The 72089-nt window shown below is 37.5% G+C and overlaps 1 protein-coding gene across 2 annotated transcripts; it reads right to left on the bottom strand.

Annotated features, from left to right (window-relative positions):
- SPRY3 (sprouty RTK signaling antagonist 3) lies at positions 30834–50533 on the bottom strand. 2 transcript variants are annotated; one of them, XM_003135510.5, is made up of 3 exons: positions 40701–50533; positions 40181–40354; positions 30834–34777 (listed from the first exon to the last, which is right to left on the bottom strand). In XM_003135510.5, exon 3 carries the CDS (start codon positions 34672–34674, stop codon positions 33808–33810), a length of 867 nt encoding a protein of 288 aa, XP_003135558.1. In that variant the 5' UTR covers positions 34675–34777; positions 40181–40354; positions 40701–50533; the 3' UTR covers positions 30834–33807. The 2 variants fall into 2 exon arrangements, with proteins under 2 accessions (XP_003135558.1, XP_013842006.1); XM_013986552.2 differs by lacking the exon at positions 40701–50533 and having other exon boundaries at positions 40181–40630.

Below are 72089 nucleotides of genomic sequence, written 5' to 3'. Positions count from 1 at the left end.
GCACAAAAGACCCAGAATATTCAAAAACATCCTGAAAAAGAAAAATGGAGGTGGAGGAATCAGGCTCCCTGACTTCAGACTATACTACAAAGCAACAATCATCAAAACCATATGGTACTGGCACAAAGACAGACATATAGACCAGTGGAACAGTATAGAAAGCCCAGAATTAAACCCATGCACCTACAGTCAACTCATCTATGACAAAGGAGGTAAGAATATACAATGGAGAAAAGACAGCCTGTTCAATAAGTGGTGCTGGGAAAACTGCACAGCCACATGTAAAAGAATGAAATTAGAACACTCCCTAACACCATACACAAAAATAAACTCAAAACGGATTAAAGACCTAGATATAAGACCAGATACTACAAAACTCCTAGAGGAAAACAGGCCACACACTCTCCAACATAAACGACAGCAACATCGTCTCAGATCCACCTCTTAGAGTAATGAGAGTAAAAACAAAAATAAACAAATGGGACTTAATTAAACTTAAAAGTTTCTGCACAGCAAAGGAAACCCTAAACAAAACAAAAAGACAACCCACAGAATGGGAGAAAAATCTTTGCAAATGAATTGACTGACAGGGGATTAATCTCCAAAATTTATAAACACCTTTTGCAGCTCCATACCAAAAAAACAAACAACCCCATCGAAAAATGGGCAGAAGATCTAAACAGACAATTCTCCAAAGAGGACATTCAGATGGCCAAAAAACACATGAAAAGATGTTCAAGGTCACTCATTATTAGAGAAGTGCAAATCAAAACCACTCTTAGGTACCACCTTACACCAGTCAGAATGGCCATCAACAAAAAATCTACAAACAATAAGTGCTGGAGAGGGTGTGGAGAAAAGCGAACCCTATGATACTGTCGGTGGGACTGTAAATGTGTGCAACCACTGTGGAAAACAGTATGGAGATGCCTCGGAAAACTAAACATAGAACTACCATTTGATCCAGCAATCCCACTCCTAGTCTTCTATCCAGAGAAAACCATGACTCGCAAAGACACATGTACTCCAATGTTCATTGCAGCACTATTTGCAATAGCCAAGACATGGAAACAACCTAAATGTCCATTGACAGAGGAGTGGATAAAGAAGATGTGGTACATATACACAATGGATATTACTTGGCCATTAAAAGGAACAAAATAACAGCATTTACAGCAACATGGATGGACCTAGAAATTATCATGCTAAGAGAAGTCAGTCAGACAATGAGATACCAACATCAAATGTTATCACTTACATGTGGAATCTGAAAAAAGGACAAAATGAACTTCTTTACAGAATAGATACTGACTCACAGACTTTGAAAAACGTATGGTTTCCAAAGGAGAGAGGTTGGGGGGGTGGGGGGATGCTGGGGGTATGGGATGGAAATGTTATAAAATTAGGTTGTGATGATCATTGTACAACTACAAATGTAATAAATCCATTGAGTAATATAAAAAATAAAGTAAAATAAAAAATAAGCAAACAAAAAATGGAATCATACCATAAAATATATATATATATATACATATATATATATATATATATTGCATTCTGAAAAATGTAAGACTAAGGACGAAGACAAGATTGTCAGTGTTTATGAGTGGAGGGAGGTGTGACTATAAAGCAGTAGAATGAGGAAGTTGTGGGGGGTGTTGAAACTGTATCCTTATTGTGGAGGCTCTAACATGTATTTATCTATGTATATGCTAAAATTCATAGAACTGTATATCAAAATAGAAAAAATCCATTCCTCTATATAACAATTTTTTTTTGTCTTTTAGGGCCACACCCATGGCATATGGAGGTTCCCAGGCTAGGGGTTTAATCAGAGCTGTAGCCACCGGCCTACACCACAGCCACAGCAATGCCAGATCCAAGCCACATCTGTAACCTGCACCACAGCTCACAGCAATGCTGGATCCTTAACCCACTGAGCAAGGCCAGGGATTGAACCTGTGTCCTCATGGATGCTAGTTGGGTTCATTAACTGCTGAGCCACGACAAGAACTCCTGTATAAATGATTTAAAATTAATATTTAAAATATTTTTCTAGGTTAAGAAGCCCACTGCTTTTCTTGCTACACTAGAAATTGAAAACTCAAATATTTCTAGAGGCCAAACAGGTAAAATAAATTTATGAGGTTGACATTGACATCATCGGGAATGATAGGGACTGAGTTTGAATTATAGAGTGTGAGTCTCAACCAAAGTCACTCACATCAAATTAAAGTAAAACTACACACACACACACACACACACACACACACACACACACACACACACACACACACACACTGGGGTTCTCTCTTCTCTGTTCTGTTTTTAGGTGACTCCATGTAATCCTATTAACGTCAGTCACCATCTGAATAAATTTTCTTATAATGTCTGCTACTCAGATCTTACTGTAAGCTCCAAATACATATCTTCACATGCATTCTAGATATCTTCAACTTTGTTTCCCACGGATACTTCAAAACTTAACATGTTCAAAAAATGAAGTCATAATTTTGTTTTTCACTCAAAACCTTGTCATCCTCTTTTGTTCACCATTATGTCTCTGGCATAGTTTGTACTTTTTTTTGCTTAATACTCACCACAGTTTAGAACTACATTTTTGGGTTATTATGTTTATATTCCATCTCCTCCATTGGATTCTAACAATATGTGCACAAAAACTATATCTGCTTAGGAGTTCCCATCATGGCTCAGTGGTTAACAAATCTGACTAGGAAGCATGGGGTTGTGGGTTCGATCCCTGGCCTTGCTCAGTGGGTTAAGGATCCGGCATTGCTGTGAGCTGTGGCATAGATTGCAGACGCAGCTCGGAACCCACTTTGATGTGGCTCTGGCTAGGCTGGCGGATATAGCTCCGACTGGACCCCTAGCCTGGGAACCTCCATATGCCGCAGGAGCGGCCCTAGAAAAGGCAAAAAGACCAAAAAAAAAAAAAACCACAAAAACTATATCTGCTTAGATCATCACCTTATTTTCAGAACCTGGTACATAGTAGTCATCAATACATTTTTTTGAATGAATATATGGTACCATCACCTATTCAGTCACCCAAGACAAAAACATGAGAGTCACCCACCCTCACTTGCCATGTTTTCACTCATTAGTGAGTCATCAACATTTATAGATTTTACTTCAACAACCCTCATTTCTATCTCCACTGATGCTGCCTCAATCTCATATCATTTTTTAAACATGCAATAGTGATTTTATTTTATTTTATTTTATTTTATTTTATTTTATTTGTCTTTTTAGGGCCACACCTGCAGCATATGGAGGTTCCCAGTCTAGGGGTCAAATCGGAGCTGTAGCCGTTGGCCTACACCACAGCCACCACAACACCAGATCCAAACTGTGTCTGTGACCTACACCACAGCTCATGGCAACGCTGGATCCTTAACTCACTGGGAGAGGCCAGGGATGGAACCTGCACCCTCATGGATGCTAGTTGGGTTCATTAGCCACTGAGCCACGATAGGAACTCCCACAACAGTATTTTTAGAGGGCTATTTTCATTATAGAAAATTCCAGAAGGGGTACTCACAGTTATTTCTGCTATCATGGAACTTTGCTCACAATATATTTCGACATGGAATTTAAAATTCCCATTACCTTTACAGGATATATCATACAGTTTCCTACTTAACTGTATTCATTTTGTATATGAGTAATAAAGGCTACCATTACCAAATATTTACTATGTGACAGGTAACAATATTATGGTAAAGGAGTGTATTTATTGTTATTATAATTTTACAAATGGGGAACTGAGGCTTATAAAGGTTAAGTAACTCCCCAAGGCCACTACAGCTTGTAAATGACAAAGACACAATTTGGAGTTTCCATCATGGCGTGGAAATGAACCTGACTAGTATCCATGAGAATGCAGGTTTGATCCCTGGCCTCGCTCAGTGGGTTAAGGATCCGGCATTGGCGTGAGCTGTGGTGTAGGCCGCAGATGTGGCTTGTATCTAGCATTGCTGTGGCTGTGGCGCAGGCCAGCAGCTATAGTTCTGACTCAACCCCTAGCCTGAGAACCTCCATATGCCGCAAGTGCAGCTCAAAAAAAAAAAAGGGCAGATTTTAACCCCAGGTTTGTTTAAATATCAAAGTGTTCTTTTTACTACATCATTGTTACCTCTGGTCATTAGCAATTATATTGTTATTGACAGCAGCTGACTAGCTCTTCATAACTTCTGAAGTACTCTCACATACCATCTCATTGAATCCTATTTCAATGCCCTGAGAATCTGAAGCTCAGAGAGAAGTCCCTTGGCCAAAGTCACAGAGTAAGCTGGTGGCATCCGAGCCATCTCTCAGTCCTTAATTCTTTCTGTTATATCATGTTATCTTTGTTAAGTACTCTCAGGCATGAATCTCATTTCTTCCTCATGTTCTCCATAGCACTTAGCATGGAATCGAGCACAAAGTAGCTACCTGCTTAATGTTTTTCTTAGTTTTATAACTTGGCTTAACAAAATACTTTTTTTTTTTTTTACAAATACAGCTCCTTGACAACTTGAGTGATAATAGCTATTCCTTTAGTTTCTCAGAAAACAGAAAATTTCCTGAATTAATCTACTCACTAGGTACATGGCCAAATCTTACTTCTTGCTTTCAAATCATCAATAACACTCTATACAGTCTTCTAAATAGTATCAAATCATGTTATTTTATGATTCTTTTTTTCTAATCAACTTCCCTTTACTTTTTATCTTGAACTTAAAATACCACTTCAGAGAAATAGCAAAGAATCTTATATTTACCTAAAAACTGTCAATATTGTCTTCCTTTACAAAATTCTTATGTTCAAGTACACAGTGAATTGAAGGTGGTTCTTGTCACAACTATTCACATTTCATGTGGAGATTTTCTCTTAGTCTGTGAATACTAATGTAATCATTGTTACAGTGCTTTGGGGGGACAGGATTCAGTCCTGGGTGAAAGGGTATAGTGACAATGAGTCAGGAGCTTGAAAATGGCCTACCTTGCTGCCAACATTGCTACAGATCTCTTGGTGGAGAGCCCAGATCCATTCCAGTAAGCTGCTCAAAATGTTTGATTCCATTTTTTATTTGGTTGCCAATTTATTAAGTGGTTAACCTTGGACTGCATCTATCCAGCATTTAATTAATTAAGGCCAGTTTGAAATACCTTTAGAAACCTTACTAATTTCAATACACCAAGCTGGCACATTTATAAGCATCTAGCAATTGCTGAAATACTAAATCATCTTCAGTAGAGTATAGTAGTTGCCAGCAGAGCATTAATCAACTCAAGAGCTAATTGTTAAACTGAGAGAGTAACAGCAATCCAGCAATTCTTTTCCCTCTCCCCACAGTTTGAGAGAAGGACAAAAGTGGTGAGAAGTACAGCTTCATAGAATTTCAGAGCAAGAAGAACCCTCAGAGATTATTAATTTATCCTTCTTATTATAAAAGGGGAAAAGTGAGACACAGTAAGTTAGTAGCAAAGTCAGGATTAGATTCCATGGCTCTAATCCATAAGTATTTCTCATTTCCAGAATAATTTTTATTATAGACAATGATTCTAATTCACTACTCACTCTAAACTCTGTAGAGAATACTGAGAGGAAAGAGTGATGATGCTAAACATCATTTGTGCATCTCACAGAAAATTGCTGACTTAAATTATTGTTTTATTCTATATCATACTGGTAGGGAAACTCAGGGTATGTTTTGAAGGTCTATTCTAAAGCCGTTGCTTTCTCTTAAAATGAGAAGCCATCATTTTCTTTATTTCCTATAAATAGATGTGTCCCTGACATCTGGAGTATCAGGCCACAGTGGTACCTATACTCTTGAATTACAAATGTGGTTTAGACAAAAAGCATTTCTATTTGGCACTGAATTTCAGAACATGAGTTTGTAGAGCACCAAACCTCATTAATACTATGCTAAGCCAAACAGAATGACAATTTCCATTCTTTGAGTCCACCCCAGCTGAATGTGTGGCTCTGCATGTGGTAACATCAGCAGAAAAATAAAAGTCAACTATCTTTTTATGCTAGAAAACTAACTTCCCCACAACACATCAACAGTCTATGAGAGAAAAAGACAGAAATGAGATCTGATGCAAAGTAACCATGGGCCAAGTAACAATAATAAATATTGCAGTGATGCTCAAACTGTAGTGTGTATAAAAACCACTAGAGAAAATTGCTAAAGATAGGCTGGATTTAGACAAAAGTAGGAATAATTCCCAAACCAAGCTATGTATGTGATAGTTACACAACTATATACAATTACCATAATTCATCTGACTGTACATTTAAAATGGATAATTTTATTGTACATAAATTATATATTTATAAAAATTTTAATGCTATTGGGTGATTCAGTAGAAGGGAAAATGTCTTTTTCCCAAAGCTGTATAGCAATAAAAGTAAATTCAATGACACCTTATTACAAAAAGCAAACAGTAGAGATACTAATATTGACCTGAGGAACTACTAGGGACAAATATATTTTAAAAGAGAAGAACCAATGAGCACCTCTCAAAACGAGATAATCGTGTTCTTCAAGAAATTAATTGGAACCATAATTAGTTATTACTTTATTTCTACAGCTATGAGAAATGAGATTAAAAATAAATTGGGTCAATAATTATATATACCACATGGAAAAGTATTGGTAACAGGAGCCTGGACACACTGAGACACCTGAGCCCTGAAAGCAGACTCCAGGACATGTCTCTGCCTGCTACTATGCTGGCACTAGTTCCAGGACTTGGCATTACCCACCAGTAGGTGGCCAAGGGTCCCATGGTCTCTCGGACACTACTCTACCCACTAGAAACCCAACACTAGCTCTATGGTGTCCAGGGTTCCAGCCCTCTCATGACCCAGTCCTGCCAATCAGCGGATGGTAGCCTCTGCACAAGACAGGACCTGGTAACCAAGTGGACTGGGGTCCAACCATGCCTACAATTTTATGAGAGCACACGTAGTCATCCCACCACAACAGAAAGACCCAAACAACCCTCATAAGACAAATTTTATGGCCTATAGTTCTGGTGAAAGAGGGACGTGCATTGCTGGAACACATAGGTCATCTCCTATAAAAGCAACTTCTCCAAGGTTGGGAAATGCAACCAACATACCAGATACATAAAAATAAAATAGCAAGTTAGGCAAACTGAGGTGACAGTGGAACATCTTCCAAATGAAAGAATAAGATAAAACCCTAAAAGAACTAAGTGAAGTGGAGATAGGTAATCTATCCAAGAAAGACTTCAAGGTAGTGATTGAAAAGATGCTCAAGAACTCAGGAGAAGAATGGATGCTTGGAGCAAGTAGTAAGACTTTTTAACAGTTAGGAAATACAAGGAACAATCAAACAGAGATGAAGAATATAATAACTAAAATGAAAAAATACACCAGAAGTAATTTAAAGTACAGTAAATAATACAGAGGAACAGATCAGCAAGCTGGAAGACCAAGTAGTAGAAATCACTGATGCCAAACAGAAAAAAAAATGAAAAAAAGTGAGGAAAATTTAAGAAGCCTCTGGGTCAGCATCAAGTATCCCAGAAGGAGAAGAGAGGGAGAAAAGGAATGAGAACATAACTGAAAGATAATAACTGAAAACTTACCTAACCTTGGAAAGGAAACAGACAACCAAGTCCAGAAAGCACAGAGAGCCACACACAGGATTAACCCAAAGAGGAACATACGAAGATACATTGTAATCAAAATGACAACAATTAAATATAAAGAGAGAATATTAAAAGCAGTGAAGGAGGAGTTTCGATTGTGGCTTAGTGGGTTATGAACCCCACTAGTATCCATGAGGATGTGTGTTCAATCCTTGGCCTCACTCAGTGGGTTAAGGATCCAGCACTGCAGCAAGCTGCAGCATAGATCACAGCTGCAGCTTTGATCGGCATTGCTGTGGCTGTGGCGTAGCAAGAAGCTGCAGCTCCAATTCGGCCCCTAGCCCAGGAATTTCCATATGCCACAGATTTACCTAAGGAGCAATACACTGAGACAGCAATCAAATTGAATTGAAAAAAATTAAAGATAAAGAGAGAATATTACAAGTAGCAAGGGAAAAGCAACAAGTAACATACCAGGGAACTCCCATAAGTGTATCAGATGACTTTTCAGCAGAAACTCTGCAGGCCTGAAGGGACCAGCAAGATATATTTAAAGTGCTGAAAGGGAAAAACCTACAGCCAAGAATGTTCTAACCATCAAAGCTCACTTTACAGACAAGCAAAAGCTAAAAAAGTTCAGCACCACTAAACCAGCTTTACAAGAAATGTTAAATGAAATTAACTAAGTGAAAAAGAAAAGGCCACAACTAGAAACATGAAAAATTACAAAAGGAAACGTCTCATAAATAAAGGCAAAAATATAGTAAAGATAGGAAATCATCCATGCACAAAGCTAGTGGGAAGATTAAAAGACAAAAGTCATAAAATCATCTATATCCACAATAAACAATTAAGGAATATGCAAAAAATTTGTATGTAAAACATAAAATAAAAAAAAACAGTAATCATAAGGGGAAGAGAGTAAACGCAGTTTTTAAAATGCATTTGAAATCAAGAGATCAGCAACTTAAAACAATCATATATATATATATATATATATATATATATATATATATATAGATGGCTATATATAAACATCATGGTAACCACATCCAAAAATACACACACACAAAAAGAAAAAGGAATTCAAACATAACCCTAGTTATCAAATGACAAGAGAAGAGTACAGAAAAGAAAAAAGGGACAAAAAAGACCTATAAAACAACCTTAAAACAATTAGCAAAATGGAAATAAGAACATACATATCAATAAACACTTACTGTGGAAGTGGACTAGACATACAGTGGATAAATGGATATAGAAACAAGACCCGTATATATGCTGCCTACAAGAGACTTACTTCAGATCTAAGGACACACACAAACTGAAAGTGGAGAGATGAAAAAGGTATTCCATGCAAACAGAAATGAAAAAGAAGCCAGGGTAGGAATACTTAGAACAAAAAAAAAAGACTTTAGAATAAAGACTGTTACAAGAGACAAAGAAGGACATTATATAATTGTCAAGGTATCAATATAAGAAAATATAACAATTGTGTGTGTGTGTGTGTATATATATATATATATATATATATATATATATATATACCCAAAATAGAAGCACATAAATATATGATGCAAATACTAATGAACATGAAAGAGAAATCGACAGCAACATAATAATAGTAGGGGACTTGAACACCCCACTTCCATCAATTGACACATAATCCATACAGAAATTCAATAGGAAAACACCACCTTAAATGACACATTAGACGAGATGGATTCAGTCAATATATATACAGAACATTCTGTCCAAAGGCAGCAGAATACACATTCTTTTTGAGTGCACATAAAACGTTCTCTAGGATAGATCACATGCTAGGCCACAAACAAGCCTCAGCACATTTAAGAAAATTGAAGTCATATCATGTATCTTTTCTGACCACACATTATAAGACTAGAAATCAACTATCAGGAATTCCTGTCATGGTTCAGGGGTTAATGAATCTGACTAGGAACCATGAGGTTGCAGATTCGATCCCTGGCCTCACTCAGTGGGTTAAGGATCTGGCATTGCCAAGAGCTGTGGTGTAGGTTGCAGAAGTGGCTTGGATCCCGTGTTGCTGTGGCTGTGGTGTAGGTCAGTGGCTATAGCTCTGATTAGACCCCTGGCCTGGGAACCTCCATATGCTTCAGGTGCGGCCCTAGAAAAGACAAAAAAAAATTAAAATTAAAAACCACAAATCTAGTCAGGTCACCTCCTGCCTAAGATCCTTCAGTGCTCCCCTTGCCTTTAGGGTACATTTAAAAGAAAGAAAGAAAGAAAGAAAGAAAGAAAGAAAGAAAGAAAGAAAGAAAGAAAGAAAGAAAGAAAGAAAGAAAGAAAGAAAGAAAGAAAGAAAGAAAGAAGAAAGAAAGAAAGAAAGAAAGAAAGAAAGAAAGAAAGAAAGAAAGAAAGAAAGAAAGAAGAAAGAAAGAAAGAAAGAAAGAAAGAAAGAAAGAAAGAAAGAAAGAAAGAAAGAAAGAAAGAAAGAAAGAAGGAAGGAAGGAAGGAAAGAAAGAAAGAAAGAAAGAAGGAAATCAACTATCAGAAAAAACTGCAAGAAGTACAAATACATGGAGGCTAAACAATATGCTCCTGAACAACCAATAGATCAAGAAGTCAAAGAGGAAAGCAAAAAAATACTTGGAGACAAAGTATTTTGAAAATGAAACAGAATGATTCAAGATCTATGGGACACAGCAAAAGCAGTTCTAAGAGGGATGTTTATAACAATACAAGCTTACCTCAGGAAACAAGAAAAATCTTAAATAAACAACCCAACATTATACCTAAAGTAGTCAGGAAAAGAAGAAACAAGCCCCCCCCAAAGTTAGTAGAAAGAAAGAAATCATAAAGATCACAGCAGAAATAAATGAAATAGAGACTAAAAAAACAATAGAAAAAATATGAAACTAAGAGATGGTTCTTTGACGAGATAAACAAAACTTATAAACCTTTATACAGACTCATCAAGAAAAAGGAGAGCAGACCCAAATGAACAAAATAAACAAAGAGGAGTCATAACATATGCCAGAAAAATCAAAGGATTATAAGAGGCTATTATGAACAACTATATGCCAGTAAAATGGACAACCTAGAAAAAAATGAACAAATTCTTAGAAATGTACAATCTCCCAAGACTGAACTAGGAAGAAATAGAAAATATTAATAAGCCAATCACAAGTAATGTAATGTAATTTTTTTAAAATCCCAACAAACAAATTCCAGGACCAGATAGCTTCAAAAATGAATTCTATCAAACATTTAAAGAAGAGTTAACACCTATCCTTATCAAACTATTTCAAAATATTGCAGAGGGAGGTATGCTTCCAAATTCAATCTACAAAGCCTGCATCACCCTGATACCAAAACCAAAGATAGCACAAATAAAGAATATTACTGGCCAATATCACTGAGGAACATAGATGCAAAATCCTCAAAAGATATTAGTAACCCAAATCCAACAGTACATCAAAAGGACTATACACCGTGATCAAGTGGGATTTATCCCAGGAATAAATACATACATACATACATACATATCTACAAATAAATCAAGGTGATACAACACATTTACAAATTGAAAAATAAAAACATATATTCATCTCAATAGATGCATAAAAATATTTGACAAAATTCGACACCCATTTCTGATAAGAACTCTCCAGAAAATGGGCATAGAGTGAACATACTTCAACATAACAAAGGTCATACATGACAAGCCCACAGATAACATCATGCTCAATGGTGAAAAGCTGAAAGCATTTTCCTCCAAGATCAGGAACATGATACGGATTCCCACTCTCACCACTTTTATTCAATATAGTAGTGGAAGTTCTGGCCACAGCAATCAGAGAAGAAAAAGAAATAAAAGGAATCCAAATTCAGAAGGAAGAAGTAAAACTGTCACTCTTTGCAAATGACATGATACTATACATAGAATATCCTAAAGATGCTACCAGACTAGATCTCATGCATGAATGAATTCAGTAAAGGTGCAGGACACAAAACTAATATACAGTAATCTGTTTCATTTCTATGCCCTAATAATGAACTATTAAAAATAGAAATTAGGAAAAGAGTTCCATTTATTATTGCATCCAAAAGAATAAAATGCTTAGGAATAAACATAACTAAGGAGGTAAAAGACCTATACTCAGAAAACTGTAAGACAGCGATGAAGACAACACAAATTGCAAGAATACTGTTAAAATACCACATCACCCAAGGCAATCTACAGATTCAATGTAATCCCTATCAAAATATCAATGACTTTTTTTTTTACAGAACTAAAACAATTCTAAAATTTTATGGGAACACAAAAATACCCTAAATATCCAAAACAACCTTGAGGAAGGAGAACAAAGCTGGAAGAATCACACATTATGATCTCAAAAACAAACTATACTACAAAGCTACAATAATCAAAACAGTTTCGTACCAAACCAAACACTCTGACCTCAAACTATACTACAAAACTACAATAATCAAAACAATTTGGTACTGTCTCAAAAACAAGACAAATGGATCCACTGAATAGAATAGAGAGCCCAGAAATAAATCCACACACTTATGGCCAATTAATCTATGACAAAGGAGCCAAGAATACACAAAGGAGAAAAAAACAGTCTCTTCAATAAGTCTCTTTCCCAACAAGTTGTTTTGAGAAAACTGGACAGTAACATGTAAAAAAAATAAAATTAGAACATTCTCTAGGAGTTCCCATCATGGCTCAGCAGTTAACAAATCCGACTAGGAACCACAGGTTTGCACGTTTGATCCCTGGCCTTGCTCAGTGGGTTAAGGATCCAGGATCGCCGTGAGCTGTGGTGTAGGTCACAGACGCGGCTTGGATCCTGCATTGCTGTGGCTCTGGCATAGGCCAGAGGCTATAGCTCTTATTAGACCCCTAGCCTGGGAACTTCCATACGCTGTGGGTGCAGCCCGAGAAAAGACAAAAAGACAAAAAAAAAAAAAAAAGAAAGAAAGAAAGAAAGAAAAGAACATTCTCTAACATGCAAAAATAAACTCAAAATGAATTATAGACCTAAATGTAAGGCTAGAAAAACCATAAAACTCCTATGAAAACACAGGCAAAACTCTGACATAAATCATAGCAATTTTTAAATCTATTTCCTAAAACAAAGGAAATAGAAATAAACATACAGGACCTACTTAAACTTAAAAGTTTTATACAGCAAAGGAAATCATCAATGAAGGAAAAGACAACCTATTGAATGAGAGAAAATATTTTCAAATGATATGATTGATAAGGCTTAATATCTAAAATATATAAATAAACAGCTCACAAAACTCAACATCAAAAAGCAAAAAATCTGCTTAAAAATCAAGCAGAAGGCCTCAATAGACATTTTTCCACATAAGACACACAGATGGCCAACAGGTACATGAAAAGTTGCTCAACATCATTAATCATCAGAGAAAAGAAAATTAAAACCACAATGATATCATCTTACACCTTTCAGAATAGATATCATCAAAAATACCACAAATAACAAATGTTGGCAAGGATGTGGAGAAAAGGGAATGCTTGTACACCATTTGTGGGAATGTAAATTGGTGCAGCCATGAAGGAAAACAGTATGGAGGTCCCAAAAAAGATAAAAATAGAACTACCATATGTTCCAACAATTTCATTCCTGGGTATGTAACTGAAGAAAATGAAAACACTATTTCAAAAAGAAAACATACCCCAATATTTACAGCAGCACTATTTACAATAGCCAATATATACAAGCAACCTAAGTGTCCATCAACAGATGGATGGATAAAGAAGTTGAGGTGTATGTATATACGATGGAATACTACTCAGCCATAAAAATGAAATTTTGCCACTTGCAACAACATGGATGGACTTGGAGGGTATTATGCTAAGTTTTATAAGTTATATATAGAAAGCAAATACTGTATGATATGACATATGTGGAGTTTAAACATAAAACAACCTAGTGAATAAAATAAAAAAAAAACCAGACAGATATAGAAAACAAACTAGCGGTTACATGTGGGGAGAGGGAAGGTGGAAGGGACAATAGAGTGGTAAGGGTTTAAGAGGTAAAAAATATTAAGTATAAAATAAGTTACATAGGGAATATAGGCAATATTTTATAATAACTATAAATGCAATATAACCTTTAAAAGCTATGATTCACTATGTTGTACACATGATACATATTATATTGTACCTCGACTATGCCTCAGTAAAAAGATTGACGTTTAAGGTTGTGGCTCTACGACTAGAGGAGAGGTGTATGAATATAAGTAAGGTTTGCAACATAAGACTACAAGAACAGGTTTGGACAAGACCAGGACTTTTAAGGGATCTATGATTCAGTTGGTATCTTGGTCATGTAAGGAGCTCAAATTTAGGAGTTGTTAAGAGGATCTATTAAGATGGAATTTGGTAGGAAGTCCCAGGAATATATGAATCCTGATGTATCCTATCCTTCCTTTCTATGAGGTCCCTGAAGTAGATACAGCCACAAAGACAAAGAAAACAACAGCAAAAATGCTTTATTGCTAGCTGAGAATGTGGATCCTAATCTTAAATAGAGTCTAGTAGGCTGGTTTGAGTCACATAGAAAAATTTTCTCATTTTTTAGTCCAAAGTGGCTTCCTTCCAAGCCCAAACCTGAACCTCTGACATTACCTCCTAGTGATATGAAAGGTCACATCTTCCAATGCCAGAGAAATGAATAAAAGAAGAAAGACGTTGCTCAGTACCTAAAGCTGAGCTGACCTAGACTTTTTTCCCTAGGTATCATGTATGAAGAGAGAGAAAGAGGACAGGAGATAAAGAAAGAGTTTGGTCTTCTCCTAAGGGGTGCAGGCTTCAGGTCATCTTACCATTAAAAACAATTACATACTTGTCTCCTACTCTGTGACTATCTGCCATCTAAAACAGTTCCCAGTAAAGACTTCTTTATAGCTAAATTTGATGAACACTGTCCAGTCCTCATCTCAGTTGACTTCTCCATGCAGCATTTTACTTAGTGAAATATACTCTTTTTCCAGCTTCCGTGATATGACATTCTCTGGCTTCCCTCCTACTTGTCTGGATCCTGGTCCTTTCAATCTTATTTGGAAATTTCTCCCCTTCTGTACACTCTAAATGTTGAGACCTCCTCAGAGCTTGGGATTGAACTCTTTTCTTCTCATGCCACATTTCCACCCCAGCTGACCTCATTTGGTTCTATGCCTTCAATTACCAACTACATGCTGAGGACTCCCAGTTTTATATCTTCATATCAGATCTTTCCTCTGAGCTTCATATCTACACATACAATTTTTGTGAGACATCACCTATGTATTTCTTTATAGGCATTTAAAAGTTTACATATACACTAATTGAACCATTGGAATTCTCCCCCCACAAAAGGGTTCCTCTTCCAGTCTTCCCCCATTTCAATAAATGACACTTATCAGGTTGCTTAGGTCATACACCTGAGAATCATCTTTGCCTTCTGTCTCCTTTACTGCCTTCACACATTTCCGCTAAGTATTGTCAAATGCACCATTCAAATGCCTCTGAAAAACCATGTAGTTTTCTTTGTCTCCTAGTTTAGTCATTATCATTACTAGCTTTGGGGTGGTCAGTAAAGGGAAAGTGAGCAGTAGGTTACTCTGCTTCCACTCTTGACCCCTTGTAATCTACCCTTCATATAACAACTAGAATGATCTTTTAAAATAAAACTCAGGAGTTCCCATTGTGACTCAGTGGGTTGAGAACCCAATGTAGTCTCTGTGAGGATGTGGGTTCAACCCCTGGCCTTGATCAGTGGGTTAGGGATCTGGCCTTGCTGCAGGCTGCAGCATAAGTCTCAGATGCGGCTCAGATCCCATGTTGCTGTGGCTGTGGCTGTGGCATAGGCCTCAACTGCAGCTCTGATTCAACCCCTAGCCTGAGAACTTCCATACATGACAGGTACAGCCATAAAAAGAAAAAAAGTAGTAAAATAAGATGCAAAATTAGATCATGCTTCTACTCCACCTAAAACATCCCAATGGCTTCCTGATTATCCTAGAATAAAATCAAAATTCTTACCATGGTCCATAGAGAGTCCGCATAATTTGGTCCCTCCCAAATTTTCCAACATATCCCATAAAATTCTTCCTGCCTTGCTCATGCAGATTTAGGTACACCAAATTCATTCCTATTGTGAATAAAAATACCAACCTCTTTTCTGCCTAAAGTGTTTCGCTCATATTGTTTACTTTGTCCAAAATGAAACTTATCCTCTCTTTCCCCCAATTATCTATACCTATAAGAGTGTCTGGGAGTTCCCGTCATGGCACAGTGGAAATGAATCTGACTAGGAACCATGAGGTCGCGGCTTCGATCCCTGGCCTCGCTCAGTGGGTTAAGGACCCAGTGTTGCCGTGAGCTGTGGTGTACGTCGCAGACGCGGTTTGGATCCCTAGTTGCTGTGGCTCTGGTGTAGGCCAGCGGCTACAGCTCTGATTCGACCCCTAGCCTGGGAACCTCCACATGCTGCGGGTGTGGCCCTAAAAGGATAAAAAAAGACCCCCCAAAAAAAGTGTCTGGAAGAATGGCTGCTGAACAAGTATTTGTTGAGTGAATATGTCTCAGGTCTTTCCTTATATGAATAATTATATTTTTAACCCATCTTTTTTCTACTCTCAGCTTCTTAATTATGAATTTTGCAGTAATATTGTTTTGATCTATCCTGAGTTCTACAGTCTGTCTTTTCATCTAATTTTGTTGTTTAATCATTTGTCTTTGAGTCCTTCTTTTATTAGATTCATTCAGTGTGTTTGTTCATTAGGGTATATTCTAAAACTGTTATAACAAAGAGATCTCAAAATACATTAGCTTAAACAAAATAGAAGTTTATTCTATTTTACATTGCTGTCCAGAAGTAGGGTAGTGTGGGACTGGTAGAACAAACTGCTTAGTATGTGTCTCAACTGACTTTTCCAGTTACTGCTATCCTGTCTGTAGACAGTGAGAAGGGAAAATGGGTAAGAGATGCATACTCGTTCTTTTCAAGAGGATGCCCTGAAAGTATATTATCTCTGCTCACATCACTTTGGCAAGAACTTAATAATATGGCTGCATCTGGTTGCATCAAAAGGCTAAGAAATGTAGTTTTCTAACTGTGCAACCATATATCCAGGTGAAACCCAGAATTTTTATTCATTATTTAAGGGAGATGAGGAGATGGCTTTCAGTATATGTCACATATTTTCTTCCAGATTTAGTTTTTGTGACAATTTTTCCCCTACAGTGTGTTTGAATATTTGCTTATTTTAACATGGATGATTCTACCTATTCTAGACCTTCTTTTCCCACTAATAAAATTTGGGCAACTTAAAGATCTCTCCACATATATATCATGTTCTAAATTAGTGGTTCTCAAACTTTAACTTACATACAAGTCACCTGGAGAGCTTGTTAAAATACAAATTCCTGGGACTCATCCCAAGGTTCTAATTCAATTATTTTGGGGAGGGGCCTATGGATTTTCATTTCTAAGCTTGGGGGAGGGCAAAAGTAGAAAGCTCAGCTAAGATTTGTGTATAGTCTTAGTTTGAAGCTGTGAGATTTGCTAAATGTTGGTATGAGAGTTTATTCCACCTGGTCAGAAGTATAACATTTTCCTGATTAAAAAACTTAATTATTCTTAAAATTTGATATGGAGTTCTGCAAAGTAAGCAAGCAAGCCCTGTTTGTTTTTCCTACATTTGTGTAGTGGTGGGCAAAGGTTTCTACTATCAAGAATTTTCCCTTGATTTTTCCGCAGGCTTCTTATTCACATCCTCAGTCTCCTAAGATTTTACTGACTCGCGTTTTTATCCCAGCATTACTGTGGTCAGGCCACAGTTTCTTAGATCATTTATAACTATATAAAAAAATTAACTTTTGATTCTTGCTTCACAATAGAATGTAAGCTTCATGAAGGTAAGGACCATATATGCCTTAGTCACTTAGAACAGTGCTTGGCACAGAGTAGGTACTTAGTATTTTTGAGTGAATAAATGGACAAATGAACAAAGAAATATAACTAACTAAGCTTCTTCTAAAGAGGAGCATACCTCAAACCATGCTTTATTTTTTTCATAGTCTTGGGAGTAAGAGTCTACAAAAGAAGTAGCAGGCAAGAAGGCCAGAGTCTCTGAACACACCTAGCTGAAAGTACTCTTACCATTTCAAACAAACATGAAGAGATACGGAAATAGAAGAAAAATATGTTACCTCTCCACACTTTTAGGAGTAAGAAAACATTCCTGAATTCTGATCTTCTAGAAAGATGGATATATGATCAAAGCTCACTTTCCCACCATTAACATCTTCAAACTAACCTCACCAGGATAAAATGGCACCTGTAGCCTGGGGGAAAATGAACTCTTTGATACTGTGATAATTATAATAGAAAGAATTGGTGCTAGGCTTTTTACACGATGGGCTAAGCAAGTGCCTAGAGACTAATATCTGAGTTCTAAAGGTATGGCTCTTCACTGCTCGGATCCTGCATAGCTGTGGCTCTGGGGTAGGCTGGCGGCTACAGCTCCAATTAGACCCCTAGCCTGGGAATCTCCATATGCCACAGGAGTGGCCCCAGAAATGGCAAAAAGACAAAAAATAGAAAAAAGAAAGAAATTAACTCGAGTACATGAAATATTATACGAAATGGATGATCTCAATGATATCTTTAAAAGACAGATGCTATAAAATTGGTAAAAAAATAATTTAACCATACTTTGTTTTCAAGAAAGAAATAAAATAAAAATAAGTAGACAATAACAGGCTGTTCATATTCATATTCATTTATGGAATACTTACTATGGGCCAGGCATTGTGCCAATCACTGGGGGCACAGCACAACTTAAAACAAAATTTCTACTTACATTATCATAGTTGACGTAGGCAACAAATAAATCAGTACATAGCATATTCACTGGTGGCAAGTTGTAAGAAGAAAATTGGAGCAGAGTGAAAGGGACAGAATGACAGACTGAGAGTTTGAGAGAAAGCCTCATTGTAAAGTGATATCTCCACAGAAAACTGAATGAAAACTCTAAGCAAAACATGCACGTACTGGAGAGAGGAGTGTTCAAAGGAGTGGGTGCATCAAATGCAAATTACCCAAGGCCATGGCAGATTTTGAAAAGAGATATGACATGATTTGACTTATAGTTTAACAGAATCACTCTGGCCTTTGTGAGGAGATAGAATGTAGGGAGTATAGTGATAGAAGCAAGAAGATTTGTTAGGAGGCTATTAAGGGAATATAGATGAGAGAGAGAATGCGAGCTTGGATAAGGTAGTAGCAGTGGAGGTAGTAAAAGAGAGTTGGATTCTATATTTAATTTGAGAGGTGTAGCCAAAAGAACTTTGGCAGATTAGATGTGATGTGTTAGAGAAAGAAGAGTCAAGGATGGACTAAACAACTAGAAGAATAGAGTTGTCACTTACCTAAATGGAGAACAGTGGGATAGAAGGCATGGAAGGAAGAAATGAATACTTTAGTTTTAAATATATGTGAAGCTTCAGATATCCATTAAACATCTAAGTGAATATGGAAGTTGACTGTATATACCAGTGTGGAGAAATAAATTTTGGAGATGTCAAGATATAAATATCATTTAAAGTAACAGGATTGAATAAGACCACCTAGGGTGCAAGTATAGAAAAAAGAAACTATCTGAGGTCTAAACTCTAATCTTAATTTTGAAATTGTCTTTCCACCATAAACGATTAAAAAGTGGACAAAATATATGTGATGACAGTTTTCAGAAATTATAAAGAGCAAAAGACTGTGACCACTGAGAAAAGGAAGACAAATAATTGTTTTGTATTAGACCATACGAGACCTATGTACAAGACCACAGTGCTTGTAGAAGAAACCCAAGAAGAATGCATTAGTTTTTCTGAGTTAAGACAGAGACTTGAGTTTGAGTACACTTGGATGCTAAAATTGGGGGATTGGAGAACCAAAGAGGAGAAAACTAGTCAGAAAAAGATCCCCAGAAAACTGCATAGGGGTCTTCTTAAGTCTTTGGCTGAATATTAGTCCATGAATATATAGGATAAAACCCCATAAATCAAATCCAATAACAACTACCCAGAGCTCCCGCAAAGGTGAGAGCTATTTGAGTTCTGCTGAGCTAAAGATACCTCAGATAAATATTGGAACATTTGGTAGAGACCCCAAGTGTCACACCTTAGTAAATTAGTCATAAAGAAAAGCAGAAAACCTTCCCTAGCAGAACTTTAAAAAAAAACTCAAAGAAATCACCTTGATGCAAAAGTAACTTAACTGTTCACCAAACTTTAGCACTCTAAGAAAAAGACAACAAAGTCCATTGTCCAAAAATATTAAATCACATAGTCTAACATTCAGTGAAAAATTACCAGGCATGCAAATGTTACTCATACCAGGAGGAAAGTTGTGGAATAGAAATAGATGCAGAAATGATAGAGGTGATGTAATCAGCAAACACCTCAGACAAATATTATAAACATTAAAATATGCTCAATAATTCAAAGAAAAACATGGAAACAATACAGACCACAATGAGATGCCACTAATACACTCTCGGAGTAGCTAAAAATAGTAACAATACCAAATGCTAATAAGAATATGGAGCAATTGAAACTCTGATACATTCCTAGTGAGTAATGGTACAGCCACTTTAGAAAACAGTTTAGAGTTTTCTTATAAAGTTAAGCACATACTTATTATATGACCTAGCAATCCCATTAATAGGTATTTACTCACTAGAAATACAAACTTATTTTCATATGATGAATGTGTATAGCAACTTTATCCACAATTTCCCCAAACTGGTAACAATTTAGATATCCTTCAAATTGGGAGTGAATAAACTGTAATATATTTACACAATAGAACACTACTAAGCAATAGAAAGAAACAAACTACTGAAACACACAACACTGTGGATGAATCTCTAATATATTATGTCAAGTTTAAAAAAGCTAGACTCAAAAGACTATATATTATATGATTCTATTTACACGACATTCACAAAACAGCTAAACTACGGGGATAGAAATCAGTGGTTTCCAGGGGCTGGGGATGTAGAGAGGGGTTGTCTCCAAAGGAGTTGCATGAAGGAATTTTGGAGTAATGGAACTGTTCAATATCCTGAATATAATGGTGGTCATAGGATTTTATATGTTTGTCAAAACTCAAGGAAGTATACATAAAAAAGTGTAGATTTTGCTTGTGTAGATTAAAAATAAATTTTAAAAGATAATTTACTGTTTGAAACACTAACAATGTATTTTGAAATTATAACCTATGACAACAATAGCACAAAGAATGGGAGGAGGAAGATGGAAGTATACTATTGTAGGATTCTTACACTGAAACTGAAAGTTTAATATATTTGAAGGCAGATTCTTGTAAGTCAAAAATGTATATTGTCAACCCCAGGGCAAATGGTAAAATTAATAATAATAATAATAAATTAAGAGGTAAAGTTAATAAGCAAATAAAGGAGATGTATTGCAAATTTTAAAAAAATCCTCAACACCAAAGAAGGTAAAAAAGAGAAACAAAAAAGAACAAATAATTGATGGAACAAATTGAAAAGAAACAGCAAGAAAGTAGAATTATATCAGCTATACTAATTATTACATTAAATATAAATGGTCTAAAATTACAACAAAAAGAAATTGTCAGGTAAAATGTAAAAATGTGCTTATACAAGAAACTTTATATGCATAAAGGAAAACAACCTTAACTATAAAGACATAGGTTAAAAGTAAAATATTATCCAAAAGAAAGATCAAGTAGGTATATTAATATCAGATGAAGTAGACTTCATAACAAGGTACATTATCAGGTTGAACATGATTCTACATAATGATAAAGGAGTCAAATCTCTGAGAAGACATAACAATTCTAAATGTGTATGCATCTAAAAACAGAGGTTGAATATACATAAAATAAAATCTGATATAAATGAAAAGAGAAATAGATAAATTATACTTAACTGTGGAAATGTCAATATACTTCTTCCAGTAATTGATAGAACATACGGCCAGAAAATTAAGTATGGATGACCTGAACAACACTAATCATCAGCTTGATCCAATTAACATTTATAGAAAACTCCATTCAAAACCAGCAAAATACATGTTATTTCAACTACCTGTGAAATATTTGTGAAGAAGAACCGCATAGTGGGCCATAAAATAAAGTCTCAATAAATTGAAAGAAATCGAAGGCATAGGGATCATTCTTTGCCCAAAACAACAAATTACAAAACAATAATTTAAACATGTCTAGAAAACCTTCAATTAATTGGCTATGATTCAACACAGTTCTAAATGATCCATGAGTCAAAGAAGATATTAGAAAATATTTAGAACTAACAAAATGCAACACATCCAAATTTATAGATCTACATCTACAGAAGTTCTTATTTGGAAATTTATAGCTTCCTATAATCATATTAGAAAAGAAGAAAGGTCAAAATTCAATGATATGTGGCAGGACTTCTGGAAATTCTGAGTGATGATCTCAAGTTCCCTACAGAAAAAAAAATAAACAGTAAAACAGGACAAAATTTCAAAAACTACCATTATAGAACTCTGTAAATTAGCCGAAGGGCATAAAACAAATTGAGAAGTCTATTCAGGAAAAATTGCTAAACTTCAGTAAGAGTGATGGAAGTCTGCAGCATTTTATCATTTATTCCCATACCTGCCTCCAGCTCCATGCCATGGTAATTCTCCAGATATGAGGCAGGTCATAAGGAACAGCAGCTTTACTGCTAGAGGAAGTGGTCCTGATTTAGAGTTGAATATCTCATACTTTTGCCTCCTGCCCTAGGGCTTCTCTGATACCACCAGCTAGGGCAGCTGTAGGAGCCTGCTTACTGTTCAGTGTTTCTAGATCATGAACAAACCTGCAAGTGCCAGTGAGTTAACACCCTGTACGATTACCCTTGGTCAATGGGAGATGAAATCTGATGGATATTCTTATATGTGTGGTGGAAAATTCTGAGGACACATTCCACACAGCTCCAAAGGGAGTCCTCAGAGAGAATAATTCACAGTTGCCTTTAGTAGTAAACAAATTAATAACATACCCTTGAATTGATGGTCCCTCCTTTCTTGGTTCACTCTTCTCAGTCCCCTTCTCCTGTTTCCTGAATCACCCCCCCCCAAATAAATAAACTTCATGCAAGTCCTTGTCTCAGGCTCTGCTAGGCTTTTTGAGGAAAACTCAAAGGCACAACCAGGTGGGACAAATGCTGCTGATTGGGTGATAAAGGCTGAAAATTGACCATTGGGTCTAGTAAGGTAGAATCAGTGATGACATTGATAAGAGCTATTTTACTGGAAGGTAGGTTCTAAAGACTGGCTGGAGCAGGTTCAAGGGAGAATACTTCTGTTTTCTCAATGATATGTGGCAAGGTAGCAGACTGGGAGTGGAGGTATGAAGGAGGTGGAGGTGTTGGAGGTATGATGAAATAGAAGTGGGAAATACACCTTTTAAAGAGTTGGAAAACAAACCCAAAGGAGAAATAAAGTGGAAATGCCTGGTGGTACTTAGGGAGGGCCCACTTGAAATTGGAAATTGTATGGTTTTCTTCAACTACATCCATCTGTTTAGATGAAAATGTGGAACAAGTGTTTATATTTAACTAAGATTCAGATTTTGTTAGGCTAGGGTATGCTGGGGGCAAAGAGGGTCAATGGGTGCTGCTATGATGAACCAGGGAACATAAGCTGGCCAAGAAGGACTTGAGGTGGGTGGTGACAAATTTAAAAATTGTGGGAGGGCTCAATTTTGGGTGATGCTTTAGGACAATATGAGTGAAGGACCACTAAAATTATCCTGATCTCTTTTCATATAATGATTTTATCAAAGTTGGCTAATTAAATATACTGTTATGTACTGTATACAAATCATGTCAAGATAAGTTTTCAGAATGTAAGAGCATACTATTAAATATTCTGGGATACATGTATTAACTGAGACTGTCCCAGGCAAATTGGGACATGGTATGACTGTACTCATATAGCCATTTCTATACTATAAGAAGTAGATTGTAATAGATAAGGGCACAGCACTTTTAGAGTCACAGTTCCTGGATTTGAAACCAGGCACAGAAAGCCTAAGTAACTTACCTTAGCTGCCTAGCACATAGTGGAGGATGGCTCTAATCTTTTGGATGAAACTCAAGGAGGGCTTTTCCATCTCATACTGTCATGTGTTATTATACTCATCTTCTGATTCTAACTTCAGTGTTGCCTCTGGACTTCAGGTTATGCTCTAACCTTTTATGCAGTAATTACTCATTTTCACCTTCCCAGGTCAAATCTCCATTATGTTTATTTGAAGCTCTGTTGAAATAGAAACAAGCTCACAGATTTCAAAAGCAATCATAAGGTTACCACAGAGGAAACTGTCCCAGTGTAGGGGAGAGGGAGGAATTGGAAGGTTGGGAATAACATATACACACTACTGTATAACACAGGCGACTATCAAGAACCTAATGTACAGCACAAGGAAATCTACTCAATAGTTTTTGATAACCTATATGGGGAAAAAAACAATGGAGATTTACACAGATGCGTGCGTGCGTGCGCACACACACCACACACATATAAATGTAAGTCAACTACACGCCAATAAAATTTTTTCAATCTCCCTACTATAATGCCTATGGCTGATACTACAAAAAATTAACCAATTTTGACCCTTCCTTCAGAACTAAGGCCTCAAGCAAGTCAATTTTTCCTAACTGAGTATAGCTCATCACCTCTTACTTACCTGAAAGGTAATCCTCACCTTAGGCAGGGCTGGATTATAAGTGCACATTGCTTATAGGCCTCTTGCTTCCCACTAATTCTATGTCTCTCAACATTTCCCTTGAAAAGGAGGCATTTCAAGATGAAATGAGGGTATATTTACTAAATAGGTTTTATTTATTTATTTAATTTTGTCTCTTTAGGGCCATACCTGCTGCATATAGGAGTTCCCAGGCTAGGGGTCGGATCCAAACTGTAGCTGCTGGCCTATGCCACAGCCACATCAATGCCAGATCTGAGGGGTGGCAGCTCACGGCAACGCCAGATCCTTAACTCACTGAGCGAGGCCAGGGATCAAACTCACATCCTCATGGTTACTAGTCGGATTTGCTACTGCTGAGCCACGATGGGAACTCCCTTTACTAAATAGGCTTCAAATTTTAGTATCTAATGTGACATATAGAAATACCTAGTTTGATCATGGCTTATTTTTTTAAAATTTATTAGCATGGCTCAACTAAAGATAAAGGAGTGCTTTGTTACATAAACATATTTTGTATTTAAAAATAACTTTCAAATAAATACTTAAAAATCACTGGCAAAAATGAATGATGAATTAAGAATGTATATTATACTTTCAAAATAAGGAAGACACAAGAAATCCATTTTATAAAAGGTACAGAATTTCATTTTTACCAAATAAACAAGTAGCCAGATGTATGACTCCTAGGGGAATAGAAGTGGCCCCTTCTGGAAATTCCTAATATCTGGAATGGATAGGACAGGAATGGGTCTGGATACTGTTTTCTGTGGCCCTGGAGTTCAGACACATGTTCCTTGTGGTTATAGATCATTCTGGGGATATTAGATCCCCATATAATGTACTTTCTCAAAATCAACCAAATCAGAAAGCCCCTTCCCTCCTTTCTGGCTTCTAGAGCTGTAAGCTCCTCCTAAAGGGCTCTCCACTGGCTTTCCTGCAAACTGCCTTTCAGGAGGGATGTCCTTTTTTTTGACATTTCCCCCCCCACCACCGCCAACAGACCTCGGGAATGGCATCTACAGGTCCCATAGAAACCCTAGGCCAGAAATTAACACAACATTGTAAATCAACTATACTTAGATAAAAATTTTCAAAAATGAAAACAAAGGAAACCCCAGGCTAGTTCACTCCTAAGGCCTCATTGTAATTGACTAAGAACAATAAGTCCAGATATCCCATTGCTTTTATATTTCTTTTAATCCCTATCCCAGTGAAGGACAGAGAAATAAAACAATGGCCTCTGTCCTCAACTCCTAATTTCTTTGTCCCTGAGGCCAAGTTTAATTTAAAGATACCCAAAACGTACACAAGTGTTCAGTTTTCATACATGTTATCAGGTAGGCATAAAAACCCAAATGATTAATGGGTTAAAGTTTTTAAAATTTTTCATTATGTTGTTTTAGAGACTCATCCACGCATGTGTTGTACATTAATTCCCTTAAGTATAATATTCCTTTGCTTATGTCCAGAACTTTGTACATTAAAATATGTCTCTACTTTAATGACTCTCACAAAATCTCTAGGCCTTATTATCTTCATTCTACAGATGAGGAAAGCAAAGATCCAGAGAGGGCACATGGTGGAGAAATAAGCACCATAAAAAAAAGACAAAAACTCTGGCCTAGGAGTCAGCAGACCTGGATTCTCACATTCCTAACTTTGTCCCTAAATCACTGTGTATTTATGAGTGAGTCACTTCCCCTCTCTGAGCCTCAGTATCTACATTTATAGAATGAGGTGATTAGGCTTTCTCAATCCTGTTTGTGTATTATAAACAACTGGGAGGTTAAAAAAAATCCATTCCTCAGCCTCACAGCCAAAGATCCTGATTTAATTGGTTTCAGAGTACTGTAATTTCCACACCACCACATTCACTGAGAAGAGGCCAATCCAGGGAACGCCACAAATCCAGTTTGGTATTTCTCTCTGAAGGACAGAAAATTTGTCATTTAGTATAAGATGCAAGTACTGTGGGGATATGTCCTAGAAGGGAGTTTGAAAGGCTGAGGGTGTTAGTGCACACACTCTAACTGAACCTTTAGGAGAGCACTCAAGGCTCCATCCACTTCTCTCTCTGTCTTTCTCTCTCATACACACATACACACACACACACACACACACACACACACACACACACACACACACAGAGAATCATTCTAGTGGAAGAGCTGTAAGAGTTTGAAAAAAAGAATGCTGATATAAGTCAAGGACAAAAAGGAGTTTAACCACACAATTGAACCAAGAGGTTAATAAAATAGAGTTTTAGATGAGAGACACAAACTGATTATAGAGCTTTTTACTTTCATGTGGCTTTTTCTTTACCTTTGTTTTTCTTTCTAGGCACACATATAGACATACAGTATTACTTCCCACTACTTTTTTTTCTTTTTCCTTCAATATAGGTTATGTATTGAGATGGGCCTGGAGCCTTCTCCCTATTGGGAGGCCTTAACCCCCATTGGAAGGGGAACCTTTCAGAAATTTACATGGGAAAATTATTTAAGCCAACTAATCTCTGATACTATAAATATTATTGTTCTTTTCCTTTTCAGTGTTTATTTTTGTCATCACAGTGCTAAGACTTTAAAGGCCGAGATTAAAGTGTGGACCAGGAGAAAAGAGTGAAGGGAGTCATTCAGTCTCCCTTAGTTTCAGTCTTAGGACATAGGTTCGAAACCAGCTTTCAGGATGCATGTACGGTTCACCTTATCTTATTACAATAGAACATCCAAGTGACTTGAGATTAAAGCCCTATATTAATAAAACTAGGATGTTCACATGAATGATTATCCATTTTCTTTCCTTAGTGACCTGCAACAGAAATGTTGGTCAGTTTTGCAAGGACTTAGGGGTTTCCAAATCCTTGTCATTTGTGTCTTTTGACTATCAGAGACATGACCATTATCTGGTACAGTCAAAAGGATTGCGTCAATAGTTAGAGAATGACAACTTGTGTATCAGGATTACCCCTTCTTTTCCAGGGGACTGGCCAACAAATACATGTGGGGGCAACATACATAACTTTGATTGCAATGACAGCAAGATCCCTAAACAATGAACAGTGTTACCTCCAAGATGTCTTTCCTTGGAAGCTATGTGTCTTGTTCCTTCTGCCTTTGAAAGCAGCAACACAGGTTTGAGGATCAAGATAAGGATATAGACGTAGATTAGGATAAATGTATCAAGGATTTGTTTTATTAAACCTTAGGCCAGAGGTTCAAAAGGGATACTAATGATCACTTGTACTCTAACCCAAATCATCAGATTATAAGACTAATTGAGGGGAGTTCCTATCATGGCTCAGTGGTAACCAACCTGACTATTATCCATGAGGATGCAGGTTTGATCCCTGGCCTTGCTCAGTGGGTTAAGAATCCAGCATTGCCGTGAGCTCTGGTATAGGTTGCAGATGTGGCTTGGATCTGGCGTTGCTGCGGTTGTGGTGTAGGCCAGCAGCTGTAGCTCCCGTTCACCCCCTAGTCTGGGAACTTCTATATGCCACAGGTACGGCCCTAAAAAGACCACCACCAACACCACCACCACCAACAACAACAACAAAAAAAAAACAGAGGCGGGGGGGACTAATTGAGGCTTTGGAGGTTGAGAATTTTGGCTACATTCACTACTAATAAAAAGTCTAGTGAATAACTACAAAGTTTTTGGTCTGAGCAACTATAAGTTTGGAATTGTCATTAGAGGAGATAGGAAATGCTCCTCAGGTTTAAGGACACAAAGATCAAGAGTTGGTTTGAACTTCCTATGTTTGTGATTCCTACTAGGTATCAAAGTAGAGATATGAAATAGGCAGTTGGGTATGTGAGAGGGAAGTTTAAGGGATTACTCCAGGTTGGAGACACAATTTTGAGTCATTGTATAAATGGTATTCAAAAAGTAGATTCCAAAGACCAATCCATGGGATACTTGAATATGAAGAGATGAGGGAGATGAGGGGATCTAGCAAGGAATACAGAGAAGGAGCAGACGGTGAAGTAGGGGTAAAACCAGCAGAGTATGGTACACTGAAAGGCGCATGGTGAAAGCGTTTTTAAGAAGGCAGAGTGAGCAACTGTGCTCAATGCTGCTGATAGATCAGGTATGAAAGCAGAGATGATTGGAGAAGAGCTTTGACAGACTGTTTAGAGTGATAGCATGATTTCATTATTCACCTTGAAGATTTTTCAGAATTCCCTGTACTCATCTTTTCTTACATGAAAAAGCAAGAATTAAATCAGTGGAATGCATTCAATGCTTTTAAGACCTTGCCCATAAATATGAAACAATACCAAAAATGGGATGTTTTTATCAACTAGATGCTTTGGCTGCATGTAAGAATTATCTATAGAGCAAAAGGAACTATTGTTTATGAGAATAAAAGATAATATAACTCTTAGAATGTGTCTTTGTGATGTCATCATAATTAATGGCTGAAATAGAAAAAAAAATCCAGTCAACCAACAGAATGTTTTATTTTTATGTTCAAAAATAACCAATTTTTCGTGGACTTATTAACTTGACCAGTTTTCCTGCTCTTATGCTGATGGAGCCAAAATGAATATATGTGCATTCATGTACCTGTGTTGGCTTAGAGATGTTGTTTGAAGAGTTCAGTAAGATAAAATTTCTTTGTATACTAAGAAGGATATTTTGAGACTTTGTTTCCCCCTTAGTTGAACTTAGTTGGACTTCATCTCCATGCAGAAATAAGCCCATCAAAGCAAGTCGGAGAATATATAGGTTTAGGAAAGCAGATTTAGTACATTTCTGAGCACCACAATAAAGCATTACATACTTGAAAGATCATAGGTCATCTCTAACTCACTTTGAATGAATGTGATTAAAGATGTAAGAGAAAAGCACTAACCTAGTATACCGCTTTGTCTTATGTCTCCCTTTACACACACACTTATCTTGCTGTCTGTAATGGAACCACAATGCTCCCCTATTGCTGCTGAGGCTCAAGAAGCCAAGGTACGTGCTTGGGCACCCACCTGTGCATTACCCAAAATTAACGCAGGGGAGTTAATAGTCCACAGGGAAGATATTTTGACTAATGAGATGGGAGATAGGAGATGAATTCTTCACTCTTCCTCACTCAGGTGGGCTGAGATACAGTATGGTCTATTGTAGAAGACTGAGACATTACCTTGTCGTGAAACAGATTGATCTCCTTCCTTCCCTACTTCTTTTTCCTTACTCCTACATCCCTGGGATTTCACATAACTTTTTGCTTCAAGCTCCATTTTCTAAGAAACTCAGACAAAGGCATCTGGAAATTAGGAAGTCTGGAATTAAGTAATAATTCCACCCAAACTTATAACTGTGAGACTTTGGGCAGGTTATTTTCCCTCTTTGTGCAGCTTTTCCTCCTATTATAAAATGCCGAAGTTGGAGTAGAAGTCCTTTAAGAGTCTTTCTGACTCTTAAATAATGCCAGGGTAAAAAATTTCAGTGTGAATGAGGTGACAGGCAAAGGTAAAATATTATACTGACCAGTGGGCATCAGCGGATTGCTTACATTTGAATCAGAACAATGTGCTCAGTATAATCAATGGCTCCAACCAATCTCAAGTTCCAAACATAGTTTTAGTTCTACTTTCTGCTGAAAGAAATTGAATTAGTTTTCCAGGGCCTTTAGCGGGAAAGCCAAATAGACTTTTACTTTCTCTGGCAAAGTAAAAATATTTCTCTGCTGGCTCTATACCATAAGCTATCTGAGAAATGGTGACTGGCTGGAAACAGGGTTTTAAAGGGAGAACTGGAGAATTTTATAATGCTACCATCTTCGGAAGCAAGACTGTCTGTAACTACTGCTTTACTCCTAACGTAGAAACGTTTGTTTCAACTCTTAGACTGCATGCAGGTGGACTGGAGTTAGGGAAAGAGCCATTCACCATTTGAGGCTTGTTACACCACAAGTGTTTACATTATGCTCCAGACTTCTATATCTGACTCTGGAGCATGGACTCTAGAGTCAAACGGCCTCACTTCGAATCTTAACTCCACCGTTGGCAAGTCACTAACTCCTCTGTACTTCAGTTTTTTCATCTGTGAAATGGCAACCCTAATAGTACATCCACTGTAGAGTTGTCATGAGGATCGAATGAGCTAATACAGGTGATGTGCTTAAAATAGTGCTTAGCACATAGTAAGCACTGTGTAAGTGTTCGCTATATTTATTATAGCTATTGTGATGAGGAAAGATGGGCTGGAACCAAGAAAACTCTTGGCTAAAGCCATATGAAATGTATCAAGGGACCAATATGTGGAAATGGGGTAACAGATGATTTAAGTGCAAAAAAATGCTAAGCAGGAAACACCCTGTAAATATTCCTGTTTATACAGAACATGACACAAAGTAGAAAAATAACGAAAACAGAGCCTCTCTGCAGGATTTAGAATTCTTTCGTATATATTTTAAATATACATGTGCAATACATTAAAATATATAGAGATGTGTGAATATATATATATATATATATATATATATATATATATATCACAGAGGGGGTGCATATGCACACTCACTCACATGTTTGTGCGCATACCCCAACAGGACCCATCTATTCGTAAACCAGATGCAGTCCATATCAGGCCAACTTGGACATAAGTGAAAGCCCTGACTCAGCAGCAGATTGCAGACTGCAAGTGCATCTGAGTAACCCTTCAGTTTCTTCTACCAAGTGTAAGGCCATTGAAAAATACACTGAGAAGAGCTCCACTGGGTATATGGCAGAGCCCAGGGCCCCTCTGGCAGTGCATAATTTGCCTGAGTAAGGACTGCGGGATCAAGATAGCAAGTAGCTATCAAGGAGGAGGGATGTGTGTTATTTGGGGCCCTGAAACTAATGAGCGAACATCCATAGAATAACTTTAGCTCCAGGAACAATGCACTAGTGACATAGAATCCTTATATATCTCAGCTTTAAGCAAATTTCAGGCAGAAGCTAGGAGAAGTGTGTGTTGCTACTCATCACCATCCAGCTTGACCCAGAGAACTAGGCACAGCTTTTAGGGTTGGATACGTTCATAGGTCATCCAGGCAGACTTGTAAGATAAAAAAAAAAAAAGTTACTTAAAATCAAAGGACTTGAAAGCAACATAAGAGATTATAGATATTGGTTTGGGTTTACAAATGTTCCAAGAAGCCAAACCTTGTATATGGCACCATTTGCAGCAATATCATTAACATCGTTAATAATCATCATAACATATTTATATATACAAAAATAGAGCAAAGCAATTCTAGAAGAGGAGGTGAAAGTGAAGGTGAGGGGCTCTAAGCAGCCCAAATGTCAGTCCACTTCAGGAAGATTCAGAACCAGTACAGACCGAGTGGCACATATTTCTACAGTATATATCCAACAAAGGGACATAATGCTCCATTCTTCTTCCCCCTGTGTGTGACTATACATTTCTCCCCACCTCTCCACCCTGTAATACATATCCATGCACACTTTAAAAGAGATGATGATATATAAAGTTAGAGTCTGGAAGTCTTAAACTAAGTTGGAGCACCTTGATTTCAAGCAAGTGCCCTCGATCTTTGAATTCCTTAGTGAATTTTGGATTCACTTACAGAGGGAAACTGTATCTAATTCTTGTGTCTTTTAGCAGCAGTCCTTTTCCCACTGTAGGGGATTCACAGCACAGGCTCTTGGTATATTTTAACAAGTCCATTCTCTGCAATATACATCTTGCATCTCAGTTCTCCACTGTTGCTGAAATTTAAGTTCTCAGGCAACTGCCATTGCCGACAAAGCGAGGAGCAAGCACAGTATGTGCAGCAAAGGGTAGGTGCAATGGCGAAGATACAGCTTGGTTAGGGCTTCCTTAAAATTTTCTTTTCCATACTTGAGCTTTTACAAGGTGACAGAGCCAAAGGTGATGTCCACTGGGGGCAGCCTTGACATCTGATGGTTAATTAGCTACCCGCTATGCCCCGCGCATAAAGACCACCACACTAGCTTGGCATGAATCCTGAATATTGAATGGGAACGGCTTTCTGTCATTGTTAACAGCGTCCTAGGAGAGATTTTCCGTGACCTAATGTGGTGCAATGAAGAGAATATTGAACTAGGAGTCAGAATGCCTGTATTCTCGTCCTAACTCTCTCAACTCAGTGTGTGGCCTTAGGCAAAACCCTTTCTATTTCCAGGCCTCAGTTTTCCCATCTGTAAAATAAGGGCATTGAACTAGAGTGATAGTTAAGATTCCTTCCAGCTCTAAAGTTTTATGACTTTTTATGTCCAATATGAAGGCCTGAGCCATGCAGTCTCAGGGCAGTTAGCTTCTAAGAGAGAACAGACCTCTAATATCCTTTGCTTTGTTCATTTTGCTATAAAGCACGTCTGCCTTTGGCACTTGGGTCAGACATACAAAGTTATGAGCATCCTGATTTACTATCCTATTCAGCATGCTAGTGGAATCTGTCCGTATTCTAAGTTGATTTTTTGGAAAGGGAATAAAATTTCGCTAATTAAACCTGGAAATGTAAGATAAGTTTGCCTCATATGCTCATAAACTGGTACGTGTGGTTATGAGGGCACACACACTATTGCTAGTGATCAGTTCCTTACAGTAACCCATTTCCCTTAATACAAATTAGTAAATAGTATAACATAGCAAAGTTTGGTGTCAAAGGAAACACCCATGGAAAACCAGCGCTCTTTGACATGTTAAGGAGAGAAAGGGGACGGGACAGGTAGTAGAAGGCAAAGATAGGCAAACAAGATCGAAATACAGGCAGACCAAGGATGAGTCTGCGCGAGGGTGAGGGAAGGAGAGAGAAAGAAAAGGGAGCAAAAGTTAAAGCAGAGGGGGTGAGAATGAAGTGGGAAGAAGTACAGAGCAGAGTACTGAAAGAAGAGGAGAGGAGGGGAGAGAAGGGCAGTAAACGGAGAGCAGGGGTCAGATTCCCTGGAATATGGAACGCTGTTCCACATGCGCCTGCGAAAACCACCTAAAAGAAGAAAGCTTCCAGAGGCGTTGTGGAAAGCAGAGTGACGCTCAGAGCCTGCACCGAGAGGCACTGCCGTGGGGAGCCCCTAAACCTCCACGTTGCTGGCTCTGCCAGTCCTCAGTGTCCAAATCGCATGCTTATCTATCACCTGAATTTGCCATGACAGCCATAGGGGCTGAGATGGAGGGATGTAAAAAGGTCGAAGAGGAAAGGACAGATACTGTGAGAGAGAACAAGGCATATCCTGCAGCAGGTGTACCTGACCTTCCCCGACGCTGCAGGAACACAATGGGTGAGGCCCGAACTTTACTTTGGCTACTTTACTCCCCGCCCCGCTTCTTCAAAGGTGAAGCCTATGCTTCAGGGATGGGGGCTAGAAGGAGAAAGCTCCGGATCCATTTCGTGGGACGGTCATACAGACTTTTCCTGGGCCTTGGGGAAGGGTGCACTACCGGAAGAGATTTTTCGGCACACAGTGTTGGTGTGCCTTTTACAGCGGCAGCCTGGTCGCCTGAGGCTATCATAGCCCTGCTGGCACAGATGGAGGCATCCACGGGTAGGCAGGTAGCAGCACAGGCAGGGTAAGAAGAGGGAGATGAGGCTCATCGCCGCCCAGCGGACAAAGCAAGAGCCAGGCCCACAGGAGCAGGGCTCATCAGCGCAGTTGTCTTCATCATCAGTGGAACAGTGGTAGAAGAGGCCCTTAACACAGCAGAGACAAGTGCCATAATCAAGGAGGCTCTCAGCAGAGCAAAGGCAGCGTTGGTTGCACAGCCAGCAGGAGGGGAGAGGGCGAGCTGCCGTACAGAGGACACATTTGCAGCGCCCACACTCCTCGCAGATGAAGAGGTGCTCACTGGGGTGCTCTGCAGATGGCTCAGCTTCTCCCTTCAGAGCACCATCAGCCTTTGGGTGGGCTCCTGTTCCAGGCTGCGTTCGGATGATGGACTGGCCTGAAGGTGAGGGCGTAATGCTGGCCAAGAGCCTTTGATCAGAGGCAGTGGTGCTATGGGACATTGAGCTGGCAATGCTAGATTGGCTCAGATGCTGAGGCAAGGGCTGCAATTGATGGCACTGGCTGAGACTGCGGGGGAGGGCAGTAGGCATAGTAGCCAGGGACCAATCAGATTTGTGGGTGTGCACAATAAGGGAAGGGCTGGAGAGGGCCTGTTTACAGGGCACTGGAGGACGGTCCACATAATCATTGCTAGCATGAGTAGAGCGCAGCTGTTCAATAGGCAGGATTTGTTGGCAATCATCTGCCACTGCGGCATCCATGTTGCCTCGATGCTTGAGTTCTGAGTGGTTTCGGATCAGGGTGGCACTTATGGTGATAAAGAGCCCTTGTAGTTACATGGACCTTAGGGCACATCAGAAAATCCTAAGAGAGAGGGAAGAGAAACAATAAATGAGAACAGAGAACACACAGGCATGAGCACTTTGCAGGGCACTGACAAAACTCGGGCCCTATCACCACCACTACCTTCAACCACTTCAGTCTTCATGTAATTGACTTTCCCCACTTCTCTACAGGCAGATCTTGTCATCATAGCCAGACTATGAAGCACATTGGCAGCAAGGACCAGACTGTTGACTCCTGCTATATATGCCACCATATGAACAGGGTCACAGGAGCAGTTAGCTCATTCCGATGTTTGCCGATAGAGAAATTCAGGCCTTGCGCATCAAAATTCTAATAAATGTGGAACCTAATTTCAAATGCAGAAAAGGCCAATTCCTAAAGCAATGCTGATGGAAAGGAGACAGCTTCAAAAACATCTTCCATGAGAAGCTGTGTATATATATATATATATATATATATATATATATATATATATACACACACACATATATTCAATCACAATTTTCCTTCCAGTGAAATTTATAAGCATAAATAAACACATGAGAAGGGATATTGCTTGATTCAATAAATACACGCAAGCAAGCAAGCAGCAATAATGGCAGGGATTTGGCAGAGACACAGAGGGCAGAAATTAGGGTAGCTATAGACGAATAGGAAAAAAGGCTTCCCGAGGGTGTAAGAAAGCCAAGATTAATCATCTTGCAGTTTTCCTCACCTTATAGGCTGATTTAACTTACTGAAGCAGTAATTCTTCCTAAATGGAAGCACGGCTCCAGAACTAAACTTTTGTTTACATAAGAGTAACCTTGGGTGTGGGAACCATAGAAAACGAGCCCTGAATTATTTGAAATATCACCTGTAATTGTACTTATTACCACTTTAGGTCTATGTTGATGGGATTAACTGGCACAATCTGCTTGGGCTGTTTTTCTCTATCGTTACCTCACGCAACAAACTGGCCTTCTTAAAGAGCAGCAACATTTTTATACCAAAGTTAAGCTGAATTGAATATCTGGAAAATACGTACTTGTATCTCCATTGTACCGTCATCAGGAGAAGTTGGGTGGTAATTCCCTGAAGGATTTTATTGAGCCTAGTGCTGATAATGGTGACCACGAGGAAAATACTGTACAAACAGGAGGTTAATGTATTGCATCACCTGGAAAACTGAACAGCCCAAAAGGTGTACACAAGGAAATCTAAACCAAAAACTAAGAGTCATCCTGGGGACTTTAGGACCTAGGAAACACTAGCACAAATAAAGCATACATTTGAAATCCATCAGATTTCAGGCCTCCTCAAAATAGATCGATTACTCACACTACTGTTTGGGATGGAAAGCTTGAATGAGTAATAGAAACGAACAAGTGAGAGAAGATAGTGCTTGATTAGCTTTCCGTAAGCAAGCAACCCCAACACTGAAATTTGCCCAAAGCTCAATAACAAGAAAAGAGGAGTTCGTAAGGGACTGAGTACTTCATAACATCAGACTCATTGCCTTTCAAGGCTATATCCCCAAGCAAGCCTGTTTAGTTGAATTTACATCTGTTCATTTTTTGAACAGAAGAATTAATTTGGCTAAAAATAGCTTTTCTGGCACATCACATCAAAGAACTAGTCTGACCATAATTTCACTGTTTTAGCTAGTTGTTTTGTTGTTACTTGAGACAGCACAAGAACATGCAAATAAACACTATGGAGATTCTAAAACCCAAATATGTAACCTTTGTCAAATCACTTACTTTGTTTGGGCTTCAGTGCCACTATCTATATAATTATAGGGGTGGACTGGGTGATTTCGAAGGACTCTGCTCTATCATGGCCTGTAATTATACAACTACACAATTTGACAAAATAATTCTCTTCATTCACACCTCTACATCTTCAGCCCTTGAGGGTAAACGGCAAAATGTGTATCTCTTTTATCTACCTGGACTCACAGCCCCAGAAGCTTAACACCTCTACCTTTGCCACCTCTCATTAAGACTCATAGTCTCAGCATTAGAAAGAAACAGGTAGTTTTCATTTGAACACCCAAACAAACAAGGACATATTCTGCTGCTTGCTTGCAGGGTATGCGGCTGTAGGAGCTTTGGATTGGGAAGTCTTTTGACAATTTTATAAGAAATGAATTTATTCCCCATTGATCAAATAAAAATGTGCCCTTCAAGTCCTTTCAACTGTAAAAACAATAACATACATGCTGGATGCATTTTAGAGTCATTGACTTCCCAAAGGAAACTAGATTCGCACATATAGGAAATTCCAAGGATCAATGACTCAAAGGAAGGCATACAGTGTCTTCACATTATAGGAGATAATCACACACGAGATACCAAGGATGTCACTAGATATCTCAGGGACCTGCCCAGAATACTGAGAGCTAAGCTTGGAGGAATATAGGTCATAATAGAAATGACTAAGAACCATGAGACGAGCCTATCTTGGCAGCAGGAAGGTACACAGTGTTTAGGGTGCGAAGGTGTATTTGGATACTGATTAGACTGCTGAAGACTGAAAAGTTCAGATGCTCATTTGGATGATAAAAGGAAGCTTTTGGGCATTGGTCTGAGATTGACGGGATGAAATCGGAAGGTTTCTTCATGGCCTGTAACTTCTTTCGTCAGAATGGAGCGTGGGAGAGCTGCAATACGGTGGGCAGTAGGGTCTGGGTAAAATCAAGGTGTTGAGTAGGATAAAACGGGATTGAATGACAATAAATTGTTTGCCATTCCTGATGTGCTGAATCCAATCTGGTTAACAGGATGAACTGAAAGAGATACTACAGGGGAAGCAGGGGGAGGAGCTGAAAAACGAATAGACAAGAGACTAGTGCAGCACATAGATTAGATGAAAAACTACCACCACATGCATGTTTATGATTCAGAAATCCACTCATTACAGGGCCATTCATTGTGAGCAGCAACAGTTAAGAAACTGACTCTGCTGCTGGTCAATTTCATATTCTATTAAGTGAGAGAGAGAATATACATATCACATACTATTAAATAGGAGCCAAGGTGATTACAAGTCTTGGCTGCACATTGACGGGATCTAGTGATCTCTGTCACGTACTGCCTCTGCAGTAATGAATGATGCATTGTAAACCCACTCCCATCTCAGTCCCTCTGGCCAGGTGCTCATAGCTTTCTCAACAGTTCTTCTGTAGCCTTGAAATTTGCTATGTTCAACCTAAACAGAAATTTCTTTTCTTACGCCAACTGAGGGACTAGAAAGCTAAATCCATTCAAGAAATGCTGTTTGTTAATGAAAGAAAAATGTATTTTTCCCTGGAACCTAAAATCTGCCCGGTTGAGACTAAAGTTGAAACCTTTGCTATCTAAAGTCCTTCTATGCTAACACCTTGAGGCAGTTCTGATTTTTATGATAAATCCTTTCGGATACGGTGTGACTCAATCTTGATTTCAAAGAAGGAGGACGAAGAGGAGAGCCTGGCTCCTGTTTTCTCCCACTCCCATGGGTTCAATGCCGTTTTGTACCTTACTGTGTAACGGCTCTGCGGTGTGTTGCTTTTTTCTGTGCTCTGCTGTTACATACACTCGTTCTCAGAATAACTGAAAGCAAACATGGGGGGGATTTCTGCTATGGCTTTATATGTTTTCTTAGTTCTACTGTTCCAAAGTCTGCTCTCTAAAAATCCCTCTCTGTGCAAAAGCATTTGCATCTCTATCAAAGCACTCCCCCCTGACAAATACCAAGTTGTATATAGTTTACATTACTAACCTCTCAGCCACTGACTGGGCCTCCCTCCTACCGCATACATCTTGCTGGGGCTGCCAGGTTCTCACCACATTTAACTCTTAACTTGTCACTTTGCTACCCTACTCCTATTCATTACCTTCATAGTTTCATTAAGACTCAGAGCAGTTTATTTTAAACCAGGGACTCTTGCAGTTTTAAGACCTTGCATTTTTAAAGATATAGGTGTTTTAGTGATGAGCAATACAAGGAAAAATTGTAATGTTAAATGAATTCACATACTTCTAATCCAGAAGAAAAAGCTAGTTGTTCATTTAAGAGGTAGAAATCTTTCTTAAAACCCCGAATCCTTTTATAAGAGACAGGAAACCCCAATTCTGTGTGACTGTGGGTCTTTAAAGCCCCTTTTTGTCCTTATGCTCTAAATTTTTAAGCTGAGTTTCTTGGTTGCGTTCCTCTGCTTCAAAAGTCTTTCATGAAGAATTAGTGTCCTTTCCTTCAGGCTCTTTACTTCCTTACTACTCAACTTCTCAACTCTGAATTCAAGTCACCAGATCACTAACTAGATTATTTCTCAGCTAGAGAGACCTAAAAACAGAACACAAAAAAGCAAAAATGTATAGAATGTTATGATAAAGTCTTAGTAAATGTTTATTTAGATGTTCAGGGAACAAGATTAATACCTCCTTGTGGATAAAAAGCTAGCCTGCGCCTTATTTGTATGTATGTATGCAGCTGACTTGTTGGGAACATGATTTAACACCTGGTAAATCTGAATTCATGTGATAGCACATTATGTTACAGTGAGGTTTTCATGTACCCAGAAAAGCAACAATAGCTTGCATTTCAAAAGAGATTTTCTGTTTAAGAGTTCAAGGTCTGTTTTCTGTTCACCGAACCTGGTTTGCAGCATACAGAGGGGAGTGACAATTAGACTTAGGCAAATGGAAGAGAGTGTAAACCACTGCCCTAGCTCCCATCAAATGTCTACTGGCTAAGGAGACATGCTCACAGGTTCTCACTTTTGACAAAATCTCCATATGCCACACAGAGACATGTGCACACACACCCAGGCATGGATCCAGAGATTTCTAAATCGTTGCTCTGACTCAATGTAAGTAGGGGGTTATGCCGTGTCAGCTTGCGCCATTTCTACCCAGGGCAAGGTGATGTGATGAAATCTGAACGATGCACAGCCCAGACTTGTGAGCCAATAGCAGACTAGCCCTACACTGACAGGATGCCCGCTGGGCAGCCAGACTGGCCTCAGCACGGGCTCTCCCTACGTTCTCAGCTTAGGTGGTTAGGCTGCGCTATAAGGGGCTTAGGCAAGCACCAAAATGCATTTAAAGGTCAACAGGCTAGAAATTAAATTGACATTTGGCTACAAAAGAGTTGTTTGGAAGTTTCCCTTTGATTTAGAAATTTCCAACACAGATAGTTTTCTGCAAGAGCTGATTCATTTAAATCTCAGTTAAATGGTTTTCATTTTATTTTATCCATGCGCTTGTGCTTGTGCGCGTGCACAGACACGCGCACGAGCGTGGGAGCGAGCGCGCACACGCGCGCGCGCGCGCGCACACACACACACACACACACACACACACACACACGCTCTCAACCGATGGCTGGAATGAATGGCAATCTGTGCATTTCATGGTAAGAACTCTGGGGTCTTTAACAGCTAATCTCTAAGCTTACCTTCAAGAAAAGGTTTATCCATGCTGAGCAAAGCAGAAGAACTAATGCCCCATCTGGCTCAAAGGACCTCTTCTTCTCCCGAGTCTTTAGGTTTCTCCACCTCTCTTCGGAAAGTCTGAATGAAAACTCCTTCACTGGCAGTGGAGCCAGAAACAGAGATAGTTCTGTCTCGGTCTTTCTGACACAGCAGAGAAAAGGGAAAGAAAGAAAAAAACGATGGTGGTAGAGAGGAGAGTCAGACTTGTAGTGGCAGATACTTTGTATAGATTTTACATGCAGATCTAAATCCTGATGCACGTATTCCCCAAAGAAAGCTCAGCAAGGTAAGTTGTTCACCTCCTCCTCCTCTTTCTCCTCCTCCTCCTCCTCTTCTTTCTCCTCCTCCTCTCCTATTTCTCCTCCCCCTCCTCCTCCGCCTCTTTCTCCTCCCCCTTCTCCTCCTCCTTTTTCCCCTCCTCCAGCATTTTCCTTCCCCTTCTCTTCCCCTCCCCCTTCCCTCCTCCCTTTTCTCCTCCTTTACCTCCTCCCCCTCCTCCCCTTTTGCCTTCGCCTCTGTCTCCTCCAATCTGACAGATGAACCGAAGCAGCAGAAACTGCAGTTGTAGGCACAGGGTATCTCAACAGCGCAATAGATACCGCTAGCGTGTGATTATATAGCTTAGGGTGTGTTGGTATATAATCTGCAGAGAGCAGGGGGCGGAGCTGGGGGGGAGGGAAGGGGGATGAGATTGCAGTGTGTTCAGCTCAGCTAGCCAGCTGTTTTGTGAATGTAGATGTTTTCTAGAGGTCTTGTGAATGGGTTATAGGGGAGAATGGGAGGGAAAGGATTTATAGCTCCTTGTTATAATCTCTCTCCCTCCCTCCCCCCCTCCCTCCCTCCTTCTCTACCTCCCTCCCTCTCTGTCTACCTCTCTTGCGCCCTGTCGTTTGCTTTCCCGGAGCTATAGCTCTTAATGCTTGGCTAAGTGGCGTCATCCCGTTGAAATTGAATCGACCCATTAGAACTCCCCATAGGAATCTCTGTATCCGGTCCCCGGGTAATGACTGAAACAGAATTTAAAGGGGAATGGGGGTGGGGTGGAGAGTAACAATTTTAAGGAGGTCTCATTTAAATATCTCTGCCAATCGCAGTTCTACCAAAACCACTCAGCCCTTGCTGAGTGATTGCAGCTTCGATCAGATAAAGAGACAGAGCTTCCCCTTTGTTTAAGGGCTTCTCCCACCTCTTTTCCACATTCATTCTCATTTTTTCAGCACTAATAATGATTATCCATCCATCATCCACTGGGGAACCATTGCTTTCCCTTTCTGCATTTAGTATGTTATATATTCAACAAATAGTTTTGAGTGCCTTCTTTCGTATAAGGTATTGTGGATTCATTAAGGAAGACAAAACCCCTGCCTTCACGGGGCCTCCTTGGGACTGCCAGCCTTCTGAAAATCAAGTCACTTTGGACATTTTCTCTTAAAGTGAAGAACAAAGCTTTCTGGAAATTATCTTCAGTCCACTATTTAATTCAATTGGAAAGGGTCTTCCTTCCGGGCACCCAGACAGAAGCATGTGAGTGAAAACAAGCCTCATATTTAAAGTAAAAGAGATCTGATTTCAAGTCCTGCTTCAATGGACAAGTGTCAGGAGCTTGACCATCAACATTCTTAGGATACTTTGGTTACCCCATCTATAAAATTGAGATGCTAAACGGTGACAGTTCAGAGTAAAACAAACCTTGGAGTCAGGAAACTCAAATTCTTAATCTTACTCTAACTCCTTCTGTGACCTTTGCAGTTTACTTTCCCTCAGTGTCTACATTTACATGAGGGGATCTGATTAGGTAATTGCTAAAGTCCCTTCTAGTTTTGACATTCTTATTTACACCCTCTCAGGAGGGTTAAGAAAACAAAAGAAAGCATGAGGCTAAAAACATGTACTGTTGTATGGGTCTGCATGCACATGGCACATGCATGTCAAAGGTGCTCCACACTGTTCTGTTGACGTGTGTGTGTGCATGTGTATACACACACAGAAACATACACATGCAATAAATGTGTGTGTGTGTGTATAATTTCTAACCAAATCCATCTCTCTACCCAGTCAGAAATTCCAGTCAAGAGAGTTTGCTTTGTAAGTTCTTCTCTTGTAGCTCAGACCTACCTCTTCCTTACTTTTAACATTGACTTGAGTTTATCGAGATCATGAAAGCCATTAAAGCTGATATGTAGGTTCATCTGCAGAAAAGGATAGATTTACTGGTATATTCATTTACCCATTTATTCAACAGGTATTCATTGCATGTCAACTGTGCAAATAGTTGTGCAACTAGATTCAGGTAAAACAGATCACGGTTCAAATTTTTGCTCCTCAATTTATGAGCTATCTGACTTTGGGCAACTCAATTCACCTCTCTGGATCCTATTTCTTCATCTTTAAAATGGAAGTAACATTAGTACCTACTTCATAGGATTGTGCAATTTCCTATAGATTGAATAAGGTCTTGTATTTTCTCATATGGCATATAGTAAGTGCTCGAAGAGCAGTAGATATGAGAAATTGCTCTCGCCTTAATGTAGCTCATAGGAGAGGCAAGAGATAATTTCAATGTGAATCCTTTTATTTTGTAAGTCCAGCTTTAAATCTGAACAAATATGTGCCAAATATAACTTCCTTAAATGTGGCTTATTTTCATACTTTATTACTTTGTTCAAAAACTTGTTTCTAATTCCTAGAGCATTAAGTCTAAATTCTTTGCCTGTCAATCAAGTCATTCTCCAACTCTCTATATTCCACTCTGTCCTCAACATGTCCTAACATAAGACAAGTTGAATGTTTCACTCTTTTTTGATACCAATTTTTAAAATATAGTAGTAAGGAAAACATTTAGAGGGCAGGGTGATTCTTCTGATGTTCTTTAAGGTTACTTATTTGTTTTTTGAAAATCACTGCCTTTTAGAAAGAGAAGGGTTGGTCTGTGCTGAGACAGTATCTCCAAACTGAATTAATCTCAGTAAGGTATCTATAAAAAGAAAAAAGGCATGGGACTGGGAAATAGAAGAACTGTGTTCACTTCTAGGCCCAACACTGTCACTAGCTAGCTGTATGATCTTGTACAACTCAATGAATCTGTCAAAATGTATTTCCTGAAAAGCAAAGCACTAACTAAAGAGCTAAGAAAGCATAGTTCCTGAAATACACTGAATCTAACAAGTTTGTAAAATACGTTGCCAGGTATCATATAGTGAATTTTTTAATGCCTCAACATCAATTTCTGTATATAACTGTACTATCCTGATATCCTGTCAAAAATCATGAAACCATAAGTAGTATTTTAGAAACACAGCAGCGGAAAGCACAAATAAAATATTCATGTAGATTTCCAAGAGTCATTTATTCATTCAATAGGCATTAATTGTGTGACCAGTGCACCAGGCCCTTGGCTGGGATATTGCAGTGAAGACAAATATGATAAACGTTACATCTACCTTCAAAGAGATTACTATCCAGAATGGGAGACCGGCAACTATAATAAAGGGTGAGAAAGAAGAGGACAGATACCTAAACTGGTCTTTTGCGGAGAGAGGTGATCATGCAAGACTTTTCCTAGGATGAGTGACTTCTAGGCAAAGGTGTAGAGAATGTGAGTTAGGGAGGCATTGTTCAAAGGCAAGGCGGGTATTTGCAGATGAGGGGGTTCTCTGGTATACTGGTTAAGAGTGTAAGCTCTGGAGTGAGTTGGCCTGAGTCAAATCTCAGGTCTGCAATTGACCAAGTTACCTAATAGTTCTGGGCCTTGGTTTCTCATTTGTAAATATAACTCATAGGACTGTTATGAGAATTAAATGGATTAAAACCTGTGAAATGCATAGAACAGTGTCTGGCACAGAGTAAGACATCTCTCCTACCCACCTGAATGTCAATTCCACGAGGGAAGGAAATTATTTGTTGAATCACCAGCACTTAGTGAGTGGCTCATAGTAGGCATTGTTGAACTAATGAATGGATCATTACCATAATTATTATTTTTTATGGGTATTATCCTAAGAGGTGAGAAGGTTGAATAATTTCAGTTGTTTTCACTGTTGCCTTAATATAGGCCCACAGAGTGTAGTAATAAATTAATATGTAAAATAAATGAATTAATTATATTGTTAATATATAGATATTGTGTTATATATAATAATTATACAGTATTAATATATAATTAATAGATGAATCCCTGCTGTCAAGTAGTAAAACTATCAAATAGGCAAATGCAATAAAGGATAATAAGACCTATGGCAGGGAGCAGAGAAGAGAAGAAATATACCTGTCCAGTATTGAGGGGATTATGGACTGCTTCCTAGAAAAGGTAATATTTAAGTATAAATTTGAAGGATGAGAGGGATATCACAGCCAGAGGGAACAGTATATGCATAAGCCAAAAGGATGAACTGGCATGGAGTAGATTCTCAGAAAATATTTGATAAAAAAATGATAAAACCATTCCAAGTAGAGATAACAGAATGAACAAAGATGTGAAAACAACATGTTTTATAAACTCTTCTAAGAAGGGCCCCTACACTCGTAGGCTGAAAAAGTTAAGAGCAGAAATTTTCTGTAGAAGGTACCACCCATGTGGTTTATTCATATGCCTAGAATATATGGAGCCTATTTAGGTTTTACTAAATTGTAGCAAGTGAAATACGTTACATATAAAAAAAACAACAACTTTATGTGATAGTCCAATACAGTGTCTAAAATAATCATTATCAGAATCATCAATAAACCCAATCAAATATCGTTCTCTCCACCTATACTTATAACCTACTCTCTCTTTTATTTTGTCTGCATAAAACATGTACACTGAACAAATTCTGAAAGTCTTTACTCATTCTCTTCGTCCCAGAATACAGCCCAAAGTCATTGAGAGCTTGCAAGTTCCTGTATGAAGCCAGCTCTGTCTATACTCCACTGAGGTTAAGAGGAGCTCTGTAGAAGTGCCAGATGAAAAGTTGACCTATGTTCATCCTGATTCAGCAGTGATGATGCCAGAACAAGCAAGCGACCAAGCAAATAGAGATTCTTAATCAAGAATCCTATAGGGATGGTCATAATTATTTACTTTTCCACAGAAGCTGACAAATGGAAGCTGTAGAAAAGAAAATAATTATGAGCAATATTTACGAGAGAATGGTATGGTATAGAAAAGTCAGAGAGAGAAAAATAACCTGGGAGAGAATGGAAAGGTAGGAGGGAGGGACAATGCAGTCCTATGGGAAGAAAACTAGACTAAGTCCAGTATTCTAACCTGCTGTGTGGCTTTGGCATGTCATTTCTCTTCTATAACATAGTAAGTTTCAGTGTAATTCAATAAAACAACATAATGAGCACCTACTTAATGTCAGGCAATATACTTCATGGGAAAGACAGAGATATTCATGTGACACAATACGCCATATGTAGACTCTCAATATTGAAATTAGTGGCCTTATCCTCTCATTACTCAGAGTCTAGTAGAGTAAATGGACATGTAAACACATAAGCTACAATAAAATCTGTCACTAAATCAGGTGAAAGGTGATTGTGGCCTGAATCTAGGTAGGGACAGTGCAGATGAAGAAAAATGGATGATAGGTAGAATGTAGAATAAACAAGACTTAGAGATTTATTAGATGTGGCATGATTTTTGTACCATTTACTGAGATATGGAAGGAACATTAAAAAAGATATGAGTATGTTGCATTTAAGTGTCCATGTAATATCTAAATGGTAATTTAGGCAATATTATACAGGGGTTTTTGAGCTTAGAAATGGATATGAATCAGAGATAGAACTAAAACTCAACTCCAGAGATTCTTATTCAAGAGATCTTAGGTGAGACCCAGAGAACCTGCATTTTCAAAAAGTCCCACATGGTCCTTGATTGTACCATTCTTTCTCTTACCTCTAGACCATCCTTTGCCTGGAGTGAAGGAAACTCCCAAATCTACATCTCTGATCCTAGCTGAACTCTAGACCCACATATCTAATAGCCTATCAGACATCTCTACCCATCATCTTCCTTTATCCTTTAATTGAGGGTAAGAGTAGTTGCTATTTTACATATGGTGGTTATGGAAAGTCTCTTTCATTGGGTGACATTTGAGCTGAGTCCTTTTGTAATTTTTTTTATTGCGATGTAGAGTTCTTTATGTCCTCTTATTCTGTGGATTTTCTTTTCACTTTTTTTTTTGGCCACGCCCATGGCATGTGGTACTTCCTGGACTAGGTACCAAACCCACAACACAGCAGTGACCTGAGCCACAGCAGTGAAAAACACTGGATCCTTAACCCACTGAGCCACCAGGGTACTCCTGAGCTGAGTCTTGAACAAAGTGAGAGAGTAAGCCATTCAGCTGTATGAAGATAGCATCTCCCACATTGAAGGAACAGTAAATGCAACTCCCTGAGGTCAGAATATGCTTGGCATGTTTTAGGAAAAGCAAAGAGATCAGCATGCCTAGAGTGGAAGGAGGAAGAGATGCTAGTTGCAGATGAAGCCAGAGAGGTAGCAGAGGGCTGGAGCATGTGGAGTCTTGCAGACCATGTTAAAGATTTTGCACTTTGAGAAATTATTGTAGGTTTTTGTACAGAGGATTGACACTCTGTGACTTGTGATTTTAAAAGGATCTCTCTGGCTTCCCTATGGATACATATGTGGGAGAGGGGCTTAGGGTAAAAGCAGGGAGAACAACTAGGAGACTATTGTAGCAGTCTAGATAAGAGAGGAGTAACAGTGGGAGTGATTAGAAGACAGAATTGGAAATTAGAATTCTGGATCTCTGATTATATTTTCTTCCATCAAAATACCATTTTCTCCTATTTTTTTCCATTTCAATGAAAAGAATCACCTATATTTTCCCAGAACAATATGGGGGGTGTATGTGTGTGTGTGTGTGTGTGTGTGTGTGTGTGTGTGTGTGTGTGTTTAAATGTGCCTTAAGTCTCTGTCTTTTTCTAACATATCCTGACCTTTGCCAGTCTGCATGCTCTATGTGAGCTCCCTAAGTTACAACCTATAATGTGCTTCAAATATATCTTTTTATACAGCCTACCACACTTCGTGCTGGGCTCTTGTGTCCACATTCACGCACCAGAAGTGTACTATGGAGGTGATGAGGATATACTAAACATCTGGCCACATGCTGTTTCGATTCTGATATTTACTTAGCAGGACACTTCAGTGCTCCACATATATACCAGCACACACTTCACTGTCTTCAGCTATGGAACCTTTTTCTCCACATTAATCAGAAGTTTTAAAACTTAGGAATGGGGTAAAGAGACAAAGTGGGGCAAGTCCTTGTGAATGTCAGGAGATCTGAATTAGCTGATGTGTCCATGTTCCACACTCCCCTACAAGGGAGGCCAGCCTGCTGCAGGTGACAACACCACAGAGGATTACATTCAGTTCTGGGAGCAGTTTATTTTCAGAACTGACATCCTACCCAGTACTAAATATAGCCAGTCTCTTCCTTTCAAATGAGGATTTCTTTTCTGTTAAACTTCAATAAAGCTCTTAGCTCAGTATTATAAGGGCTCTCTCTCCCCCTTCCCTCCATCCCTCTCCATATCTCTCCCACTCTCTCTCCCCTACTTTTATGAACTTCATTCTTGTTATATTCCCTGTCACCAACCACCTACTTTCTTCTCCCTGGCTTCCTTGGTTTCTTCTCTTTCTAAATTTCTTCTCTTTCCTACTTATCTTACCTGCTTTCTTGGTATTCTTCACTATCTCCTCTGAGCACTTTCCTCTTGATGTCTCCAATTTTTTAAAAGAATATCTCTTAGGACCGCCCCCCCAATAGGTCAAGAGAATACAGATACCCCAAGCCTAAAATGAGAGTCTTTGCTTATTTTAAGATCTTCACAGGCTGAGGATGGATAGCTATGCCTGTCTCCTAATGTGCCAACTGACTGACAAGTAATATTAATGACATGGTAGCATTTATTGCTTATTAACACTGTATAATTCTAAGTACTTTATACATACAATAAAAATCCTCCAAGTAAAGCACTAAAATCATCCTTATTTTTGCATGGGGCACCTGAGGCCAAGGGAGGTAAAGGTAATTTACCTTATGTCAAACAGCGAATATATAGGATAAATGGAATTTAAACCTAGGCAGTCTGATTCCAGATCTCACACCCTTAACTTCTATGCCATACTACTTCTCTATAGTAGGATTAATGTCTATCATATGGCATCTAAAGAGGGAGCAGTTACAGGGGAAGTTAGAATGGGAAGGGTAACTGCATCTAAAATAGCTTTCAGCTGACTAAGAAGACTGTCCTCTCATTAACTTTTGCTTTTACTAAAGCAAAATGTGAAGGAATTCAGAGAAACTAGAGTAAGACATCAAAGAATTGGAGAGGATATTGCTTTCACTTTTTACTGCATGTTTTTTAATTATAATTCTTAGTTTCAGGCACTTATAATTTCTTTATCCTCAAGTTAGACAGTGAGTTCATTGGGACCCAAACAATTTGTACAAATACATTACAAATTCTGCACTCATTACAGGGGGATGAGTGGCTGGAGTGGTTATATCCATACAATGAATTACCATTCAACAATACAAATGACTTTTCTCCACTGCTATTACCCAATAGGCCATGATTATTATTTGTAACAAACCTTCTCAGCAACTTCTCTATCTAAAATACACGCCCACACCCACACCCACACACACATGCACAGTCAGTTATACGGCAAGATATAACACCAATATACAAAAAATAAATTGTACTTCTGTACACTAACTATGAACAATATGAAAATGAAACTAAGAAAACAATTTAATTTACAATAGCATCATAAAAGATAAAATACCTAGGATTAAATTTAACAAAAGAAGTACTGGACTTATACACTGAAACGTAAAAAATATTGTTGAAAGAAATTAAAGTCCTAAATAAATGTAAACACACTCCATGCTCATGGATCAGAAGACTGAGTATTATTAAGATGACACTACTCCCCAAAGTAATATACAGACTCAACAAAATCCCTATCAAAATTCCAGTTGGATTTTTTTGTAGAAATTGATGAATGAATCCTAAAATTTATATGGAGATGCAAGGGGCACAGAATAGCTAAAACAATCTTGTAAGAAAGAGCAACATAGGAGTATTCAATCTTTCTGATTTCAAAAGTTACCACAAAACTACAGTAGTCAAGACAATGTGGCACTGGCACTATGTATACACATATCAATGCAACAGAATTGGGAGTCCAGAAATAAACCATTTATGGTGAACTGATTTTCTGCAAGGGTGTCAGGACAGTTTAAAGGGGGAGAGAATAGTCTTTTCAACAATGGTGCTAAGACAACCAGACAACCACATGCAAAAGAATGAAGTTGGCCCTCTACTTCAAACGATATATACAAATTAACTCAAAAATGAACCACGGACCCAATGTATGAAGTAAACCACAAAATTCTTAGAAGAAAGATAGGAATAAATTTTTGCAACCTTGGATTAATCAAAACTTTCTTAGATATAATAACAAAAGCACAGATGACAAAAGAAAAATATGAATTGTACTTCTGAAAAATCTTTTTTGCTGCCAAACATGCCATCAAGAGAGTGAAAACACGACTCACAAAATGGGAGAAAAATGTTCAACAAATCATATACTGATAAGGAACTTGTATCTATAGAAAATAAAGCTTTCAACTCAATAACAGAAACAAAAACAAATTACTGAGTTGAAAATGGGGAAAGGATTTGAATACACATTTATCCAAGGAACATATACCAATGGCCAATATGTGGATGAAAAGATGCTCAACATCACTAGTATCAGGAAAAAGCAAAGCAAAACACGGATACCACTTCGTATCCACTAAGATGTCTAAAATTAATACAACGAATAATAACAAATGTTGGCAAGGATATGGATAAATTGGAAATCTCATATACTGCTGGTGCTACTGTAAAATTAATATAGTCACTTTGGGAAACAGTTTGAAAGTGCCTTAAAATATTAAAATATTAAACATGAAGTTATCATATGATATAGCAAGAACTGAAGACATATCTCCACACAAGAACCTGTATAAAACTGTTCCCAGCAGTGTTATTCAGAAAAGCCAAAAGGTAGAAACAAACCAAATATCCATCAACCTGATGACTGGATAAATGAAATGTTGTCTATCCACACAATGATTCATGCTACCATGTGGACGGACCTTGAAACCATTCCAATAAGTGAAGGGAGCTAGATGCAAAAGGTCACAAATCATATGATTCCATTCATATGAAATTTCCAGAATAGGAACTGTAAAGACAGAAGTCAGATTAATTAATTCAGAGACTAAGAAAGAGGGGGAAATGAGTTTCTTTTAGGGTTGAGGAAAAAACTCTGGCATTAGTTATTATGATTGCACACCTCTATGAATAGACTCCAAACTACTGAATTGTTCACTTTAAATGGGTGGCTTTTACTGTGTGTAAATTATATCTCAATAAAGCTGTTTTTTTTTTTTAAGAATTCATTTTGGAGATACTTTAGTCCTCATGAAAATAGACTCCTGTCATGTACACCTCTTCCCTTTGCCAGAAGTGCCGAAGTCTAATCTCTGACTGATGGACATTTAGCATGTTTTCGGGGTTTGTTTGTTTGTTTTACTACAATGTTGTTGTTTTTTTTTTCCCACTGTACAGCAAGGGGATCAAGTTATCCTTACATGTATACATTTTTTTTCCCACCCTTTGTTCTGTTGCAACATGAGTATCTAGACATAGTTCTCAATGCTACTCAGCAGGATCTCCTTGTAAATCTATTCTAAGTTGTGTCTGATAAACCCAAGCTCCCCATCCCTCCCACTCCCTTCCTCTCCCATCAGGCAGCCACAAGTCTGTTTTCATGTTTTGATAAATATCTTTTACATATATTTTTGGATATTTGTGCTAGTCTCTCTGTAGCATAAATTTCTGAAATGAAAATGTGGGGACAAAGAATACATGTATTTTAATTATGCTTAGTATTACCAAATTGTTCTCCAAAATGCTTGCACCAATTTACACTGTCACCAAGAGTTTAGAATACTCATTTTCTCACTTTCTTGCTAAGTATATTATCAAATTTCTTGACCTTTTTCCATCTGAAAAGTAAAAATGATATCTTAGGTTTTTAAAAATATGAGTGAGATTCAACACTTTTTCACATAAATGTTGGCTATTTATATGTCTAATTTTGAGAACAATATTTTCACATTCTTTGTCCATTTTTTAATTGAGTTGTCTTTTTTTCTGAACCTGTAAGAATTTGATATATACATGTGAATATCAATATCAATATATAAATATTAAGGTAATTAAATCTCTGGCATAAACATAATTTTTAATCAGATTTCCATTGGCTTTTTAATGTCATTTATAATACTTCACACTTTGCAAATGTTTAAATAATAATATGAGTCAAATTGATCAATCTTTTCCATTATGTGATTATGACATCTGGGTCTTGTGCCATATCTCCCCACATTTTCTTCTAATATATCATATATTTTGATGATTTAATATTTTTGATAAATATTTGATCCGTTTGAGTTTATTTGGTGTAGGGATATTAATGATCCAGTAGAGCTAACTCCTAGGGATGTATAACTTAATGCACTGCACCAAAGTGCCTTGAAGAGAATATTTTCTTTGATTTTAGAGCTTAATTTTATTTTTAGTAAAATCTATCTAGGCACATGTCATTCTTCCCACTATTCCTGCATGAGACTTGGTCGGTTCTTTAAATCAGAAAACTTAGGTCATTCCCTAGTTTAAGGATATTTTTGTCCAGTCTTTCTTTGATTCATTCCTCTTCCTTCTCCCTCTCTCTCTCCCTTCTTCCCTCCTACTTATCTCTCTCTGTCTCTGTCTTTGTCTCTTCCTTATCTTTCCTTCCTTTCCTTTCCTTTCTGAAACTCTCATTAAATAAATATTGGAGTTCTCATACAGACATTTTCAATTTTTCCTTTCTTTGGTTTTGTGTTGCATTTTGGGAGAATCTCTGTGTTCAATCTTCAACTAAGTAATTATGGTTTTAGTTGTAATGCATACTGCTAATCACCCCTTTGGTAATAAGTAAATATTTGGCAATTAAGTTTTTAATGTCTAAAACCTGTATAGTAGACATTTGTTATATTTGTGTCTGATCAACATATAGCCTTTCTATATCTGGGAAATTCTTACATTATAACTTTTACCTCTGAAATGTAGAAGTCGATCTCCTAGTCTGTGTCGAAAGATGAAGCAATACAGCTTAGGTTCTATCAATCAGATGTCCTGACATGAGACTTTGATTTGGAATTGAAGACATGCATAAAGTGCTCATTTTTCCGGAATAGGTAGTAGTGGAGGAACTTTGCTTTGAAGGATAGCAGAGATTATAAGGTCAAGTTCTTAATAAAGTAGTACTATCAGTGCTGACAGCAATAGCTGTTGCAGTAGTCAATTTCTTGGTAATGCAGGTGCAACAGTTTTTCTTATCAGGCCAGTTCTGTAGCACTGGTCCTGGGCAAGTGTTTCTGGAAACTGAGCCTCAAGACTGGTTTTCCAGACTTCTTTTGATAAATAACTGCACTATGCATATAATCTCAATCTCAGCATCCTCTTCTCAAAGCATTTCTTTGTATTCTACTCACTCGTTCTATGTCCCAAACCCAACATTTTCTTGACCCTGCTGAGACCTCCAATCTATTGACCCTGCTACTGTTTACTGCTACTTTCTTTTTTACCTGACTTTATTTTATGGTCCATCATTACCATCCAGGCATGTACCATTAACTCCTTTGCCTTTCTTTCCATTCATAATACTCACCTGGCAAAACCTCCAAACCTTCTTAAATCCAGCTCTCCACTTAATTCTGTTTCCACGTTAACTGGTTTGATCTCCATTTAATTTTAATCTTCAAATTCATGACCATTAACCTTAGAGGGCCTTTAGTGCTGCCTGGAAATGCTATGACAATTCCATAACCCACTCTCTAGATGACTAGAGAACAAATTAGTAGTTACCAGCAGGGAGAAGGAAAGGAGGAGAGGCAATATAGGGGTAGGGGATTAAGAGGTACAAGCTATTCTGTATAAAATAAGCTTCAAATATGTATTGTGCAATACAGGGAATGTAGCCAATATTTTACAACAACTATAAATGGGGCATAACCTTTAAAAATTGTGAATCACAATATTGTACACCTATAACCTATAATATTGTACATTGACTATAATTCAATAAAAAGAAAATAAAATAATAAAAACATAAAAATAGATGACTACTTAATACCACCTACTCTCTTAAGACTCTAATAGCTAGCACTCCATTCTCACTCTCAACTGATGACTATGTTTAATAAGCTAACCTCATTAAGGTTACCAATGGCCCCCTAATGCTAATTGCAAAGGTTAATTGTCAGTTTTTCACGTTACTCAATCTCATTTCATTTTACTTCATCTTACCTGTCAGTATTATTTACATGGTTGATTACTGTCTCCTTGAAATGCTTTCTTTACTTGGCTTCCAAGGACACCTCTTTATTGTTCTCCTCCTCCTTCACTGGTTATTTCTTCTTACAATCTTACAGTGTTGTTTCAGTTCCCAGGTGCAAAATTTTGAAATAACACAAGACTCAATCCTTGTTCTTCTTCTCTCATCCATCTACACTTGATCCTTAGCTGATCTCATCCCGTCTCATGATTTTAAATGCCTTTTATAGAGAGAGGACTCTCAAAGTCATATCCCTCATCCTGAACTCTAGAATAATATATCCCACTGCCTACTCAACATCTCCACTTGGATGTTTAACAGACATCTCCTACTTACCATGTCCAAAACCTCAGCTCTTCATCCTCCAACAAAAATAAACTGGTTCTCCTGCTTTTTCTTAATATCTTAAGAAATAAGATATTACTATCTTAATAAATAGTACCTTAGTTATCCTAGTTCCTCAGGCAAAAATCTTGGAGTTATCCTTGTCTTCTTTCTCTCATGCTCTAAACTTAATCTACCAGGAAATCCCATACATATTTCCTTTTAAATGTATCCAAATATTGACCATATATACTCATTCCCACTTCTTTTTTTTCCCACTGTACAGCAAGGGGGTCAGGTTATCCTTACATGTATACATTACAATTACAGTTTTTCCCCCACCCTTTCTTCTGTTGCAACATGAGTATCTAGACATAGTTCTCAATGCTATTCAGCAGGATCTCCTTGTAAATCTATTCTAAGTTGTGTCTGATAAGCCCAAGCTCCCGATCATTCCCACTTCTAACACCTTGCTTCAAGCCACAATCCCCTCATTCCTGCATCGCTGTAATAGCCCTGCTAACTGGTCTTCCGACTTTTACCCTTGCCCTCTCTAGCCTATAGTCTACACAGCCACCAGAGTGAAACGTTAAAATGTAAGTCAGATTATGTCAGTCTTCTGCCTATAACCATACAATGGTTTTCCATATAGATCATAGTGAAACTCAAAATAAAATTGTCTATATAATTTGCCCTATTCTTATTGCTCTTACTTCAAATTCTAATATGCTTCCTTACTCTCTTCACCGGGGCCACAATGATTGCTTTACTATTAATCAAAAAACTCCAGACACTCCTTTTGCTTTGAAAAATCTTTCCTCTATTCTCTTGGCTCGCCTCATAACAACCTTTAATTCCTGGCTCAACTTTTTCCTTATCAGAGAGGCCTTCTCTGAACGCTCCATCTAAAATAGCACATGCACGTGTGTGCACACACACATACACATGCTCCTGTCATTTGCTGTCTCTCTTACTATACTTGATATCACTACCCAAATCAACTTCGTTGTCTCTAGTCTGCTGCTGAAATATAAGCTCCTTAAGGACAGGGACTTTGTCTTTTTCACTCACTGCTGTATTTCCAATGTCTAAAAGAGTAGCCAGCACGTAGTAGCCACTCAGTAAGTATTTGCTTATGCTTAGACTAGCCTACCTGCATGGATGATACTTACAAATAAGAACACTGATTATTTTATTTTTTGAATAGGATATTATTTTTATTTTATTAGCATGAGGTATTTAATGATATAGTCTATAAGTATGATGAATCGTTCTTTAAATACTATTTATCCATATTAATAGTTCTTTTCTGTTTCCTTTATTTCCTTAGACATTCAAGTTTGTGTTGGTTGAGTCTAGTGACAATCTTTAATGTTTTCACCTTTCACTAAATATTTGGTGATTTTTGGTTGCCTGTTTAGTCTTACACATGAAGACCTAGGTTAAAAAGTATTTGTGGCTGGACTTCATATCCTCTGTACATGAATTCCCCTCTTTGTCAGGCCTAATGCCCAATCTGATAGCCTTCAGTGTCAGAATTCTTCATTTAAAAATCTTCAACCTGATGCAAACACCAGTGACAGGGTAGGGAGAGTTCATGTAACTATTCCTCAATCCTTTAAATTAAATACACCATCTGTCATCCTATGGTCCATTCCCTTTCCTTCCTTGCTACCTCTGACCCAGGGTTATTTCAAGGTTCTACGGCAAAATTACTTTTTTGGATGTCTCCTTTTGCCTGTGTGGCCACATCACTTCTTAATCCCTCTTTCTGGTAACTACTTAACTATAAAAAATATTTGATACAACCTATCACTGAGCAAACATATTTTCCCCATATTCATTTGATTAGCCAATATCTCATTACTAAACTATTTTAAACATGATTTATAAACAGCAGTTGGTTTTATTGACATGATCTGCATAGCCAAGTGTTTACTATCTCCTTAAATATAGCCATCAATTTGTATTTAATATACATACGTTGGGTGTTTACCAGCAGCAAGGATGCTTGAATTAGCATATCACTTGAACTATACTCAAAAGATTAGGTCGCCAAACGTAATTCTTATCCTTTCATACTCAGCTTGTGTTCCACAGACCAATACTAGTCTTCAAACTGTTTGTTACCAATCTCTGATAAGTATGATAAATATACAAATCATACAAGTATTGTAAGTATACTGATCAAATATACAAATAAGTATAAATATTTAGGAAAGCTTTAGCATATTTTGACATTGCTGCTCCATCCAAGAGCATGATTTCCTATTTTACAGACGTCTTTGGCAGATTAGAATTAAAAAAAAAATGGTCCCTCACCATAGAAAGTTGAGAAGCCCTGCTCTAGAGTGTCTCAATAATGCTTTTGGTCAGGTGGCATAGTTTCCTTTCTTGTTATTACCTTTTGTCTTCCTTAGGGTTGGTCTTTAAGCCAAGGAACCTGGCTGCCTTCCAGGCAGTCGTTTCCGCATAGTATAATAGCTATAGCCAGTGAACTGAAAGTGCATTTCCTGCCACCATACTGTAAAATTATTATTAATGTAATAGGAGAATGCAGTTCTGGTTTTGGCACTGATATTTGGGTTGCTGGAATAGGGATGGAAGCTTGAAAGAGGGGCCATATTGGAGTGTGGCTTAATGGAGATAGAAATATAGGAATACTTCCTGTTAAAATATGCTGTTTTGACCTTTTAGAGGTAATCTGATAGCATAGCATTTTAAATGAAAAAAGAAAAATCTCTGCCTATAGGGGACCCATGAACCTTTGCTCAAAGAAAATTTAAAAAAAAAAACCTTTTTCTAACAATTAATACAGTATTCTTATCAGATAAGTACTCAATCAGAGACTGATTTACAAACTATCATGATTCTATAATAACAAATCCTGCATTGAATCAAAAATTAGATTAAACTCTAGGGTCCTTTTCAAAGCAAGCTATTTATGGTCCACAGTTTGGGGCCAAGAAGAAACAGTGAAGGATTCAAAGGAGTGAAGAGTAATACAGGCAGAAATACAGAACTATAGTAGATTGACCAGGTTAGTCCTTCCAGAACTTGAGGGCACCCCAGTAAAGAAATACTAATGCAGATGCGCAACTATGTTAGACAATGCAAGACTCCAAAAACAACCAGGATAAAGCAAAGGGTGAAGAGTAACTGATCATTATGAGAACCATATTATGACTTAACAAATATGTAAATAAATGTTTTACTCCCATTTATAAATTGAGGATTAATAGCTATCAAAGTTACTGTTGGAGACATGAAATCCTGGAGAATAGAAAAGTTAACTGAGGGTGAGATTTTCCAACTGTTTATAAGGTCTTTCTATTGTCTTTTGTTCACTAAAATGAAAGAGCAATAATATTAGAAAGTTAATATGTTGGTAATGAGGCTCTCCTCTACTGAAAAATTTCTTAAAATCAAAGCAATAGGAAGAATATAATGTAAAAGTACTTATAGTGTTCATATCAGACAGTTTATTTCCATAAACTATTTTTTGACCAAATGTCTTAGGAACAAATCAGTGTAAAAGATTATCAATATTTATTTGCATATGGGTATAAAAGAAAGTAATGTGAAAATACTTAAGAAAAGAGAAGAATTTTGCTATGAGCCAATTCATACTGCTGCAAATAACTTGGATCCAACACCGAGAGGCAGAAATGTAAATAATGATAGCACTGCTGCTGCTGTTGCTGCCCTAGATTGAATTACAAAACAAGCAGCACATTTAGAAATTTATGCTGGAAAAATCCTTTCAAATGTGTCTGAATACAGAACAGTTACAGTGTTTGTGCAGTCATGCAGTTTGGACTTGTGCCAAGTGTAGCTCTTATTCCTGGTCCCACCCTCCTGATGAGAAATCTGAAGGCCAGGTTAAAATTCAAGGTCTCTACGGCTGGCTCAAGTACTTACCCAGTGTTTCAGAGGCTTTAGCTTTACTATATTTGCTAGTGAGAGTAATAATATTAATAATTATTGATGCTTACTATGTATTAAGTATTATGCAAGGTTAATTACATATTTTTTCTCAATTATGCTTCAAAACAAACCTGTGAGGTAAGTACCCTTATGTTCAGATAGGGAAATTGATGCTGAATGTGGTTAAAAAAATAACTCAAGGTCAAACTGTTTTATTCGTTCAATTAGAAGTCTATTAAGATAGAAGCAGTCTCTCCTGATGTCAAGGATGATTTTTATTTAGAAGACAAGGCCAGGTATCACAGAACAGTAAGATCTCCCAAGCTTAAACATTTAGCTGCTACCATCAGCAGAAACTTTTGTCTGTTATTCCTGCTGTTGCTTTCAGCCATACTTCTAAAGTGGTCAGTGGCTCTCAGTAGCTGCATTTCATAATGGTCCTTGCACCAGCCCCCAGTCTTATGGGCTTGTTAGTAGTTATGTAACTTAACATTACAACAGGGTCTCTGATGCACCCTTACCGACATAAACAGTTAAATAATAAGCCAAGGAAACACTTGAACACTACGGAACATTAACTACCGTACCCCTTCTAATTGACTACCTTTGATATAAACAAAATTCAAGGAATTAAAATCGATCTGCGATGAGATAAATTTCTCCAGCATGGTTTTCTCTTGAGCTGTTCCTGAGACTGAAGTCACTTTGGGTCTCTGTTCTCCATAAGGAGTGTTCAAGTGGTGGGAAAGGACTAGGAATTGAAAGATGCTTCCCTATTCCCTAGATGTGAGCTCGGACATTATTGGGCATTAGTGAAGGGGCTTTGCACTCGATGCTTTACCAACCTACCCGTCCTTGATTCCATGTTTTTTTTTCCTAAAATACAATTTTAATCAGACACACATCAGAAAGAGTCCCTGCGACTCCATCCAATGAACTGGAGGACTGAAAATCTAGGTATTACCTGTACAGGCTGCTAAGAAATAATCCACAGGTAGAATGGCTCCAGGCCAAGCCAAAGGATTCCATTCCTGAAGGTGGTACAGCAGGTTTCTGTGGAAGACTGGTTCCCTCTTGTAATGCTCTGCACAATGTGATCAATAGGTATTTGAGGCCATGGCTCTGTCTGATTTTAGTGTCCTGGGTCTGTGCTCATGTAGTACTTTCTCCTTCTGGTGTGTGTGTGTGTGTGTGTGTGTGTGTGCAATCGTCTCTGTGAGATTAGTGTTTTTCTGTCAAACACAACACCGAAACATTTTAAATTACATTTGCCAGGAAAAGTCTCTCCCTTGGAATCCAAAGTGAAACCAACACCACACTTTACAGGACTGTTTCAGGGAAAGGTCACCCCAGTTGCCCCAGGAATCAGGGGCCCATTACTATAGTAGGTTGGCTCCTTTCACACAAATTACCTCAGGAGATCTGGGAGGCATCATGTCTGTCTGCCCTTTTGCAAAAGCACAAATTTAATAGGATGTTACCTATCACACTGTTCTTGTTTCTCCAACTCTCTTGCTTATTCTTAGCATTTGGCTGTAATTTCTACTGTATGATTATCATGGAAGACACACACACACACACGACCAGGGTTTCAGAGTGGCCTTGAATTACACTTTTAAATATGCAGACTTAATTTTCCAAACCTCCACCTGGCTTACCGCCAAAGTCCCAGAGTGGCAAGATGCCTTGAGTCTTAGGCTCTCTTCCCTTTTCCTTTTCACCTCTGCACTCCACTCCTGCCAAAGTCACCATTCTATACTAAGTTGCACACCTTACACACCTCGTACTGTTGCATGCTTCCTGTGGACAGTCTAGCTCCCAAGAAAATTGGGCTGTGCAAATACATTTTTTCTTATTATAATATAAATATATAAAATACATAACACAAATGGAATCATACAAAATTTCTCATTTTATGTTTAGCTTATTTCACGTAACTTAATGTTTTCAATTTCATCCACTGAAACTTGTATGTTCGTGTATTAGAATTTCATTCCTTTTTAAAGCTGAATAATATGCCATTGTGTGGATAGAACACAGGTCTTAAAACATTTGTCCATTGATGGACATTTAGATTACAAACTTTCATGTACAAGTTTTTGTCTAAAAACACATTTTTGCTTTTCTGTGCATACTTAGGAGTGTAATTGTTATATCATATGGCAATTCTATGTTTAAATTTTTCAGGAATTGTCAAACCATTTTTCCACAGAGGCTGAGCCATATTATGTCCTCATCTGTGATGTATGAGTTCCAATTTCTCCATAATCTTGCCAACACTTGTTATTTTCCATTAAAATTTTATGATGGCCATCCAACTTGGTGTGAAGTTATATCACACTGTGGTTTTGATTTGCACTTCCCTGATGGAAAAGTGAATGAGGATCAGAGAAGACAGATATGTTTTTATTTTCCCTTCACATAATATACACCAGGAATAGGAAGAACTGTATCCCTCAAAAAAAAATATCTATGAGATAAGTACTATTAGTACTTTTTTAAATGAGAGAACAGACCTAGAGCTAAACCGTCTTACTCAAGATCACACAAATAGGTGGTGAAGTCATGTCACCTATGTACTTTGACCTCAGAGTCTTTACTCTGAAACTAAACTAAAAGGTCCCTAAGAGCAGACACCCTATTCCCTGTTCTTCACTTGCTCCATCTTTCTCAAAAAATAAACCCGTCACAGGAATATCGAAAGACCAGCTGAAGGGCTCGGAATTACTGAAAAAGAAGCTGAATGAGTAGAGTAATCATAACTATAAAGTGTTTTATTAATACTTCTTGCTGCAGCTGTTCTGATCTGAGCACTTCTTATCTGTTTTCTCCCTGGAAGCTGTGTTTTCTTTTTTCTTTTTTTTTTTTTTCTTCCTCTGTGTACTGTGTACATAGGAGAGGAATTTTTAAACTCCTCTTGTGGGAAGACATTCTTTCTGATTAAAGTTCAAACTTAAAACCAATCTTGCATTTTGCACAAGCTTGTATGATAGGAAAAGACTTAAAAATATTTACAATCTCTACTCCTCACAGATCCACCAAAGAGAATTCTGTCCTTGCATACTCTGTTCCCGGACTTTGTTCCAAAGATCAGGATAATGGTTAAGAGAAATGAAACAAGCCAGGATTTGTTTGATCTACATTGGAAAGGGTAGACAATTACTAAAAGAAGAAAAAATTAACAGGCTAGATATGCGTGTGATAGGTAATTCTGAGAGAGATAGAAAGTTTGGAGTATCTGCTATGCCATAATGAGTGGTAATTCGGGGAAGTAAATGGGTGAAAACTATTTTTAAAAAGATGCTTCGTTGTGTGTTGTGAAAAGCATCACACAAAGGTAATTTTTTTACAATTTCTTTTTGGATCTTAGACAAATGATTATTTGGACAGGATATCACGCTGGGACTGCCATACGTGGATTGATTTTATGTAGATTATATTTGGAAAATAAAAGCTAATTTTATCAAGGGGATAAGCAAATGGTGGGAGTATAAACTGATACAGCCAATTGAGGTATAATCTGCCAGCTCCACTAAAACTGAAAATGTTAATAACATATCACATACCAATTTCATTTCTTCCTTGGAGAAAAACAGATTAGGAGTCAGATACAAGACTATTTTCTACAACACCGCAAAAATCTGGAAATAGTCTGAATGTCCAACAGTAGAGAAATAGTTAAATAAAAATTTGTTTATTCAATGGAATATGATAAAGCAGTCACAATAAATTAATTACTGCTGCATCAATAAGAATGTATTTAAAAAATATAACATTGAGTGAAAGTTACAGAATTACACACATCATATGAAACATTTATATAGAAAGCTCCTAAAAATACTATATATTTACATGTATTTTTATGAGTACACAAATGAGTGCATAAAAAAGAATTATGGAAGGATACATACTAAACTCCTAACAGTAGTAGCTTATAAAGTGGGGAAGAGGCACATGTAGGCAGGGATAGAAATCAAAAGGGATTTTAGACTTATCTGTAATGTCTTAATTCTTTTATTTTATTTTTATTAAAGTATAGTTGATTTAGAGTGTTGTGTCAACTTCTTTATTCTGATATAGGATGTTACAAAAATAGTCCATAAAATCCTGTGAACCCTTCCTCCAGTATCTTTCAATGATGACATCTTATATAGTATAGTACAATGTCAAAACCAGGAATTCGTTAAGTAGACCACAGATTTTTTTGTTTTCACTATTTTTAAGTCTGCATGTGTGTGTGTGTGCGTGTGTACTGGTTCTCTGCAATTTTCTCCCATGTGTAATTTTGCATAACCATCACCACAATCAAGATGCAGAGCTGTTCTAACATCACGAAGGAACTCCCTTGTGCTATCTCTTTGTATTCTTATTCACCTCCCACCACACCCCACCTTCATCCCTGTTTCCTGGCAACCACTAATCTGTTCTTCACTTCTAGAGTTTTGTCATTTTGAGAATGTTATATAAATGGAGCCATAGAGTATGTAACTTTTAGGGACTGGCTGCTTTTCATTAAGCATAATACCCCTGAAGTTCAAGGTCATTGCATGTGTCAATAGTTCATTTCTTTTCGTTGCTAAGTAGTATTCCATGGTATGGATGTAAAATAGTTTGATCAACCATTCACCTACTGAACAGCATTTCAAGTGTTGTCAGTGTTTTCTGCGAATAATAAGGTTTCTATTAACATTCACACACAGGTTTTTATATGAACACGTCTTCATTTCTCTGGATAAATGTTCAGGAGTATAAATGCTTAGGTTTATGGTAATGGCAGGATCAATTTTATAAGAAACTGTAACAATGTTTTCCAAAGTGTTTTTACTCTTTGGCATCCCCACCAGGAATATATTAGACATCCAGTTTCTGGGTATCCTTACCAGCATCTCATATTATTACTATTTTTCATTTGAACTTTTCCAATCGGTCTGTGATGATAGCACATTGTGACTTTAATTTGCATTACTCTAGTGGTGAATGAGGTCGAACCTCTTTTCATGTGCCTATTTACCATCTGTATATTATTCATCTTCTTTGGTGAAATGTCTGTTCATGTCTTTTGACCATTTGCTAATTGGATTTTTCAGTTGTTTTTATTGCTGAGTTTTGAGCCCATTTTATGAACTGTACATTCAAGTCTTTTCACAGAGATGTGGTTTGCAAATATTTTCTATCAACCTGCACCTTGCCTTTTCATCCTCTTACCATTATTTTCACGGTACAAAAGTTTTCAGTTTTATGGGAGTTCCCGTGGTGGCACAGCGGAGACGAATCTGACTAGGAACCATGAGGTTGTGGGTTTGATCCCTGGCCTCGCTCTGTGGGTTAAGGATCTGGCCTTGCTGTGGCTGTGGCTGCGGCATAGGCCGGCAGCTACAGCTCTGATTGGACCCCTAGCCTGGGAACCTCCATACGCCGCAGGTATGGCCCTAAAAAGACAAAAAAAAAAAAGTTTTCAGTTTTTATGAGGTCCAACTTTTCAATTTTTTATTTTATGGATCGTATCATGTCTAAGAACATCTCTCTCTAGGTCCCAAAGATTTTATCCCACATTAACTTCCAAACATTTTACAGTTTCACATTTTACGTGTAAGTCTATGATCTCTTTTGAATTAATTTTTGCATAAGGTGTGAGGTTTAGATCCTAATTTTTTTTAGGACAATGGATTCATATATTGCTTAGACAATTCAAATTTAATTAAAAATAGAAACTAGAGGTAGTAAAATATAAGTTTAAACACACTCTTGTATTTTGAAGGTGGAGAATCTTTCTAAAATACAATTAATACAATGTTGCTCACCTGCTTAAATGTCTGCAATAGCTCCTCACTTATCTTAGGATAAATTCCAAACCCCTCAACATAAGCAAAAGACTTAAGATAATTTGGGGCCTCGTTTTGCCAGCACACCCTCTAACCCACCACCTGTCCCAATCACATTGCAAAATGCAGCCATAGCAAACTTCTTTAAGTTCCTTAAAACGCATTGCTAACTATCACCTCCAGTTTTTCAAATACATTTGGAACATTTAAAATTTTTCCTTTTCCTGGTTAGCTCTAATTTGTCCTTTAGGTCTCAGCAGTTATAAATTTTTTCAAGAAAGCCTTCCCTAACTCCCCAGTCTATATTATACGCCTTTCCTATGTTTTTACATATAATTCTGTATAACCCTCATTATGACAGTTTTCGCATTGTTATAGTTGTCTATTTACTTGTCTACATCTTACCTCCTAATTAGAAGTCTCACAAGAACAAGAATTTTTTTATTTTGCTCATCATTGTTTCACATATCACTAACACAGTGCCTCAATCACACTGATGTTCAACAAGTGTTTGTTGCATAAATAAATAAAAAGGATATAGAATATTTGAATAATACAATTAACTAACAATGTGGAACACATTTAGCATATTGTTAGAAATTATTTTTATATGCCTATGAGAAAGATAAAATTCACTGTATAATGTGCTATAAAGAGAAAAATGTTTAAAAATAAGAAACTTAGAAGACAAATTCTTTGACCACAATTTAATTAAAACAAAAATTAAATAAAAACCAAAATGCAAATGCTTGGAAAATTCTATAGCACTTGTGAAGTCAAAGCCCAGAAGCACAAACTCACTAAAAGACTGAGAAATAATCATACAACTATAGAACGCTTTCCCCTCATTCTCGCTTTTCCACCATATCAATCTGGCTCCTGTATAACAACAGGGGTTGGCACCTGGAAAAAACTATATGGCTCAGACCCTATTGAAAAGGAAAACTCAAAACAGCAAAAAAGACAAAAACAAGGACACTGGTGGAAACTTTACCCTCTGATGCTTACAGCTACATCAAACAGTAAACACAGCCTGACTCCTTGACAGATAAGATTAAAATCTCACATCAAAGGCCTATTTACTTTAGTTCCTTTTATCTACTATATCATGTTCATCTTTCAACAATTACCAAACATGCTAAAAGGCAAAAAACACAGTTTTCAGAAACATGGCAAGTATCAGAACTAGACTCAGGTATGGCAGAGATTTTAGAATGAGAAGGCCAGGAATTAAAATTAACTGTGATTAATATGCTAGAATATCTAATGAAAAAAGTAGACAACATGCAAGAATGGATAGGTAATATAAGCAGAAATGTGCCAATTCTAAGAAACAATCAAAAGGAAATGTCAGAAATTTAAAAAGAATTATTATAGAAATGAAGAATGTCTTTGATGGACTCACCAGTAGACTGAACACATCTGAGGAAAAAAAATTCAGTGAGTTTAAAGTGACAGCAATAGAAAAGAAACTTCTCAAACTAAAGAGCAAAGAGAAAATTTCCATTGTATATATGTACCACATCTTTATCCATTCATCTGTCAATGGACATTTAGGTTTCTTCCCTGTCTTGCCTATTGTAAATAGTTGTGCAAGGAACACTGGGGTGCATGTATCTTTTTGAATTGTGCTTTTGTCTGGTTATATGTCCGGGAGTGGAAATGCTGGATCATATGGTAGCTCTATATTTAATTTTTTAAGGAACCTCCATACTCTTCTCCACAGGGGTGGCACCAGCTTACATTCCCACCACAGTGTGGACGGTTCCCTTTTCTCCACACCCTCTCCAGAATTGATTATTTGTAGACTTTTGGATGATAGTCATTCTGACTGGTGTGAGGTGATACCTCATTGTAGTTTTGACTTATATTTCTCTAATAATTAGTGATATTGACCATCTTTTTATGTGCCTATTGCTCATCTGTCTGTTTTCTTTGGAGAAATATCTATTTAGGTCTTCTATCTTTTTGATTGGATTGTTTGTTTGCATGTTTCTTTTTTAATATTAAGTTGTCTTTGGAGAAATGTATTTAGGTCTTCTGCCTTTTTTGATTGGGTTGTTTGTTTGCATGTTTGTTTGTTTTTTAAGATTAAGCTGTACGAACTGTTTTTATATATTGGAAATTAACCCCTTGTTGGTCACATCATTTGCAAATTTTTCTTCCATTCCATACATTGTCTTTTCGTTTTGTGGATGATTTTGTTTGCTGTGCAAAAGCTTTTTAAAGTTTGATTAGGTCCCATTTATTTTTGCCTTTGTTTCTTTTTACTTTGGAGACTGATCTAAGAAAATATTCCTATGATTTATATCTGAAAATGTTTTGGTCGTGTTCTCTTCCACGAGTTTTATGGTGCGAGAGAGTGTTCTAATTTCATTGATTCACATGCAGCTATCCAACTTTCCCAACACCACTTGCTGCAGAGACTATCTTTTCTCCACTGTATAGTCTCACCTCCTTTGTCATAGATTAATTGACCATAGGTATGTAGGATTATAGAAGTAGGTATGTAAGTTTGTAGATAGGCTTTCTATCTTGTTCCATTGATCCATGTGTCTGTTTTTGTGCCAGTACAATACTGTTTTGATTACTGTAACTAGGTAGTATGGTCTGAAGTCAGGGAGGGTTATGCCTCCTGCTTTGTTATTTTTCCTCAGAATTGTTTGGAACTTCTGGGTATTTAATTTCCTTTATTAAAGTTTTATAGTCCTCAGCATGTAAGTCTTCCACCTCCTTTGTCAAGTTTATTTCCAGGTATTTTGTCGAAAATGTTTTAAACTTAGATTGTGGTGATGGTTGCACAACTCTTGTGTATACACTAAAATCCATTCAAATCCATTGTATGCTCTAAATGGGTGAATTTATGGCATATAAATTATATATCAATAAATCAGTTTTTAAAATTAGCTAGTTATTACTCACAGAGGAAAAACTGCAACATATTCCAAAAGACAGACTATATTTTTTGATAAAGGCAATAAAATTTGAACATAACAACAAAAGTAGAAACAAAACTTAAACCAAAGAAGAAAATGCAGAGAATCTAAAATGTAAACTCTACATTGTCAAAATATATATGCTACAGATAAAACTGAACTCAGGGAGTCCGACTCAATTTTTTTTTTTTTTTTTTTGTCTTTTTGCTATTTCTTTGGGCCGCTCCCTTGGCATATGGAGGTTCCCAGGCTAGGGGTCGAATCGGAGCTGTAGCCACCGGCCTACGCACCAGAGCCACAGCAACACGGGATCCAAGCCGCGTCTGCAACCTACACCACAGCTCACGGCAACGCCGGATCCTTAACCCACTGAGCAAGGGCAGGGACCGAACCCGCAACCTCATGGTTCCTAGTCGGGTTCGTTAACCACTGCGCCACGACGGGAACTCCTCAATTTTTTTATGTTTGGCTGATGACAGCTTTCAAGCCTCGCCCTTCTCACTTCTTCTCCCCCACATCTAAACAAGCTTATGAGAAAGCCTGGATGCTTCCTCCTTTGCTGCATGTCAGAGATTCAAACCACACAATGCCCTACCCAGGCACGGGAATCCTCACCTTGGCCCCACTCCCTAAGCACCACAAAAATCCAACCCAGTCTCTTTTCTTTGCTCTCTCAAGCCATTTTTGGACCAGCTTCAGAAGCCTGCCTTGTTTTTCCTGGAAATCCTTGTTATGTAAGGAATAAAACTTTTCATAACCTCTTGGTGTGTGGGTGGCATCATCAGTCTTGACATCCAAACCAGTGTGGGTTGTGGATCTATCTTGTTTCTCAATGTGGCCACAATACACTTTCATTACTTAACATGGAAAACATAAATTAAGTTAATTCAAAACTTTACAAATAAAACCACACATGCATACAATTCTGTGGAAACATAAGAAAGGAGTTATAGGGATAAAAAGACAAATTAATGAATCAAGATTAATTAAAAATAAATCCAATAGTTTGTTCTATTTTAAAGACGAAAACAACTAGCAAGCAATAAAAATCCTCACAAGAGGACCTCCAAATGACCAAGACACATAAAATAGTGCTCAACTTCATCAATCAATAGGAAATGCAGATTGAAAGCACTATGTGATACCATTACACATCCGCAAGAATGGATAAAATGAAAATGACATACTATATCATCCTTTAGCAAGGATACAGAACAACTACACTTTCATCATTGCTGGTAAGACCATCAAATGGTAAACTGCTTTGGAAAAACTAAAGTATATGTTACAGCTGAACATATACATATCCTATGACCTAGCTATTCTAATCATAGGTGTATAGCCATCAGAAATGCCTAACACATTTGCTGGAAAACATGTATTTCATAGCAGCACTGTCCATCATAGTCCCAGATTGGAAACAACGTAAAGGCTGACCAAAACTGATAAACTGTGGTATATTCACACAATGGGATACTATACAACAACTATACAACTGCCCAAAAAAAAACGGATGAATATTGAAGACATAATATTGATCAAAACAAGTCAGACATTAGATATTGCATAGTATGTAATTTAATTTATATAATAATTAATTAAATATAAAATTCAGAAGCAGGAAAAACTAATCTATGCTGTTACAGAATCAGAGTAGTAGTCACTCTGGGGGTAGGGGCAGTGGCTGGAAGGGACCTAAGGGCAGCTGTTGGGGAAAGTGGTCATGTTCTGTTTCCTGATCTGAGTGCTACTCACATAAACAAACAGTTTTGAAACATTGATCTAGTTAAATGTTTATGATATAAGAAATGTTTAAAAGCAAGGGAAAGATAAGCATAAATTTTAGAATAATGGTTACTTCAGGTAAAGGGATGCAAGATGGAGGGAGTACATACATAATTGAAAATGCTTTAGTTCTTAGGTTGAGCAACGGCTCCAATGGGAATGCATTATATTATTCTAAAAAATCAGTGAGTTCTCATTATGGCCCAGCAGGTTAAAAACCTGACATAATGTCCATAAGATGCAGACTCCATCCCTGGCCTTGCTCAGTGGGTTAAGGATCCAGTATTGCCATGGCTGTGGTGTAGGCCAGCAGCTGCAGCTCTGATTTGACCTCTACCCCAGGAATTTCCATAGGCCACAGGTACGGCCCTAAGTAATTAAACATTTAACAAATAAACATATAGAGAACTTAAGTAGGTATAACTATAAAACTGTCAAGTTATTTTAAAGCTACAGTGAGTATAATACAAAAAGATTTGTTTTGGGTAGGAATTATTTAGCAATATGTCCATTATAATTTTTGGAAATTTCTATTGCATGTTTATTTTTTAACTCATATACTCTAAAATTCATGCTTCACAGTGTATAGTTCTATGGATTCTGACAAAAGCACAGAGTCGTGTGATCACTATCTTTAAATAAGTTCTAGAAAAACTCTATCACCCCCCCACATTCCTTCTTTTGACTATACATATTCAACTTTAACCACTAGGAGTTCATTCAGGTTGGCTTCTTTACATTTTCAGTATTGCTTCATCCCTTCCTTTTTTTGAGCACTTTCTTACATTTTGGTCTTACAAGATGTTCCAGCCGCATCCTACATTTCCCCTTCCCGGGCTCAGTAATCACTCAGCTCTCCAAGAAGCCCTTGTTTCTTTTATTGAAGAATGATATTTAGAAACCAAGATTTGATGCCAGGTGTGATTGTTACTATTAGATGTTACTCACATTGTTGCATGAATCAGTAGTCCATTCCTTTTCATCACTGAGTGGTTTTCCATTCTTTGGATGTACCACAGTTAGTCAAATCACTCAGTGAAGGACAACTAATTTATTTCCATTTTTGGCAATTTTAAATAAACATGATATAAATCTTCACATTCAGGCTTTTAGGTGAGCATAAATTTTTGTTTCTGGGAGTTCCCTGCTCATGGTGCAGCGGAAACAAATCTGACTAGGAACCATGAGGTTGCGGGTTTGACCCCTGGCTTGCTCAATGGGTTAAGGATCTGGCATTGTTGTGAGCTGTGGTGTAGGTCATCGCAGATGGGGCTCGGATCTGGTGTTGCTGTGGCTGTGGTGTAGGTCAGCAGCTGTAGCTCCAATTTGACCCCTAGCCTGGGAATCTCCATATGCCGCAGGTGTGGCCCTAAAAAAAAAAAAAAATGTATTTCTCTTGGGTACATAGCTAGGGCTAGGATTACTGAGTCACTGGTAGTCATATGTTTAACATTATAAGAAATTGCCAGATTATTTTTCAAGGTGGTTGTGCCAATTTGCATCTTCACTAGCAATGAGCATTCCACCTCCTCTGCATATTCATCAGAATTTGGTATTACCATGTTTTTTAAATTTTACTTGTCATAGATTTCTGTGGTATCTCGTGGTTTTAATTTGAATTTTCCAAATGATTAATGATGTGTTTCTTTTCATATGCTAATTTGACATCTGTATATTTTCTTTGGGAAAGTGTCTGTTCAGTTATTTTAATCATTTTTAATTGGGTAGTTTATTTTCTCATTGCTGAGTTTTGAGAATTCCTTGTATATTCTAGATAGAAGTCCTTTGTCAAAAATGTAATTTGCAAATATTTTCTTCTAGTCTATAGATTGACCCTTTATTCTCTTAACAGTGTCCTTTGCAGTGCAAGTGGTTGCTAAATTATAATGAAATCAAATTAAGGATTTTTTAATGGATTTGACTTTTGAAGTCAAATCTAAAACTCTGCCTAACTCAAGGTCATACATATTTTCTTATGTTTTCTTCTAGAAGTTTTATGGTTTTACATTTATAGTATGGTGTATTTTGAGTTAAATTTTAATGGCTTCTTTAAGGCATAATTGCTATACAAAGAACTGCATGTGTTTAATGTGTATAATTTGATGAGTTTGGAATATGCAAACACTTGTGGTACTATCACCACATTCAAAGTAATCAACATATCCAACACCTCCCAGGGGGTGTGTGTGTGTGCGTGTATTAAGAATACTTAACATGACATCAACCTTTTTAAATTTTGAAGAACACAATACCATACTGCTACCTATAGGCACTATGCTGTACAGTAGATATTTACTCATCTAGCATAACTGAAACTGAAAAACAACTCTCCATTTCCCTATGCCCCAGCCCCTGGCAACCACTATTGTATCCTCTGCTTCTATCAGTTTGGTTATTTTAGATACCTCATATAAGTGGAATAATGCAGTATTTGTTTTTCTGTAGCTGGATCATTTCACTTAGCATAATGTCCTCAAGGTTCATCCATGTTGGAGCATGTGACAGGATTTCTTTCCTTTTTAAGGCAGAATAATATTCCATTGTAGGTGTGTACCACATTTTCTTTATCCATTCATCAGTTGATTAATCTCCCAAGTAAATTTTTGTGTAAGGCATGAGTCATACAACAGATTTTTTTGCACATTGATGTCTAATTGTTTCAGCACCATTTTTTTAAAAGTCTATACTTTCTCCTTTGAAATATCTGTTCACTTTTTTCAAAGATCAAGTGACTATTTGTGTGAATTTATTTCTGGGCTCTCTATTCCGTTTCATTGATCTATGTGTCTACACTTTTGTCAATACCACACTATATTGGTTACTGTAGCATTATAGTAAGTCTTGAAATTAGATAGTGTGAGCCCTTCAACTTTGTCTTTTTTAAAAAATTGTTTTGGTTGTACTGGTTTCTTTGACTTTCCCCATAAATTTTCCCTTATCAATAGCTACAAAAAAAGCCTTCTGAGATTTTAATTGGTGTTGCATTGACTCTGTAGATCAAACTAAAGAGAACTAACATCTTAACAATATTGAATCTTTAGTCTATGAACGTGGTATATACCCCCATTTATTTAGGTTTTCTTTGATTTCTTTCAGCAGTGCTTTGTAGTTGTTAGCATACAGTCACTGGATATATTTTATTATATATATACTTAAGTGTTTCATTTTTGTGCTATTGTAAGAGATATTTTTAAAAATTTGAAACGCATTGCATTGCTCGTCTATAGAAATACAATTGAATTTTTATGCTGATTTTATATCTTACAACCTTGGTAAACTCATATATTAAATTTAGAATCTTTTTTTGTAAATTCTCTTCATAAGACAATTATGTCATTTGCAAGTATAGGTATGTTTTTTCTCTTTCAATCTCTATGCCTTTTATTTCTTATTATCCTTTTACTGCATTGACTTGGATTTCCAGTACTTTGTTGAAGAGGTGTTAAGACAAAGGATTTTATTGCTTTGTCCTGCACCTTTCAGAGAAAGTATTCAACCTCTCATCATTAAGTAAATGTAGCTGTCGATTTTTTGGTAGATCCTCTTTATCATGTTAAGGAAGTTTCCTTCCATCCCTAGTTTTCTGGGGTTTTGTTTTTTGTTTGTTTGTTTGTTT

The sequence above is a fragment of the Sus scrofa genome, chromosome X (assembly GCF_000003025.6).
Source record: "Sus scrofa isolate TJ Tabasco breed Duroc chromosome X, Sscrofa11.1, whole genome shotgun sequence".
In the NCBI taxonomy this organism is placed as follows: domain Eukaryota; kingdom Metazoa; phylum Chordata; class Mammalia; order Artiodactyla; family Suidae; genus Sus; species Sus scrofa.
This window is presented reverse-complemented; position numbering and strand designations above follow the sequence as displayed.

Excerpts from the sequence above, each read along its gene's own strand:
- SPRY3 (XM_003135510.5), bottom strand. The coding sequence starts at position 34,674 with ATGGATGCCGCAGTGGCAGATGATTGCCAACAAATCCTGCCTATTGAA.